The 59,828-nt window shown below is 55.6% G+C and overlaps 1 protein-coding gene across 2 annotated transcripts; it reads left to right on the top strand.

Moving 5' to 3' along the window:
* The first annotated feature begins 23,910 nt into the window (after positions 1-23,910).
* PRKCD (protein kinase C delta) lies at positions 23,911-53,402 on the top strand. 2 transcript variants are annotated; one of them, XM_068558167.1, is made up of 19 exons: positions 23,911-24,089; positions 27,803-27,916; positions 40,385-40,518; positions 41,633-41,832; positions 43,101-43,161; positions 43,334-43,496; positions 43,595-43,626; positions 44,795-44,880; positions 45,138-45,267; positions 45,911-46,011; positions 47,037-47,133; positions 47,314-47,411; positions 47,577-47,750; positions 48,048-48,139; positions 48,709-48,771; positions 49,789-49,927; positions 50,081-50,269; positions 50,865-50,993; positions 52,899-53,402. In XM_068558167.1, the coding sequence occupies exons 3-19, from the start codon at positions 40,404-40,406 to the stop codon at positions 53,055-53,057; spliced, it is 2,028 nt and encodes a 675-aa protein (XP_068414268.1). In that variant the 5' UTR covers positions 23,911-24,089; positions 27,803-27,916; positions 40,385-40,403; the 3' UTR covers positions 53,058-53,402. The 2 variants fall into 2 exon arrangements, with proteins under 2 accessions (XP_068414268.1, XP_068414267.1); XM_068558166.1 differs by lacking the exon at positions 23,911-24,089 and adding an exon at positions 24,313-24,521.
* The last annotated feature ends 6,426 nt before the right edge of the window (positions 53,403-59,828 follow it).

Genomic DNA, 59,828 nt, shown 5'->3' with positions numbered 1-59,828 from the left:
GCACGTGCAAGCACGTACATGAGTATGTAAGCATTGCGAGTCTACATGCAAGTGTAGGCGAGTGCAAGTGAGTGCATATGACAGTGTACAAATGAGTATGAGCGTGTAGGAGTGCAAATGTGTGTGACTGCCTGTATGTGTTCATACCAGAGTGTATGTGTGATTGTGTAAGCATCTGTGTGTGTGTCTGAGAACATGTGAGTACACATGTGTGAGTGTTCACCTGTGTCGTGTGGTATGAACATGTGAGCAAGTATATGTGAGTGTGTACAAGCAGGTGTGATAGTGAGTGTGTCTCTGTGTATGGGTTTTTTTGTTTGTTTATTTTATTTATTTTTTATAGAGCAGGTTCTTATTAGTTATCCATTTTATACATATTAGTGTATACATGTCAATCCCAATCTCCCAATTCATCCCACCACCACCCACCCCCCGCCACTTTCCCCCCTTGGTGTCCATACGTTTGTTCTCTACATCTGTGTCTCTATTTCTGCCTTGCAAATCAGTTTGTGCATGTGCATGTGCTTGTGGTCGGTGCCCCAGGTCACTTATTAATGGTGGTGGCCCCGAGGGAAGGTAGAATTCTCTGGGCTAAGTCACTCAAAGCCAAGACACAGACAGTTCAAGAACATATTTCAAAATAGACCCGGCTGCATTTGTCATGGGGACTCCCTGTTACCTGGGAGCCAATGAGTCTTCCTAGAGTTGCTGCTCTGTGGACCTCTCAGAGGCACAGAATGTCAGAAACCAAAGGGACTTGGAGCCCCTCTCCCCAAAGACTTCATGGTACATATGGGGAGACTGGAGCCCAGGGTCACACAGCTGGTGGGGGCAGAGCTGGGCTTGGGACTCAGGCCTTCGCCTCTGTGTCCAGTGGTCTTCTTGTGCCTCCACCAAGACACACCTTCTGCCTCTGTGGTCCATTCATCCAGCAAATGTTTACTGAGTACCTGTTGAGAGCTACGCATCAAACTGGTCTCTAAGATACAGACCAGGACCCTGCCGCAAGAAGCTTTCCTCCAGGGTGGAAAGGTAGACTGTAAACCAATAGCCAAGTTGATAAGATAATTCCACATCCTGAAAAGTGCCTTGAAGTCAGAAAAGTAGGGTGATGCGATCCTGAGGCCTACCTCAACAGAGTGGTCAGGGAGGGCCTCTGCAGAGTGACATCGGAGCTGAGGCCAGGGTAGGGGAGCCAGCTCCTCCCAGCTGGGTCTCCAGACCTATTTTCTAAGTGAACTTCTAGGGGCAGGTGGAGCTGTCACAAGTGCCACAGTCCAGGAGGCCTCGACCACTCCCCTAGTCCAATTCTTTTTTTTTTTTTTTTTTTTGAGAGTAATATTTTTTAATCTTCCTCTTTGGAATTCTGCAGTGGAAACACAAGGGCAGCCCCTTCTTTCTCCTAAACCCAGCAGAAACATTAATAATCTATCATATCCTTTGTAAAAATTTGAGGTAATTGTAGATTCACATGCAGTTGTAACAAACAACAGAGAGAGATCCCTTGTACATTTTGCCCACTTTTACCCATTTTGTGAAACAATAGTATGACATCACAACCAGAACAGTGACATTAGTTCAATCCACCAGTCTTGGTCATATTTCCCCAGTTTTACCTGTGTATGTGTGTATATTAAGTTCTATGCAATTTTGGTACTTGTGTAAATTCTTACATCTGCCTCTACAGTCAAGATACTGAACAGGTCCAACACCACAAGGATTCTTCATGTTGCTCTTTTATAATTACGCCTATGTCACCCCCTTCTTAACCCTTGGCAACCACTAACCTATCCTCCACTTCTAAAATTTTTTCATTCGAAAAATGGAGTCATACACTATGTAACTTTTTAGGATTGGATTTTTTCACTCAGCATAATTCTCTGGAAATCCATCCAAGTTTTTGAATGTATCAGTAGTTTGTTTCTTTTATTTCATGATATGGATGTACCACAGTTTAACCATTCACCTGTTAAAGAACACTTTGAATGGAATATTACTCAGCCATAAAAAGAAATGAAATGGAGGTATTTGTAATGAGGTGGATGGAGTTAGAGTCTGTCATACAGAGTGAAGTAAGTCAGAAAGAGAAAAACAAATACAGTATGCTAACACATATATACGGAATCTAAGGAAAAAAAAAAAAAAAAAAAAAGGCCATGAAGAACCTAGTGGCAAGACGGGAATAAAGACACAGACCTACTAGAGAATGGACTTGAGGATATGGGGAGGGGGTGGGGTGAGATGTGACAGGGTAAGAGAGTGTCATGGACATATATACACTACCAAATGTAAAATAGATAACTAGTGGGAAGCAGCCGCATAGCACAGGGAGATCAGCTCGGTGCTTTTTGACCACCTAGAGGGGTGGGATGGGGAGGGTGGGAGGGAGGGAGATGCAAGAGGGAAGAGAAATGGGAACATATTGTATATGTATAACTGATTCACTTTGTTATAAAGCAGAAGCTAACACACCATTGTAAGGCAATTATACTTCAATAAAGATGTTTTAAAAAAAAAAAAAAAAAAAAGAACACTTTGTACACAACATTGTAAATCAACTATACTCCAATAAAATTAAAATATTTTTTTTAAAAAGGAACACTTTGTGCTCCCACTTTGTACTCACTAGCAATTAATGAAATAGCCTATTTTACTTGGTGTCCTGAGTGTTGTTTTATAATCACAATTACTAAGTTTCTTAACCCTTCAGGCATGGCACCTATTATTATTTCCATTTCAAACACAGGGAAAATTGGGGCTTATCGTAAATGATTTTCCCACAATCACATGCTGTTAAATGGCAAAGAAGAGCTTGGAACTCAAGACAATAGGGCTCTTTCTACTACACCAGGCTTTCTCAAACCTTGACTAAGGTTGCTGGGAAGAGGGTGTAGGCAGAACCAGAAGAGAGATGTCGGAGGCAGGAAAAGCACTGGAGCAGCCTGGGTCAATTCAGGTCCTCACAGCTAACTTCAGTTCATAGGTTAGAAGAGCAGTGTCATGAAGCAGGGGGCAATATGGCTTATGCCCTTGAAATTGTTTCCCCTTTGCCACTTCAAGACTGAAGTGGATGGAGCCCATGAGCAATCTGCCCACAGACCTGGGACCTGGAATGGGAAAGGGAGGACTCAGCCTTTGGGTGTCTATCAGAGGATAAATGGTCAAGAATCTCCTTGGAAATGTGAAATTGAGCATGTCTCTGATGAGGTCTGAGGAAGTTGAGTACCATGACAAGTGAGCTCTCTATTCTGGGTCAGGGGGCAGTAAGGGGGAAATAGCATTTTAATTTTTTTTTAGTATGGTGGGGAACTTTAGGTCATTTACACACACACACACACACACACACACACACACACACACACACACACACACACCCCTTGGGCAGGCTCGGTGTCTGGGACATGGTTCGGGGAAAGCAAAGTGGAATCAAAAATGGCAGTCCACTCTTTTTTTAAAATGTATTTTATTTATTTATTTATTTTTGGCTGTGTTGGGTCTTCGTTGCTGCACGCGGGCTTTCTTTAGTTCTCTAGTGGCGAGCGGGGGCTACTCTTCGTTGCGGTGCGCGGGCTTCTCATTGCAGTGGCTTCTCTCATTGTGGAGCACGGACTCTAGGCGCGCGGGCTTCAGTAGTTGTGGCATGCAGGCTCAGTAGTTGTCGCTCACGGGCTCTAGAGCACAGGCTCAGTAGTTGTGGCACACGAGCTTAGTTGCTCTGCAGCATGTGGGATCTTCCCGGACCAGGGATCTAACCTGTGTCCCCTGCATTGGCAGGCGGATTCTCAACCACTGCACCACCGGGGAAGCCCCTTGTCCACTCTTTTGTTGCTGCGGCCGCAGGCATGAGTATGCTCAGGCTTCAGAAAAGGCTTGGCTTCAGTGTCCTCCGCTGTGGCAAAAAGAAGGTCTGGTTGGACCCCAATGAGACTGATGAAATTACCAATGCCAACTCCCGTCAGCAGATCCGGAAGCTGATCAAAGATGGGCTGATCATCTGGAAGCCTGTGACAGTCCATTCCCAGGCTTGATGCTGGAAAAACACCTTGGCCCGCCGGAAGGGCAGGCACATGAGCATAGGTAAGAGAAAGGGTACTGCCAATGCTCGAATGCCAGAGAAGGTAACCTGGTCGAGGAGGATGAGAATTCTGCGCCAGCTGCTCAGAAAATACCGTGAATCTAAGACTGACCGCCACATGTATCACAGCCTGTACCTCAGCCAGTCTGGTCTGCCTTGCGCCCTAGACCGTGAACTCCTCTTGGCAGGACCTCGCTCAGTTTTTAATCACTGTCCATTCCCCTCCCCAGTCTAGCCCTTGCTTGGGCGCGTAGGCTCAATCTCCAGTTGATAAACAAGCGAGTCAGGGTATGAGTCAGACCCCAAATCCCGAGAGGCACAGAGTCTAACTCCCCCTAGTCCAATTCTGGTGGGAAGTGATGGAGAAAAACCTCCTCCCTGGGGACTAGAGGAATCCTCCCTCAGAGAAGGCCAGAGATGAGAAGCAAGTAGTTCCCAAGGCTGCTGGGGCCCGGGAATCACTGCTGGGGCCATGGAGGAACCATCACCTCCACTCATGTCCTGAAGTGCTGGTCCAACCCTCATGAAAATAATAGTAACCACTGATGTTAACTAACAGTAACTACTGACATTTATTAAGCTCTTTGCATGTACCAGGCGTATACCAGGGGTTTCAGGTGTATTATTGCATTTAACCTCCTCAACACACCTTAGGAAATGGGCAGTGATGTCACCCCAGTTTACAGATGAGGAAAGTGAGGCCCCACTGAAATAACATGCACAAGGTCACACCACCAGGAAGGGGCAGAGCTGCCATTTGCACTCAGGCCTCTGTGACCCCAAAGACCAGAGGCCCTGAGCACACAACCTGGTGCCTCCTGCCTGCTTGTCCTTCACATCTCACTGACGTGGACCTTCCTGGCCACCCTTCCCCCCAGGATCACACTGTCTGCCCTTGGAGCTCCTACCAATTCAGGCCTCACAACCTACCACTGGGCCCTGAATTATGTCACTGTTTGCAAAGGCCAAGATCAACGTCATTGTCCTAACAGCCCCTATATATGCCAGAAGCATTGGAACCTTTACATACGTGATTGCAGTCTTCACAAGAACCCTTTAAGGTCAGGATTATGTATCTCATCTAACAGCTGAGGAGGTAAAGGGATGGAGGTGGGGTGGGTAACCTGACCCCAGAGCCTAATAGCCCCTATGCCTTCACACGGGGTGCTGGTGAAATGCTTAGCCTGCTTTACTCCGTTTAAGCCTCAAAGTCAGTGACTCCCTCCCACCACCAGCCTTACCTATGCAGGGTTCAAATTCATGCCTCGGCAATGCTACCAATGACAGAAAATCCCCACCCTTTGGGATCACTCTCAAGCACTTGAAACCCCTATGTTGAAAGGGTGAATGCCAAGGGTTCTCCACGTCTATACCTCAGGGCTCTGAGATATAGAGCATCTTAATGTAAGGAGCCTGAACAAATGACTTAGCCCCTTAGAACCTTGATTTCCCCATCTATAAAGTGGGGTTATATGATAATACCCACCTCACAGGTTTGGAGTCAGGTAAAACCAAGGTGATGTAATGGTACCTGGCACACAGTAGGTGCTCAGTAAAGATTTGTGGGTCCCTTGGTTAACACTGGCCTTGAGACCCTTAGGGGGTGGTGCTGTTTGGAGTCTAGATGGTGGGGTAGAGATTTCAATTTCCTGGGTTTCTGGAGCCTTGCTCAGAGGGCCTCAGTTCTCAGCTCTCTCCCCCAGTGCCTGGTTTGGGCAGCAGCCCCTGGCTCTCCCTCTGGGAACTGTGGGGGTGAAGCACAGGCCCAGCTGCTCCAGTTCCCAGATGAGCCGGGCAGAGGAGGCCACAGGTTTTCCAGACAGCTGTGTCCCAGAGCTGCAGCCGAGGGAAGGAAGTATGTGCTCAATGGGGAAGTTGCTGCCCGAAACACCCGGTTGAGAAACAAGGTGGGGAAAATCCACCAGGCTGCTGGGCTCTGGGGAGGGGATCTCCAGGGGTGGCACATGCGCACCACTCTCTCCTTTGTCCCTTTAGCCTGGAGGCAGTGGTGGCTTCCTGCTGGTGCTACTCTCTGGGCTGCCTTTCCTTTCCCCATAGCTTCTCTACTTTTCCATCACCTGTGTAATGGATTCCCTACATTCAGTTCCCTCTATTTGAAACACCTCAAGTGGCTTCTCTTTTCCTGTTGGACCCTGAAGTCCGCAGAGGTAAGGCCACTTGTCCAGGATCAAAGGGCTTGCCTGTGGCACCCATCCTCTGCTTCCTCAGCCCCCTCTCCCTTTGGAGATCTGCCTTCCTCACCCTCACTCTGTGCCAGCTTCCTTCTGCTTTGTGGAGAGCTGTCTGGGAATGTAGTGAACTTAAGGAACTTCATCAGTTGATTCTCACTAAAGTATTACTGACTGATACTTGGGTATCCAGAAGAAGCTAGAACCTCATTGGGCCTGTCCAGGGGATCTGAGGCCACAGAAGAGAGGCAGGCACTGCTGGAAACATTGCCTAAGGCATTTCTCTTCCTGTCTCCTTCCACCTTTCCCCCAGTGCCCCCAACAGGCTAAACCAAGCCACAGAAGTATGAGGAATGCAGCCTGAAGAGGTTGACCCCTCTGCTATAGACGAGGATCAGAGCAGGGGAAGGGTGAGGCATGATTTGCGGTAAGTAGGCCCAGGATAGGCACATTCTCCTCTGTCTACTGTGGCAAGGGGTCAGATTTGATGGTTCCTGAGGGTACTTGCTCTCTGAGAGTCTATGGGTCTGTGACTCTTAGAGGAGGGCGTGGATTTCCCTGGGTTCTGGTCGCAATTCTGATCCCGTGTGGCCTGTTGATTCCTACTCCCTCTGCCCTTAGTGTGGCCATCTGCTCAATGGAGAGGTTGGTCGAGCCGGTCCAGGTGGGCCCTGGAAGAAGACCCTGGGTATGTGGGCCGATTTCTCATCCACATCCAGGACATGATTCTCCAGAAGCTCCTTTCAGGAATCTGCTGACCTCACCATACCTCCCCATCCTCCTGTCTCAGGCTGGGGGCACCCAGCCCTGTGTCTGCTTTTCCCTGTAGTCCAGTCTTCATGAGACTGCCAGCCCATCAGCCATGGGTCTGGACCTCCCACCCCAGCTCCACTTTTGCTGGCTGAGGGCTCTTCCCCCTCAGAGCAGTAAGAGGCACCACCTGGCCCGGGCAGAGGTCCACTCAAGCCCTCCACCCCACCTCCCTCCCTCTACCTGGGGTTTTTCCTTTTTTCCTTTCCAGAAATGGACAGGAAACTGGGCCCGTTTTAGAGAGATTGTAAGAAAGATTTCTAAAAAGACTCTGAGAGAGGTGCTGAGCAGAGGGGACAGCAGGTCTCCTTCTGTGGGAGGCTGAGGTCAAGCCCTTCTAAGGTTTCCACAGGCTCTTGGCTCTCAACCCAAGCAAATTAAAAGGCACCCACTTCCCACATAAAACACTTATAAGAGTTGTCCTCTTCTATGAGGTGTGCTCCAGTTGACAGGTTGTCCTAATGTTACACTTCGCAGACATTTAATGTAACATGTATAGAGTTTCAAGCTTCCTGTCACTGAGCTGACACCTGTGCTATGTGATCTCAAACCACTCCTCAGAACACTGTACCACCATGAACCCCATTTTACAGGGGAGAAGACAAGATGAGAGAGGTCTGGCACCTCGTCTAAGACCATGCAGCCAGGGAGCACTGGGTCACCGTCTGGGTCTGCCTCTCCCCATAGCCTGGACCTTTGTCACCCTGGATTCCTGACTCTGCCCTGGGGACTCTGGGGTGGGGACTTCAGGTCTGCGGGGCTCACACCTCATTAGAAGAGCTTAGAGCTGCTGAATGGCCTGTCCTGATGGACCAGAGCCCTCCTCCTGGCCCAGTTAGGTGCTTGGCATCGGTGCCCTGGGACTCCTCCCAAGGGTGAGCTGCAGGGCACATGGTTTACCTGCCAGGAGCCCCAAGGTAGGAAAACAAACACCATAAATCATCAGGAAGCCTGTGTAAATATTTTATAGATGGGACAGTAAATAATGCAGCTCCCTGGACGTACCTGACCCAGTTCATCTGCCCCACATCCAGCACCCAGGCCAGTCTGTCTGGGCCACTCTCCTGCCTTGTATTTTTTAAACAGTGCTGAGGCCCAGTGCTGGGCCCTTTCATATGCACCATCTTCACTGCCTAGCCTTTGCTCATGTTGCTCCCTCTGCCTGGAACACCTTTCTCCCTAAGCCTGGCTAATTCATCCTCCTCCTTCAGGAGTCACCCCCTCCAGGAAGCCTTCTTTGATTTCCTGGGTGGAGTCAGGAGTTCTTCTGGCTCTCATAGTGCCTAGGCTTCCCCCATGTGGGCTCTGTTCACAGGATGTGGTCATTTCCTAGTGACTTGTCTGCTCTCTCTCTGTCAGCTCCAAGAGAGTGATCATATCCCTGGAACTGAGGGCAAATCTTGGCATATAGTAGGTGCTCAACAAATAATGTTAAAGGATGGCATAAGTTATCTTGTTTAACCTTTAAATAAGTCTGTGAAGCAGGTGTTATTGTGTTTCTTACTACAATTATCCTTATTTTATGGGCAAGAAAACTGAGGCTCAGTGGCAGTGCTGGGATTGACTTCCCACCTGTCTGATCCTGAGTTTAATGCTTTCTCAATCACCCATCCAGGAACATGTCTCTTTCTCCTACAGACCTCAAGCTCCCTGAATCAGGGACCCGCTGTTTCTGCTGGGGGGTCCTTGACCCTTGCCATAGGCTCTGGCACCCAGTGGATGCTAATCCACATGTGTGAATGGCTACCAAAGGCAAGGCAGCAGTCAGGATCTTATTGCCGACCTGGGAAGGAATGCACAGTGAGCACCTCGGGAGCAGGAGACAAGGTGAGGGGACTTATGACCCCCAGGCCCCAGAGCATCTCTGAGAAGATATGTGTCTGGGGAGGGTCTTGGGTCCCAGACGGAGGCAGCTTTGAAAGATGCTTGGATGCAGTGGCCCAGATGCCTTCCATTCAAAGGCACTGCATTACTTTGGGGCCAAGTCCCTAACCAGGCCATCAGAGCCTCGGAGGAACCTGAGACACAAAGACAGATGATCCTGTCTGCCCTCTCCCCATCCTGTGTCAGGTGCTGAGAACGAGGACAAAGAAATCAGGGCACAGGCAGTGTGAGGTGGGACAGGACAAGGACAGCTTTGCACAAGAAGCCCTGGCCTGACCCTGGCCTCGATCCTTGGCAGGAGGTGGGCTGCAGAAGAGATGGAGGGTAAATGGGTTTCAACTGATGTGTCACTTGCGGCTGGTTGCCAATGGCTCCCTGCAGCTCTGTAGAGAAGGATTCTGAGTTGTATCCCTCCGGGCTCAGTTAGAAGTGCTGTGATTGATTAGCAATATTGGCCACCAGCACAGAGAGGGGCACAGTAGCCTACTTCAGAATTTGTCAGCCCCTCCTTTCACCTCTCCTCAACCCCCAGCACAGAGTAGGGACCCAATAAATGTCTGTGGGTTCATTGTTGATTACTAACAAGGTCAGCGCAGAAGTCATTTGGAGTTAGTCATTCATGGAGATGGAGCTATGAACCCAGGGCCTCTTTACTATTGTATCTGCAAGAACCAGAAAGGGAAAAGGGAGAAGAGAATGGGAAAGAACAACAGACAGCAAATGAGAAGTTAGATGCCCATGAGAACTTCTGGACAGTGTGGACCGAGATCCTGAACCCAGGCACAGCTCTGCCCTCACTAGTCAGCAGGAACCAGGAGTTTTCCAAGGCAAATTCCAGAGATAAATCTTGGCAAGGACCCAGGAGGTGGAGGCTTGTGCTGCAGGAGACCGGACCCAAGCCTTCTATGCCTGGCAGACTCAGGCATCCCCACTGGGCCTGGGGCAGTGCAAGGGGCGCATAGGGGTCCCAGGTGCAGCTCCTGTGTGAGCCCCTGCCCTCACATAGCTTCCCAGGTTGTGGGGGAAGAAAACTGTGGGGTCCGGAACAGGTGGGGCCGGGCAGGATGCTCCCTCTGGTCTGGGAGGACCTGGGCAGGACCGAGAAGGCTGACAGTGGGGCAGCCAGACTGTGTGCGCCTACCCTTGTTCCCCCAGCCTCTCACTGCCCCTTGGACACCTACCCCGTGAGGCCACACAGAAAGGTCTGCACAGACCTTCACAGCTGGGGAACAAGCCTCTGGAAGGGGAGCTGTGTCCCTCCCCTGCTAGCTGCCAATACCTTCGCACCCATCGCTCGTCTGACTCCACACAGGCCAGTTTCCAGCTGTCCCCCCTACCCCCATCCCTGTTTCTGTGGCATTAGGGGTAGACTGGCCTAGTGGCTATGAACTCTGGCCTGGAATTCAGAGCAGTCTGGGATGTAAGGCTCAGTTTGGCCACGTCCTGTCTGTGTGAGGATCGGCGTGTCATTTAGCATCCCTGGGTCCATCCCAGTTTCCTCTCCTGTAAAATGGGGCTAATGATGGTCCCCACATTGTAAGGGCTTTGTGGAAAGATTGTGAGTTAATAAACATTGTATTAGTTCAGGCCCTGGTAGGTAGTGAGTACTTGATATGCAGGGGCTGGAATTATTGTTCTTATTATGATTCTAAGATTCTGAGACCAAGTTCATGTTCACCACATCCTCTGTAGAGCCCTGATTCCACCTGGACCCCCAGGGGACCTCTTCCAAGATTGGTAGGCATCAAGGCTGGTGGAGGGCCCTGGAGCTGGGGACTTGGAATGTTTTGAACCTGAAGGCCTGGGGCAGAGCAAAATGGGGTGGGCAGGGGTTCCCTGCAGCCCTGAGGCCCCTGGGCCTGCTGAGCTCTGGGCTATGAGCAGAGCCAGCCAGCCCAGGCCACCTATAATTACCTTCTGGCAGAGCTCTGTGGCACTGGGCGGGGGCAGCAATTGTGAAGTTTTATTCTGATGCCCAGTCAGTGCCTTTGGGCTTCCCCACACCGGCTGACCACTGCCAGACACAGATAAAGATTGAGTCCTTTGGGGAGGAGGCCCTTCCAAGGAAGCTGACCTCTGAGTGCAGGATCCAAGAGTTCAGGACCCCACAGTCTCCACGGACCCGCCTCTGCCCAGGCCCTGGGGGCAAAGGCTGCTCTGGGGACCCTTGGCAGCCAGGAGAGTTGATTGGAGAGTACTCCAGGGCCTCTTGGACACAGTGTGAGGCCAGAATGGGTAGGCTCCAGAGGACCCACAGTGGACTCTCCATCCTCGTCCTCCTCCCCACTGTCCCCTTCCCCTCCTCCCCTCAGGTGCCCAGGCCTTGGTCTTAGGAGGGCAGATGCTGGCATTGGGATGGCTGGGAATGAGGGTGCCTCAAGGGCAAACCCTGAGCCTGAGCCATCTCTGGAGGTCATGCACCCTTGCTGGCTGGAGCCTGGCCTTCCTCTCACCGCCGTGTGCACTTGCACCTTCCTGCTCTCCCACACTGCTGCCCACACTGCAGGCCTCTCACACACAAGAATTTATGCACAGACATGTCCTTGTACACTCAACCATGTCAGCAATTGCAGGGTGATGATGGAGGAAGTAATGGTGACTTCCCACCCCAAACTTCCCCATCTTAAAGCAGCAAGAAGTGGGGACTCGAGGGGTCAGCCTCCAGGTCAGGGAGAGGATCCTGTGTCTGAGTGCTTTGGGCAGCAGCACAGGCAGGTCTGCCCCGAGCTGTTTCATCGTGCATTGCTGCTCCTGATTCTTCTGGGCACATCCCCGCCTACTGCATCTTTCTCCCCAGGGCAGGGCTGGGATGTCTCTGGATCCGCAGAGGAGCTTCCAGGGCAGGGCCTGCTAGAGCTGCAGGAGGGTACAGGACAGGGAGCCCCAGAGGCTCAGGCCAATCCCAGCCAGCCTGACTTCCATGGGGAAGCAGCTCCCTGGTCCTTTGCCCGTGGAGGCCCAGGGCCCAGAGGGAGCCAACAAATGTGAGGTGAACAGATGCTGCTGAGCACTGCTTGGGCGTGGGGTGCCGCCCCGGGAAAGCCAGTCTTCACTAAGAGCCTACAGTATGCCTGACCCTCACAGGGTGGCGGCCATGTGTGTGGTGGCACGGGGAGTGATCTGGAGGAGAGGACATGGCCCTCAAGGGGGTGTGACCCTGCAGCTAGGGAAGGAACAAAGACATACACAGTTTAAGGCTCAATCCTACAGGCACCAGGAAGGTCACGTGCTAGAATGATGACACCAGAGAGCCCAGAGACCCATAGGTAAAGGTTCCAGAACCAACAGTAAACGAAAGGAAGAGGGTTCGAGGTGACTCAGGAACCCCCTACACACAGCCACACCCTCACCCATGAGTCTGTTGGTCGGAGACCCAGCAGCCCATCCTTCGGGGCTGCGCACTGAGCTCACAGAGCAAAGGTCAGAAGGGCAGAGATTAGAGAAATCTCCCTGGACCTACACCCATGTGTGCCCTTTCATGTCGGTAAACCTTGTGCTCAGGGAGCAGGCTGTAATCAGCCTCAGGCGCTGCCGGCGGGGGGTGGGGGGAGCTGGGCATGGGGGTGGGTGGGTGGAGGTCTCTGCATCAGCTGTGTCTCCACCCCTGCACTGCAGGTGCCATCAGCAGCATGTGGCAGGGCACTCTGATCCCTGCCCTAATGGACCCACAGACCCAGGCAGCATGAATGATAAAGGCCATGCTGCACTTATCCACTCATTTAAAGGGGCTTGTTGCAGCCAAGCCTGCCTCCAGGCCCTTGCCCTTTCCTCTGCCTAGAATGCCTGTCTTCCCAACCTTATCGCTTCCAGTTTCTGCCTGGAAAACCCCTTTCCCAAGGCTTCATTTCCCATTATCTTCAGCACAGGCCCAAATGCAGACCCAGGCCTTTGCATGGAATCCAAGGCCCCTGAGAATGTGAGTCCCCCACTGACCCCTGGGGTACCCTGTGTACCCCATGTTCCAGCCCCACAGGCTCACCTCGCTCTTCCTAGGATTGGTCTTGGATGTAGTCTTTGCTCCGGCTGTGAGTGCTTTCTCTGCCTCCTCACCACTGCCCGAGAAGGAATTCCTCCTTGTCTTTCTGGCCCAGGCCAGGGGCACCCTGTGGTGGAGCTGTCCTTGCTTCCTCAGCTCTAGTACAGGGTCTAGCACACAGTTGGTGTTTGCTAACTGATTGCAGGAGGGAAAGAACAATGAATTATGTTCTATTCTTGGCTCTGTTGGAGTCTGTGCTGGTTACCTGGGCAAGTCACTTTGCCCCTTGGGACCTTAGTCTCCCATCTATTTGATGGGGAGTTAGATGAGATGGTTTGCATTAAGCTTCTAAGAGCCTTAGGTTTTATGCAGAGGGCTTCAGGCCATGTAAGCTTCCCACCCCATCCTTAAATGCACCCTGATAATATCAAAATTAAATCATATAACAAAAATAGCAGTAATCTATTGGGAGGTCACTCTGATCTAGACACAGTGCTAGACCCTCCTCTGTCTACATTCCCTGAGCCTCTGAGGGGCTATAAACAACCCCATTCAGAGATAAGGGAGTTGAAGCCAGAGAGGGGAGGTGACTTGCCCAAGGTCACACAGCTGAGTGGCTGAACTCGCTGCAAGAAGCCCGCCCCCAATGGCCAGAGGTCTCCTGGTCTCAGGCTTGGGCCTCCTGAGCTCAGCCACTGCCCTTCAACACAACCTGTAAGGACAGGCCCTTTTCAGGAGGCTCAGGCTCAGGGGCCTGGGCTGCACTGTGGGCTGGGAACCCCGCAGGCAGGTGGAAGGGAAGAGGGGACCCTGGAGGGCAGTCACCCAGGCATGCGGCTGCTCCAGCCCAGCATCCCTGCCAGGCAGAGGAAAACAGATGCCCGGCCTCCCAAATCATGCTGGACTCCATCCCCTCCTCTGGTGGGGACACTGGCCAAAGTCCAGGCTGCCATCTGGGCCCGGCCTAAGCCAGGCAGAACATCTGCTCCGTTCCAGCTTCCTGAGGAATTGTCCTGACAATGCCCCTGTCAGAACCAACTGGAGGGCAGAGAGCCGGTCCCCACCACAGCATCCTGCCTTTGTCTAAGGAAGGGGCAGCGACTCTCTGCAGGACACGTGGACAAGCCAGGCCTTGGGCTCCTGCCTCATTCTCCTCCAACAACCTGTGTGGCCTTGGGCGGGGGTTTACCCGAGCCTCAGTTTCCTCCTCTGTGGGATGGGATCAGAATGCCTACTCTACCCAGGTGGAGGCAATTAGATGGCAATTGGGGGGCTCCTAGCCAAGGGGTAAATAGAAGAATGTATCTGGGTGGAACTGCGGGACCTGATGCCTGCAACCCTCAGAGTGGCCCACTCCTGTCCATGCTCCCAGCACGTCCTCATGCGGACTTGGGGAGGAGGGAGAGATGGGATAGGGAAGGCAGTGGCCTCCTCCTTACCCTCACTGGGTCAATTAATCCTCGTGGCCACGGAGAGCTAGGGATCTTATCATCCTTCATCGTGTTTCAGAGAAGCTGAGCTACCTGCCCGAGGTCACACAACCAGTGAGGGATGAGCTGGGAGGGGAACCCAGAGACCAGGTTTAACTACTAGGAGCCCCTGCCTCTGAAGCCACCAGGTCCTCCTCCGGAAAGGCTGGAGGCTGCGACCTCACACAGACCTGGGGGGCCGCCTCTTCCTGACCTGCCGAGTGGCCTTGGGTGGTGACCTCACCCCTCTGAGCCTCAGTTTCCTCACCTGTAAACTGAAGCTGCCCCAAGCACTAAACGAGATGCTGTTTTGAACTGCTCAGCCTGTCCTTGGCGGGGGCCAGTATCATCCTAGTGATAACTTAATACGTCCCATCCTGTCGCCTCTCTTGTATAGCTGGAGCTATCAAGGCCTGGAGGGGCAGAGGGGCCTCCTGGGATTCTGCAGCAAGTCAGAGGCACCGCAGGGTGAGCCTCCAGCTTCACAGTACTTGCCAGGCACCTCCTCAGGCATGCCCATGGGGAGCCTGTGTCTAGCTCCATTCTGCCACAATCCCCACCCCTGACACAAACTCGCTTACTTGTGTGCGCTCAGGCCCACCCCAGCCCAGAGGTTTGTCCTTCTCCAGAAGCTTCACTTCATGCCTACTTCCCATCAGACAAGACCCAGGATGCCAGACCCATCCTCAGCTGCTAGGGTTCCCTTTGAGCTGGGGCTCAGCTGAGAGGCCAAGCCCCCCAAGCCCTGGAAGCCCCGGGCAAATCTGGAGGATCAGTTGGTGGTACCAGCTCCCAGGGGAGGCCCTGTAGGGCAGGTGGGCCAGAGCTGCAGGAGTCATCCTGAGGAACGCCCCCCCCCTCCACCGGTTGTCCCCTTACTTCCTGCTGGTCACCCTGTTCTCTCTTCTTCAGACACCTGGGGGCTGAGGTAAAGCATTGGGCTGGGGCTTGGAAGCTGGGCAGGCCTGGGTGGGGAGGTGAAAGGACGATCCCCCAACCCCCCAGTGGTGGTGTTCCCCAGGGAGAGAGGGCACACTCTGCCCTGATGTCTGAGCTCTGCCTAACCTGGTACAGGGGCTAGGGGAGGCTTCCTGGAAGAGGTAGTAACTAAGCTAGAACCTATATGAAGGCTGAGAAGGAGTTAGCTAGGCATGGTGCACCTTGCAAAGGGAAGAGCATGGGCAAAGGCCTGGAGGTGAGAAACTGCAGGAGGTTGTCTGGTAGGAACTGAAAGAAATTTCTCTCACAGGAGCTGGGGCGCTTGGCAGGGGCCGGGGAGGCAGGGCTGAACCAGGCTGGGCCTGACAGTCATGTCGAGACTTTGTCCTTTATCCCGAGAGATCCATGGTCACTTCAGGGCTGGGACTGAGCAGTCCTGGACTCTTCAGGAGGGGTGTGTGGCTCCTGTGAGAAGAAAGAATTGTTGGGGGTGTGGAGCTGGGGTCCTGAGTTCAGAAGACTGCAGGTGGCCAGACAAGAGGCACTGGTGGGACAAAAGACTGCGGCGGCAGGGGGGACAAAAGAATGGAGAAGTCAGAATGGGGAGACTGAGGGACTTCCCTGGCCGTCCAGTGGTTAAGACTCTGTGCTTCCAGTACAGGGGGGGTGGGTTCGATCCCTGGTCAGGGAACTAAGATCCTGCATGCTGTGCAGCGCGGCCAAAAAAAAAAAAAAGGAATGGGGAGACTGAGGCACCAAGGGGACAAAGACCTGTACACGCTTCCATAGTGACCTGGGGCCTGGCTGGGGTGGCGACATTGCGGGGGGTGGAGGTTGAGCGGTGGGGAAAGGGCAGGAGGCTGCCCAGCGCAGGCCCACGTGGATCCACCCCAGGGGCTGGGAATCCTTTGTCCCCTCCCCGCCTCTCTCAAAGCAAAGCTTCTGCCTGAGGGAAGAAAAGTTCATTTCTCGTCCCCTGTGGCACAGCTATGCCATGCACCACACCCACCCCACAGAGGCTGCGGTTTGGCCACAGCCCGGCTTCTCAAGAGCCTGGTGGGCAGCGGAGGCTTCCTTGGAGTCTTCTCCTCTAGATTCCGGCGGCTTCATGTGGGTGGTGTGGAAGGAGAGGGCGTGAGGAGCAGGAGGGAAGACTGGGCATCACTGCCACCAGCTTGCCTCCATCCCCACCCCCCAGCCCCCCACACGTGCACACCAGCCGGCACCTAGGTGCACACGCAAGAACCCAAAGCCAGATTTCACAGAACACTCCCACCGCAACCCCTATTGCCCAGCACTAAAACCCACTCACACTTCCCCAAGTTCCCTCCTCATCCTTTCTGCTTTCCCTCCAGAGAGCTGCTCCCGAGGCAAAGAGTGGCCCCCACACAAGAAAGCTACCTTCCCACCCCAAAGGACAGACCAGCATGGTTGCTCAGCAGCACAGTAGAGCTAGAGCAGACATCAGCATGAACTTCCCAGGCTTCCAGGTTGTGAAACCTGAGGCCAAGTTGAAAGTCTAGTTCATCTTCTTTGCAAGGTTCCCAAATCTCCCTGTGATCCTAGGCCTGCAGCCTGAAGCTGAGGCCCCAGTTCCAGTGCCCACCTGGGGAAACTTGGTACAGCTGGATGCAGCTAGCCAGAGTCCTCACCCCACTGGCCTAGAGTGAGGGTGTAAAGGGTCCCACATGGGCCCCACCTGAGGGCTTAGATTATATATCCCTGCCTTTGACCCAAATGCCACCCCCATCCAGAAATTCCAGCCTTCTTCACTCTTCCCTCTATTGCCCTGGGATGACTGCCTGGTGCCCACAGGCCCTGAGGGGCTGGCCTGGGAACTGGCTGTGTTTCTGGCTCCAAGGGCTCACCATTCCTGCTGCCCAGGCCTGCCCAGCAGCCTGGCCACCTGCCTAGCCACTGTGGCCAAGATGGCCACAGTCCGTTCGTGCAGAATCCTGTGGGCAGAGGCAAGGCCCAGGCATGTGAAGGTGGTGGGGTGCGCAAGTAGCCTAAGGGTGAGACTCAGCTCCCTGGGGAGGCTCCTCACCTGGCAACCTCTGTCTCTGCCCATCACAGGCTGCTGGGCACTGAGGAGGAGGCGTACGTCTGCCAAGGGAGCTCGCAGCCTGGGGGAGATGGACATGAAGAGCCCAGCTGCCTGTTTCTAGTGCTGGGCATAGGGCTGGGCCCTCTGCAGCCAGCATTTCAATCCATCCTCAGAGCAGCCTCAAGGGCTGGGGATTTTACAGATGAGGAAACTGAGGCTCAGAGACGGCTGGCATTTGCTCAAGGTCACACAGTGAGTTAGTGTGGAAGATGCATGCTAGTTCTTCCTACTCTGGAGTGTCTGCACCATGTGGTTGGTGCCTCAGGAGAGGCCCTGGACAGAGGGGATGGGAGCGGGTTAGAACTGAGGGGAGGGCTCATAGGAAGCAGAGGACCTCTTTAGTTAGAGACAGGAATCTGGAAGTCTCCCTAGAGGAGGATCTTTTGCATGGGGCCTTGTTAGACGGCTAAGAGCTTGATGGAATGGCATCTTCAAGAGCAAAGCACAACCTGAGCACACCCAGGATGGAGGGTGCTGGCTGTGCAGGTACCTTGCTCAGGCTCTGCTGGTCCAACTGGCCCAACCACTTCTCTCTCCAGGCACTGCTCACTGCCCCTGCTCACAGCCCTGCCAAGAGTTGTTGGCAAACCCTGGGTGAAGGCTGGGTGAGGAACCTAGGATCCCTCATCCTGTCCTAGGGTAAAATGATTAAGGAGTCCTGAGCCCCAGACTGCTCTGTCACCTCCTCACAGTCACCTCCTCCAGAAACCCTGCCCAGATTGTGCCTTCCAATAGGACAATTTCTAAGATACAATAACAGTGTGGAGGGTAGGTTTGTCTGAGGAGATGAAATTATCCGTGCAATTATGAGAAATTTCTACTTTTCTATGTAAACTTGTCACTATTTTCCTTATTTGCTCTGTTTTTCATCAGAACAGCCAATGTGTGTCATTGCTTCATTACTTTTCTAGGTTTCTGTGGCTCTCCCTCCCCATCTCTCACCACCCCCGCCCCCCATCCAGCCCCCGTCCTCCCACCCAGGGGGCAGGCTTTGGTGCCTTGGACGACACTCTCGCCCAGGCTCCAGGTTGCGCCATCCATGAAACGGGCGTGCTCAAGTCTCCCTGACTCTCCTGGACGGAGCCAGCAGCGAAGGGCAAGAAGACACCGCCGAGCGCGGGGGCCCAGGAGGCGGCGCCACTCTCGCCTCCAGGTGGCGGCCCGACCCGGGAATAGAGCCGGGTCATTTATAGCCGGGCCCGAGTCACGTGGCGAGGCGGACGCCTCCGCCCGCCGTTGGGAAAGGCCTCCCCGGGGCTAGGCTGGGCTGGGCCCGGGGCGCGGGAGACGTGCCTGCGGGGGCGTGTGCGCCGCGGCCGCTGCTGGGGAGCGAGGCTGTCCGGGTGGGGATCCGGGTGTGCCTGGCGGTCCTTCCCCACCCTTTCCAACTCAGGGCCACCCCTACCCGCCGTTCCCCGTTTCCCACCGGCCAAGCTGGGCACGGTGAGCTGCCCGCTGCGGAGGGAGACTGAGGCAGGTGAGCAAGGGAGGGAGCTGGTGAGGCCGGCGGCCCTCCCCGCCCTGTGGGTGACAGAGCCCCTCCGACTCCGCAGGTGTCAGAGCCTAGTGTGAGACCTGGCAGATCTTAGCAGAGGGGGTGCTGCATGCAGGTGATGGGGGAGTAGGGGTGATGCTGGAGAGCTGGGGGGTCCCCTGGGTCTCTGTGCCAGGGGATAGCTGCTAGTCCGTGACTGCCCCTGACAGCACCAATGCCTATCCACGCCCCTTTGGTGGGCAGAGGAGTAGAGGAGCCCGAAGAGGGGACCCAGAAGAGCAGGGGCTGTGCGGTGGTCAGTGCAGGACTGGGGTAGTCCAGGGGCTGCCTGCTCTGTGAGAGCCTGGGGAAAACCCTGTGCCCTGAACTCCCAGAAAGCACCTTCCCCTTGTCTACCCCAGGTATTTCTCAAGTTTCACCCAAACATAGATGTGTTGAGGACAGAACTTGTGGACCATTAGCCGGCCTCACCAACTCTTTGGTAGTGAACACCAGCATGGATTGAGCTCTGCCCCTAGTGCCCCAGAATCTTGATCTCTTCCATCCTCTCAACCACCCACCAGGCCAATATTACTGTCCTCTTCTCCATTCCACAGATGAGGAAGGTGAGGCACAGTTAAGGCACAGGTCCAGGGTGGAGCCAGGATGTAAACTTGGCCTGTTCAGGCCCCTGACCGGGCACTTCCCTACCATTTGGTACTACCCCCAAGGCCACTTCCCTTATTTGTTGCCTACCCAGTGCCTGAGGCTGAAATCCCTGCCCATGGTCATCTTGGTGACCTGAGGCATGGCCGCAGGTTGGACCATGTTCCAAGTGCCCTTCTCACCTGCATGCACTACCCCCAACAGGACCCATCCAGGCTCTGCCATCCCCAGCAGTTGCCCAGGAGCACCATCCCTGCTGGCCTAGGCCTCCTGCTCTAGAAACACGAGCCCACTCTCCCTTGGTCAGGCCAGTGCTCTGGATGTGATGGGGATGGTGATGGCAGCCAAAGCTTCAGGGACAGGGATGGTGATACAGAGAAGCAGAAACAGAGAGGCAGCATAGGCAGAGAGGCCAGAACAAGGACCAACTCTTGGCAGGGATCAAGCGGGGGACCCCATCCTGCCCCCTCAGGTGGGCGAGCCCCAGAGATGGAGGGAGGTCCAGGTCTTTTCCAGGTTGCTTGGCTGAGTCCTGGCCTTCCTGTGGAGGGGTTTGAGGGCCCCCAGGGTTAATGGCCTCTGGGTGGGGTAGAAGCTATAGGGGTCAGGCTGGCCATCCTCTGGACTAACCCTCCAGGGAGCCTGCAGGGGGACAGCCCTGGGTGGATGCTGGGGGTAGGAGTCTGGAGACTGCTCAGTGCTGACTCTGATGGGCCTGTTTCCTTGGCTGCAAACCTGGATAGGGGAAAAGGGAAAGTACCACTTCTGGGTGGCCGCTATGGACCCAGCCCTGCTTGGGGATTTATGCCCCATATCATGAGAGGCTGACAAGGGCTCTTCTGAGGCTGACAGCCTGTGACTTGGCAAAGTGACCTTACCTGTGCCCCTGGCCAGTGTGAGCTGAGCCTCACCAGGTGTCCACCCTGGCTGAAACTGCACACACATCATCTCACCCAACACTTAACCACCAACATGGTTTGTCATCAGCCCATTTCACAGGTGAGAACTCAGGATCAGAGGGGTGTGGTCACCCGCCCAGGGTCATACGGTTAGCATGTGACACAGCCAAGCCTCGCTCCCAAGCCTCAGCAGGCCCTTCTAAGTTCAGTACCAGTCAGGTTGTGGAGGCACAGAAGCAAGCTCACCTGGACTGCGCCCTGGCCCACCCAGTGTGGCACCAAAGGGCAACTCCGACATGCAGAGTGGCTCCAGCCGAGCTTGGCCTGGATTCCCTGGGCCCCACACAAGCCTGTTCTCCCTGGGTCCCCTGATCCCAGGGCCTGTCTCTAGAGGGAAGCCCACCTGCATCCTTTCTCTGCATTGGCCACAGTGTGGCCTGCACAGCCTCAGCCCCTTGCCCTTCTCTGGGGACATCTCGCCTCCCCTTGGAATCTCCATAGGAGAAAGATTGGCTGAAGCTAGTGTGTGCTCACAGCCCCTGAGTTCATGAGTCTGTATAATCCTGAGGGCCAGGAAAGTGCTTCCTGGTGTCTAATTTAAATCCTTCTTGTTCCTGCAACACCAGTCCTGCTCTAAAGTACTGGTTCTCAACAAGGGGTGGTTTTGCCCCCTAGGGGACATTTGACTGTGTCTGGAGACATTTTTTTAAAATTTATTTTACTGAAGGATAGTTGATTTACAATGTTGTGTTAATTTTGACTGTACAGCAAAGTGATTCAGTTATATATATATTTTTATATTTATATATATACATTCTTTTTCATATTCTTTTCCATTATGGTTTATCACAGGATATTGAATATGGTTTCCTGTGCTATACAGTAGGACCTTGTTGTTTATCCATCCTATATATAATAGTTTGCATCTGCTAATCCCAAACTCCCAATCCATTCCTCCCCCACCTCCCTCCCCCTCGCCAACCACAAATCTGTTCTCTATGTCTGTGAGTCTGTTTCTCTTTTGTAGATAGGTTCATCTGTGCCATATTTTAGATTCCACATATAAGTGATATCTTATGGTATTTGTCTTTCTCTTTCTGACTTACTTAGTATGATCATCTCTACGTCCATCCATGTTGCTGCAAATGGCATGATTTCATTCTTTTTTATGGCTGAGTAATATTCCATTATATATATGTACCACTCTTCTTTATTCATTCATCTGTCGATGGACATTTAGGTTGTTTCCATGTCTTGGCTATTGTGAATAGTGCTGCTATGAACATAGGGGTGCATGTATCTTTTCGAATTATAGTTTTGTCTGGGTATATGCCCAGGAATGGGATTGCTGCCTCATATAGCAACTCTATTTTTAGTTTTTTTGAGGAACCTCCATACGGTTTTCCATAGTGGCTGCACCAATTTACATTTCCACCAACAGTGTAGGAGGGTTCCCTTTTTGGAGACACATTTTTATGTGTCACGACTTAAGGGAGGGGAGTGCTACTGGCATCCAGTGGGTGGAGGCCAGGGACGCTGCTAAACATCCTCCAATGCACAGAACAGCCCCCACAACAAAGAATCATCTGACCCAAGGGTCAGTAGTGCTGAGACTGAGAACCCCTGGACTTTGGAGCCAGGTGGACCTTGGTTTGAATCCCACCTCTGCCATTTACTAGCTGTGAATCCTTGGGCAAGTGGCTTCATCTCTCCTTGAGACTCAGTTTGCTCATCACCAAAAGTGGCCTTCACCTTAAAGTGCCTTGAGGACTGATCAGATTGCACACATCCAGTACCCAGCACAGGACCTGGCACTGGGGAAGCTCCATCAGTGATAGCGATTATTCTTCTTTTCCATTTTCCAAGGTGAACCTCAGCGTGTGGGAGCAAAGTTCTGGTGGCTGGTCCTGGAGCTCCCCAAGAGGCAGCCCTCCATTGCCCTCCCTCCAGTGATCCCTGGCACAGGCTGGGCCTATTGTTGATGTTGAGGGGGAGGCTAGGCTGGCCACTGTGGACCTGGAGGGAGGAGCCAGGAGGGAAACTTGATCCCAGGTGAGCAAAAGTCACCTGAAGCTCACCTTGCTCCCCTTTCCTCCAGCCCAGCCCCAGGGAAGCCATGGGGTGGGGGTGGGGATGAGGACACAAATCACACTAATGAATGGAGTCCCTTAGCTCAGGGACGTGCCATGGATTCACAGCTGGGCATCACGGAGGAGTGGCATTTGAATGGACACAACCAAGAGAGGTAGAGATTTGGGGCTGTGTGGGAAATGGCATTCAGTCCCAGGGAACAGTGTGTGCAAAAGACTGGTTGTGAGGAGTAGGGCATAAGCCCTATTTCCCAAATGATAGTCCAGTGTGACCTGAAGGTTCAGTTTGGTGGATAGAGCCTCCCCCAGTGGGGTAGGGGACAGGCACCAGTGCTGGGAACCTAGACATTAACCAGTTTTCAAACTAGGTCCTCCTTCTGGAATGTAGAGTAGCAGCCGCCCGGCCCGCGCCCCACCCCCGCCAGCCTCCCATTTGTGGGAAGAATCATTGTAGTTTTTCTCTTTCCAGTCCAGACCACCCCCCCACCCCACCCCCCCAGACACACACTTAAAACAGTTTCAGGATTCACATCTCTGCCAGGCTCTCCATCCCTGGAGGTCTCATTGGACACCCCTTCCTCCCACTCCCACAGCCCTGTAACCCACTTGGTGTGACCCCTTCTTCCCACCCATCTTCCCCAACCTAGGGTCCTCCCACCTGAACAACACGGCAGCACCTCTGCCCCATCCATTTCCCCCACAAGCCCACTCCACTCTAACAGCTGCAACCACCTGCTCCTTGAGAAGACTAATGTCCTGGCCATGGCCTGTGTTGGCTGTGGGCCCCTTGATCAGCTCAGGCTTCCTCAGGGATTGCCTCCCATTTTCATCCCTTAGGTCTCAGCTGGGAAGAGCTGTCCAGACTGTCCTCTAGGTGGTCCCCCAGGAGGTAGGCCTGGAACTGGAACCCTCTTCTTTTCCTCTGAAAAGTGACGTTTCTTTTCATTGGAGTCATTGGTTTGGTTTTCTGATCTTTGGGGGCAAGGGAATGGATTCCCTGGGCCTTACTCTTTCCCCAGACTTGAGGCCCAGAGGATACCCAGTGAATGAAATGAATGAATGAGTTATGCCAGACAACAAGTTCTAAGTCTGGAAAAGAAGATCAGGAGCCTCCCAGAGGCGATGGGGAACTCTGAAAAGCAGGGGCAGGAGGGAGGAATACTGGTGGATCGGGGTAGGGGCTGCTCCCAGAATCGCTTGACCAGCAGCGGTGGACCATCTAGAGCCTCCCGCCCTGGAGTCTTCCCACTCGTCTCCGGGGGCAGGGCCGGGACTAGCCGGCCTGGCGGCGGGCACCGAGCCCGGCCGCGTCCGCACTCCAGCCAACAGGAAGAGAAAGAGCGAGGGCCCGGCGACGCGGGCCAGCTGGCGGGCCGGGAGTCCCGGGCGCCGGCGCTGGGGAACCCCTCCGGCGCCTCTCCGGCTCGCTGTGCGGGGCGTGGGGCGGGGAGATCGCCCCCCACCCCCCGGCCTCAGCGTCCTCCGTAAAATGAGGCCCCTTCTGAGGGCTGGTACGTGCCCTAATGGCGGGCGGGGGCGAGGGGTGCCGGGGCGGGCGGAGAGGCCCAGACACTGAGTGGCCGGCCAGGGAAAGCCGAGCCGCTAGACCCCCGGGGGCCGCGGGTGGAGGCGGGCCCTCCTGGGGGCGGGCCCAGGGCGGGGCCGCGGCCCGGGCCGGCACCTGGGTGAGGTCGCGCCGCGCCGCCCCGCCCCCTCGCACTTCCGTGTGCCGCTGCGCGGGAGCTAGAGGCTGCGGACCCGGGATCACTTGAGCGACCCCCGGCGTTCGCCCGCCGCGCCGAGGCCCGGGTGGTACCTCACCGGCCGCCGGGCCCGTCCGGGTCGGGTGCGCACCGAACCCCCATCCGCGCGCGCGCCCGGGAGCCGCGCCGAGAGCCAGACTCTAGCCACCGCGACCCCTGGCGCCTGGCCCGCGCCCGGAGGTGAGTGAGGGCCGGGCCCGGACGTGGGATCGGGCTGCCCCGAGGGCACGCCACCCCTCCCTTTCCCTCCCCGCTCCGGTTCCCGTTTCCGAAACTGAGCCGCGGCCGGCGAAAGTCCCGCCGCGCTCCGAGACCCGCCGGTGCCTCCGTGCCGCCGTCCGTCTGTCTGGCCCTCTGTCCAGCGGTAGGGGCCGAGGGGCTCTTATCCGTCTGCTCCCGGCCCCTCTCTACCCGCGTGTGCCCCCAGCGCCTCCGAGGGTCCACCCTTCCCTTCCGAATTCCTGGGGCCCTCTGTCCGTCCATCCGTCCCCACCCCCTCAATGTTCCCCCGTCCGCCTCTTCCTAGTACCCATCCGGCTGCCCTTCGCCCCGCTTGCGCCCCATCACCCCACCCCCAGTCTACCTCCCGCCACCCCCTAGATCCTGTCCTCCGCGAGCGGCGCCCCCGGCCACGCTCGCCGACCCCTGCCTGTCCGCCGCCTCTTCTTTTCTACCGCGGGGCTGAGGCCAGGCCGCCCGCTGGGCCTCGCCTCCCGCCGCTGGGACTCTGCCCTGCCCAGCCGGCGCGGCGCCTCCTCCTCGCTTGTTCTCTTCTTTCAGTCTCTGTGTGTTTCTCCCTGTCTGTCTCCGGGCTGGGCGTGGCTCCAGTCTACACTATCCCCTGCCCTTCCCCTCCCACCCCTACGCCCCCCAGCCCCCTTTTCCAGTGGCCCCTTCCCAGTCCAGATGCCACCCCTTTGGGGGCCCAGCCGGGAGAGGGGAGGAGGCGGAGGAGGGAAGGGGTGAAGACGCAGGAGGTGGGCACCGGCAGAACAGCCGCACTTCCCCAACTCCTCCATTCGTCCTTGTCAGGGAGGGGAGAGCCCCACTGAGACCCCCACTAGAACCGGGTCAGAAGGATTTGGTGTGAGTGAGGCGACGTTCCTTTCTCCTCTGGCCCCTACCCTATGTGCGTGGACCCTGTCTTCTGCTGAGTTGTCCGTATCTGTCGTGTAGGTATGTTGTGTATCTGTGTCTCCTTGTGTGTTCTTTGTCACCGGGTCTGGGACTTGACCCTGTTTGTCCTTTTAAACATGTGTGACTTGCCTGTGTGTATGTGTATATATCTCTTTGAGTGTCCTGAGGCTCTGTGTGCCCTCTGCAGCTATGTGTGTACTATGTTCTTTGTCACCGGACTCCCCTCTGTGTGTTGGGACGTGTGTCCCCATGTGCCTGGAGGGTCCTGTGTTGTACACTGGGTATGTCTTGGTGGTCATGAGTACATACAGCCCGCAGTGTTAGTGTCAGCCCACCAGGCTCATGTGTGAGTGTGTCTGTATAAGTGTGTGTATGTGTGTGCACTTACATGTTCTTGTTCTCTGCCACTGAGCCGCTGTGACCAGGCTGACCTAGTCGCTGAGGGAGGGGACTGGTCCCTTGGGTTTCCTCGTTCCTGCCGTGGACTGAGCTGGGGTGTGGTGGGCAGGCTGATAGAAGGCAGTTGTGCGGGTATGTGTGTGTGTGATGTGGAGGTGTTTGGACAGCTGTACCTGGCTGGCTATAGGGTGGTATGAGGGATCTGGCGTGTGACAGGAGTTTGGCTGGGGGTGAGGCTGAGCGTATGACTGGTGGGAGACTCACAGTCTGACTGTATGAAACTGTGAGGATGTGTGCTTGGGGAGTCATTGTGATTGTGGGGAACTGAGAGTGCTTGGGCGTGGGTGTCAGTAGCAGGAGGGGATGCCACAAGGTGTGTGTTGCCTCTGCCCTGGGGTGGCAGTGCGGGGAGGGAAGGTGAGAGCCCTGGTGTGTGTGTGTGTGTGTATGGGTATGCATGTGGCAGGCCGTGAGAGTGTGGATGTGCACGTGACACACTCAGGCCCAGCCCTGGCTCCTGGGGAGACGGGGAAGGCCTCCATCTCTCACCTTCCTCCACTCTCCCAAGTTCACAGACACCTGAGGTCACAGTGTTGTGACTAAGACCGAGGGCTCTGGACCCAGGAAAGATTTGGGCTCAAATACGTGCTGTGCCTTTTAAGAGCAAGAGCTGGGAACTAGGCCTCTCTAAGGCAGTTTCCTTATTTGCAGGGTGGAGAAAGTTGTGAGGACCAGAAGTCCTGTGTCAGAGGTCCTTTAGCACAGCCTTGGTCCATAGTGAAAGCTCAGCACATGCTAAGTCTTGTTTGGTGAGCACTCACCTCCCCCAAACTGTATGGTCCCCGTTCTCCTGGGAGCTGGAGCTAATAAAAGCCCAGATAGTCCCAACCCAATTTCCTGCCTGTGATGTATCTTTTGCCCCCTCCCATCCCCTTGACCAGACTGCTTGTGGAGGGAAGATGGCTGACAGAGACCCCACCTACATCCAGCCCTGTTGAACCCACATGATACCCCCTACCAGTCTCAGCAGCAGTGATGGGGAGAGAGTGGTGGGGGTGATTTGAAGCTGTGACCGCAGGCCACTGACACCATTTAGCAGGCACAGCTAATTGGAGTTTAAAATTAGAAATAACTTAAAGCACAGACAAAAAGATAAAGCTCGAGGATGCCTCAGCCCCGAGGGAGTGGTGATGGGGGTCTTCAGCTGGAGGAGCGGCTCACATCTGGGGAGGAGAAACTTTTGTGGAGGCCTGGCCTGCAGAGAAAGTGCTCCGGCCTTTCAGCCAGGAGACTCAGGTCACCTTGTTGCCTTTGCTGTTCCTTCCTTCTAGGATCTCTCTGGGCCTCCATTTTTTCAGCTGTATAATGGGCACCACAGCAATGTGAGAATCACCTGAACTAGAAGGTGCAAAACAAAGAATAAAAAAGTGTCACTATTCATTTGGCACTCCCAGTGTGAGTTCAGCACAGCAGCTGGCACACCACATCATTGGAGCCTCAGTACCATCTGGGGAGATGTAGTCTCCCCACTTTAAAGATGAGACAAGCTGAGGCTTAGAGGAATTGCCCCAGGCCACAAAGCGGTGGTACCTGATTGCACCCGAGGTCTCCAAGCCCACAGGGCAGGCTCTTGAAGACAGGAGGATGAGGGACAGCTTTCTTGTTGTATCTGTAGTCTGGGAATGCTCCAAGGGCTGAGACATAGTGTTCCGACCCCAATCATAGAGTGGACACATAGCCAGTGCCCTGGAAAAGTCAAGCCCAATACCTCATTTCATAGAAGAGAAAGCCAGGTCCACAGAGGCCAAGGTCTGAGAACCAGACGAGGCTGAGCCGGGCCTGTGTCAGCCATGCTGGGGCTGACTGATGGGAAGAGCCTGTTTGGTGGCGCCTCCCAGCTCATCTGTTTTCTCTTGTTCCTGCAGGTCTGCCAGGAACTGGCCCAGGTGAGGGCAGTGGGCCTACTTCTGGTGGTGGTTGTGTGGCGGTGGTGGCAGCAGGAGCCAGGACTACAGACAAAGGGGAGCCGGGATCCCCAGGTAAGATGGGGTTCTCTTAGGCAGATGGACAGTGTACAGGGATGACCATCCTCTTTGGGCTCCTCCCCTTCTGCCCTGGGACTGGAGTGGGGGGACACACAGAGTCCTTGGTCTGGGTATGGGGCTAGGCACCCAGAGCAGGTAGCGGTTGGCCCTGCCCCCTGAGAGCTCCCTGCCTAGAACTGGCTTCTGGCCCAGGGAAGGCTTTGGCCTTGGAGCTCAGAGGCCTGGGGCCCTCCAGTGGTTTGGTGCCAAGAGGAGGTGGTGTCTGAGCCAGGGTGAGAGTGGATGTATCAGCTTTTCCTTGGCCCCTTTCTCTGCCTCAGGCTGTCCTCGTCATCAGGAAGGGAAACTGAGGTTTGCCCTGGGCCCTGTAGGGGTTGGACACTGAGCTGGAATGGAGCGAGGTCTCCCAGCTCCTGGCACAAGCGCTCTTCCACGCCCCAGTTCCCCCATTTCTACAGCCTCCCTGGGGCCAGAGGAGAGGCTCTAAATCCCCAGCCCCAGCCCCCAGATTCAGGGTGAGCTGGGAGTCTCTAAGGACTACTGGGAAAGGCTGCACTCTCTCAGGCCCCTTCTAAAGCTAAAACTTCCCTCCTTTGGGGCCAGGCTTGCCTCCTTCAGCCCGCATTACAGGGGTAAGTGTGAGTTACCCATTGAGTGTCCGAAGTCCAGTGAACAGGATTCTGTGGGGCACTGGAGGGTGCTCAGGGTGGCCAAGGTGTTCTTCCCCCAGGAGTCCTCCCAGATGAACCCCTCACTCCCACCCCTACTGGCTGCCAGGCACCTACAGGTCTCAGGGGTGAATAGATGGTGGGGGCCGGGCTCCCCCTTGAGGGGAGGGCAAGAGGTCAGGGCTTTCACTTCCTGGAGGGGCTGAACAAGGGCAGGGTCTACGCTGAGTCTTCTGTTTATTCAGCCTCCCTGCAAACCTGGTGGGGAGGAGGTGATGTGTCCTTGGCTGGCTGGGGGACTCTGCTGTGTGAGATCAGGGCGCCATTCCCGCCCACCACTGAGCCTCATTCCCTAAGTTCAGCTAATTAGCCTTAAAGCCAGCCCACTTTCTACTCTCAAACTTCACCTACCTCGCTGGCATAGACATATAAACACACACAGGGAGACAAGCTGAGCCGCATTCGGCACCCATACCCGCAGACCCACGAGTGCCTGCACACGCAGCACACATGCACACACACGTACACAGGTGTTCACATGCACTCACCCGCAGGCACGCTCAAACACGCACACAGACGCTCACCCAGTCATCCGTGCACTCAGACGCCTGCCCACACATACCACACTGTGCCCATTCTGGGTCAGGAAGGGGGGGGCGGTCCTTGGTCCGGGTCACAGCTCAGCCTGCATCTGGCACTGAGGGTGAGGTTTGAGGTGTGGCCGTGTGACCACAGGCACTCCAGGGGACAGGGCCACAGTGGGAGGTGAGCTCTTTCCAGGCATTCACCAGCTATCCTGCCCGCCTGGGCTAGGCCCCCAGGCTGACCAGGGCTTGGCACTGGGGGGAGGGGGGATAAATGTAGGGGAGGGGCCATGTCAGCTGTGCTGGCACCGTTTGTGGCTGCTGCCACAGAGGAGGAAGTGGGCTGCCTGTGGTCACGGGGCCAAGGTGCTCACAGGTGGGTGAGGGATCCTGTCAGCTCCTCTGTTCCCTGCAGTGTCCATGCCTGGTGCACGTGGAGTTGCTGGGCCCTGGGGACTGGGAGGCAGGCAGCGGACTTCTCCTGGGGCGGTCTGTGCACTTTCCAAGGCCTGGGCCCAAGGAGAGACCGTCGGAGGTGTTTCCGGAGGCTCACTTCCTCTGGGCTGCCCAGGAAGTGGTTTTAGAGTGGGACTGACCAGCTCTCCATCTGTGGCTTGCTCCACCCCAGCCTTGCCTCCGAGAGCGGTGTCTGGCCAGTGGATTAGGTCGACCGGCCAGGCTTTCCATGGCCAGGGCTGGCCAGGCCTGGACAGAAACTCAAGGAGTGGGCTGGGGGTGCAGAGGCCACGGAGTCTCCTGCAGCCTCCATGACCCCAGCTCCTCGTTTCCTCCAAGCTGTAAGCTGAGGCTCAGAGCATTAGCTCAGGCAGGGATGGCCCCTTGTGTGTGAGTGACATCAGCTGGGCTGCATCTCTGGGATTAGGCAGCTCTAAGCGGCTGTATGAATGGGCCTGGGCAAGTGGCTTTGACACCCAGTGCCTCAGTGTCTCCCTCTGACACCTGAGACCATGACAGCATCCACCTTTACCAGGTTGTGCTGGAAACAACAGATGATGTATGCAGAGTAGCCAGGACCGTGCCTGGCACGCTGTTCGTGTGTAAGAAGTAGAAACTAGCTGTAAAAAGCACTCAGCACCCGGTTCATGGTAACTGTTCGAAGAACAGCAGGTGGTACTGATGATGGGATTATTATTGTCTGATGGCCTGGGCACGGGCCCAGTGTCACAGGGCCAAGTGGCTGCGGCTGAGAAGCCGGGTCTCGATTCTGCCTCCAGCGGCAATGCTGCAGGGTGGGGATGGTTCTGTTGTTTCAATAGGTTCTGCGTTCTCCAAGGAGAAGAACTCCAGGGTGGAACAGCTGTGCCCACTCAGCTCTTCTCCCCCTCACTCTCTTTCAAAGGGAGAAAAATAGATCTCCTGACAAACGGATGCAGGGAAGGGAAAGGCAGGCCGCAGCTGCCTGCTGCCCTCTCTGGCCTCCTCAAAGCCCCTCCCCTGCCCTGGCCCCTTGCGGGACATGGGGCTTGGAAAAGCTGAGGCTGGCGGTGAGGGGGTAGCTGGTGAACCCTCCCGCCAGCCTGCCTGCCCTTCGGACCCTTGGAGTTGGCCTTTGGGCTGGGCAAGGGGGCGGACGTGTGGGGCTGATGGAGGCTGGAGGAGTGGGGAGAGCTGGAAATCCCCTTACACACATCCATACATACATCCTTGCCATGTGGCAGCTGGTGGCAGGGACCTGCCTGTCCCAGGGACACACAGAAGGTCAGCCCAGTGAGGGTTGGGCTGAGCTTTGGCTTTCGCTATCCAGGGCCAAGGGGCTGGGGTTCTCGGGTGTTGAATGGTAATGCTGGTGGTGTAGTAGGCAGGGGCCAGGAGCCTGGAGGGCTGGAGATGGGCAGGGGCCTCGGCTGGGAGTGTGAGGGAGGGCATCGAAGGTTTAGGAGCAAGACCTCTGCAGGCGTCGGACAGATCTGGCTTCAAATCCTTGCTTGATACTTACTGGCTGTGTACTCAGGCCAGGGACTGGACTGCTTTGAGCCTCAGTCACCTCACCTGTGAAATGGGCAGATCAGGGAGTGTCCATCTGAGACCTGAATGATGAGAAAGAGCCAGTGTGTGTTTTGGGAGGAGCAGGAAGACGGAACAGCGAGCTCAGAGACTCCTGAGCAGAAAGGAACGTGGCTGTTTAGGGAACCAGAAGTGGTTGCTGGGGTTGGGGCCCAGGAGCAGGGCGGGGTATGGCCTGGAGGCCGGGGAGAGGGGTCTGGGCTCATAAGAAGGGAAATGGGAAACACTGGGGACTTGAGCAGGGGGTGACAAGATTTGCTTTACTGTCTTAAAAGACCTGCCTAGTCCCTGGGGCAGAGGGACCGTGGGGGCCAGAGGAGAGGATGGAGGGTAGTGAGCAGGCTGGAGCAGGCCTGCAGAAGGCGATGGTGTCTGGATGGGGTGGTGATGGAGAGAAGAGAGGACTTTGGGATGGACAGGAGGCAGAAGTGATAGCCTTGCTGTGCTGGGAAGAAGGGGAAGGTGGAAACGACCGCCAGGTGTCTGGCCCGAGTGCTGGCGCTGCTAGGAGACCAGGGGCACTTCGTGGAGAACATCAGTAGGCCTCATTTGGATGTGTTTGAGCACCTCCAGAGCTTGGCGAGGTTGGGGATCCTGGAGTTCGGGAGGCTCTGGGCTGAAAGTGAAACCTGAGAGTCGAGAGGTAGCACGTAAAGCCCAGACTAGGGAGGAGAGGGTTCAGCAGGCCTTTGGTGGGGAAGTTCGAGAGGCCCTGGGTACAGGGCTGGGGTGGCTGTCCCTTGAAGGTCCCTGCCAGGGTGCCCAGGAGGGCAGGCTTGTGGTGGCTGAGCCGCTGTTTTCACAACAGCCCCGGAAGCTTTGGATTATGTCTATGGCTGTGTTGGGTAAACAGGCACAGTGGAGTAGCCAGTCGCCTAGGCCTGAGGCTGGAGCAGGTGTCCGCTTGCTGTGGGCTGGGGCTGGGAGGAGGTAGGAGGAGAACTGCAGGGTCGTTCAGTATCAGAGCTGGAGGAAGCTGAGAGGTCTCCATTGTCAACGTAGGGAGACTGAGGTCCTGAGAGAGACGGTAGCTGGCCGGGGGTCTGCCAGTGGACTCAGCTGTCTTTGCCTAGCCTGGTCTCTTTCCAGAGCAGCAGACCAGAGCAGGGTACCACAGGGCTGGGTGGCTTGAGAGAGCCCCTTTACCCACTGATCCAAGGAAGTTTGGAGGCCCCTATGGCTATCAGACAGCTGGAAATGGGCGGTGGGGCAGGTGGGGAGAGGGCCCAGCGTGAGGATGACAGCGCTGATAAGGATGACGGTACAGCTCCTACACTCAGCACCACCTCCTGAGCAGGGCAAGATCATCCCTTTCACAGATGATGCCAGAGGGCCTTGGCCAAGCTCGCAGGGCACCCAGGGTAGACCCCATCTGAACAGACCTGTCCAGCCCACAGCCAGCCCCTGCTCTCCAGTTCCTGTGTTCACTGCCCGCCGTGGGATGGCACACCATGGTCCTGTCTCTCTCCAGCTTTCTCCTGATCCCTAAAGTGGGGAGGCATCATCTAGGCCCTACTCACCTTGTGGGGATGGATGGCAAAAGCCTTAGATGGCCATCTCACCGTCTCTCAAACACAAAGGCTGTTGTCGACAGTCAGGAAAATCACAGGGACTCTAGAAGGAGGTGCACAGAGAGGGGCTGAGGAGTGGACTGCGGGCCCACCTCTGTGGGGGCTGGTGGAGGAGCCGTGCCCTCTGTCAAGCACGTGCCCTGTCCCGCAGGAGGCCAGACGGGCAGTTCTGGGGCTAGAACCGGAGAGTCCCTCTCTGCCACCCTGGGGTCTGCCCCGTTGGCTTTGTGGCTTTGGGTGAATTACCCGCCCTCTCTTTGTCAGGTTCTGCCCAGTGAGTCTGGAGCTCCGTGGAGGTCCTGTGTGGGGTGCCTGCATGGCTGCTCTACCTGCACAGGTGCACCCGCCCCTCCTCCTGTGCGCCAGGCCTGTGACTGCACCTGTGGCCCCCAGCCTCGTCCCCAACCTCCACTGACTTCCCCTCAGGCAGTGGGAGGCCACACAGCGATGAGCCTGACCGGCCCACTCCTTCCCTTGTACACTTTGGACTTCGCCCCAGGCCAGGAGGGACTTTCTCCACCTCCCTCAGTGGGCAGGCCCAGCCTGCCTGATGTCCTGCTGCCCTTCCCTCCCCTGTCCCCAGTTGTCGTGCCCCACCGGCTGCAGGAGAAAAAGCTACGTTTGGACTTTCCGGTGGCAGACCGTAGTCAGGCACGTGTGGGTCCTTCCAGGCTTGTGAGTTGATCTCTGCCAGCCTGGAGTGTCTATGTGCCTGTGTGCTCTCAGCTCCCTGTGTGCACACAGATCTCTCTGTGCTGGTGAATGCGTGAGGGTATGAATGTCCTGTGTGATCTGCGTGGGCTTGGATGTCTGTCAACATGTGAGAGCCGGGGAGCAGGGGTGTCTTTCTCGGTGTGTACGTTACTGAGTTGTCATAGGATTGTGTATGTGCCTATGGTTACAGCTGTGTGTGTATGTCCAACTGCAATCAGGGTTCCCCACGTGTAACTGTGTTTGGTTCGGTGGGTGTGCCCGTGTGGGCACACACGTGTGGTTATTCTGGGAAAGGCCCTGACATACCCCCCACCCTGGCTTCTCACAGAGGCCTCTTGTCCTCAGTCTTGCCATGAAGGGGCTTTTGTTCCCCTCTCAGGGGTACCTGGAGCCCTCCCTCTGGCTGAGCCCAGGGCTTCCCCAGTCCTAGGGCCAGCTGAGTGGCTCAGGCCTGTGCCTGCTGTGGACTGTGCCCCACACAGGTCCTACACCCAACACGGGCTGGCAGGGGTGAGTGTGAGCCAGTGACAGCCAGGGTCCCAAGACCTGTCCCCCTTACCCTTCCAGACCCTCTGGCCAGGTGGGCCCGTGGCACCCTGGGCATCTCTCAGATTGAAGCCCTTCCTAAGGCAAACCGCCCCCCCCCCCCACCGCCCCTGCTGACAGGCCCCTCCGGCCCCCATTCTACCCCAGGCCTTCTCGCTGCCTGAGCAGCGGTCATCTTCTCTGTAATTACACACTTACGTGGCTGTCCCCTTTGGGGCTGTGAGTTCCATGGGCCTGGTGTGTCTTGTCACTGTGATGCCCGCTGGCTGGGGGTGACCTGGGACCAGGCTCGGCCTTCGAGACCTACAGTCCCCACCCTGTCATGTGCAGAATCTTGTCGCCACAGGCATGGGTTTTCCTGAGGGAAAAGCCAGGTGTTTCACTGGTTCTGAGGGAAGGACAGTTGCAGAAGGTTCATTTGTGCTGCCCAGGCCTCACCCCTGATTCCCATCAGTGGGCCGGGTCGGCCGGCAGTGGGGTTTTTGAATGTCCCCAGGACAGTCAGATGTGTCGCCAGAGCTGACAAGGCTGAGCTACAGGCAGACACCCAGGTCCTCTGCTGAGTGTGATCCCAGACACATGCACGGGGTACCTGCTGGGGCACGTGAGATGGAGGGGCAGCTGGTTTCCTGGCAAGTGGGGAAGGAAGGGCTGGACTTCAGAGCAATGTGTAAGGATATGGAGGAATTCAGGGAGACATTCTGGCTGAGGGAGCAGCCTGTGCAAAAGCTGGAAAGTGAGGCATGTGTTCACAGAGTAGCCAGGGGTGAGATGTGAGGTGGCGGGGAGGCCAGGGCCAGGCTGAGACATGGGCCTTCTCCAAGGGCAGTGGGAGTCCAGGAGGTTCGGAGCTGTGAGAAGAATGGACTGGGGAGGTACCGGGAGTGGTGACAGGTAGTAGGGGTCACTGGGGAAGGGGAGGAGAGTCCACGGCAGTGGGTGGTCTGTATGGGGCGAGGGAGGGGCTGAGAAGGAGTCTGGCTGGGGGATAAGGTGCTAGTCCTGGGGGAGAGCAGGGTTGGGGAGCATCCCCTGCTGTGGGACTTGGCCATGACCTGAGACCATGGCTGGTCCCTCTCCCAGGACATGGGGGCTGGGGCACAGGCCCTGGGGGAAGGGCCTTGGAGGGGTCTTGCTAGCCCTTCCCCTCCCCCACCCCCTGTTCTTGCTGAGCCCATTTCCTGGGTTGTGAAACCCCTGTGGCCTCCTTAACTTGCTTCTGTCTGGGAAGGCCATCTGGGGAAGCCAGCCTCCCAGCTGAGCTGCTACCCGCCTGCCTGCCCTGCCCGGCAGCTTCTGCCACGCCCAGCCCCCTTGCCCTGTTGCAACCCTGCCAGGGCCAGCCCTGCTCCCTCCTGCAATCACACTGCCTCTCACTCTCCTTCCCTCCCACTGCCTGGGCCTCCTGTGTCCTCCTTCTTCCGTTCATCCCTCAAGACTGATGTGGGCCGGACCTTGAGCTCCCCCCAGGCAGGGTCTGTGTCCCTAGAGGGCCTAGGCCGACACTGCCCCACTTTGCTTTGCCGCCACCGCCAGCCTTGACCGGCAGCGGGTGGTGGCCTTCCGTGGGCAGGTGGCAGGGGCTGCCCCAGGCTGGGCGGGTGTGTGTGGGGAGGGTTGCATGGGAGGGGTGTATCCCCCTCTCCTCAGGGGTCTGTTCAAGGGAACCAGACGCTAGACCCACTAGGGGCCTCAGCTGGTCCTACTCACCCTTGCTTTGCTTGACCTCAGCCTGCCTCCTCTTGTTCCCCGGGCAGACTTTGTGAGGGAGCCCCCCTCTACATCCTCACACTCTCCCCAAGAGCCTGCCCAAGGCCTCTCTTCTCGGGCCCTGCTTTGCTCCTCTGTCCAGCAGGCATCACCCTGTGGCCTGTGAGGCAGAATCAAATGTCAGGGAAGGAGTAGGGTGGAGGGGACCCGGCCCTATCTGGGGATCAGGGGACCCTCATTGCAGGACCCGGTCCTCAGTTCCCCCGCTCTGTACAAAGAGGAGATGGACATGTCAGTTTCTGAAGGCCCATCTCTTGGGAGATATTTTTGGCTTGATGGGTTTTATTTTTTACCTCTAACAAAATTGTCATCCAGCAAGTTATATGTGATTGTTGTAGGAAAATGAGAAAATGCGTTTTTGTTCCTGATAGTGCCCCTCAGGCCATGCCCCCCACCTGCCCCCTCTACTGGAACACACTCACGCACACACACGTGGATGTGTAATGTGCATACTTGTCCTCCACGCCCCAGGAGCTTCAACTGGCACAGTCACTGGTCACCTCGAGGTCGGCCTTGCCCACTGCCCCCGACTGGCTGGGAGAAGGTTTCCGCTGCCCTGGAGGAGCGGGCCGCCTGTTCTGGTCCGGCCTGGCCCTGCCTTTCCGTACCTCTGGGCTGTTGGTCTAGGGCAGGGTGGGGAGCAGGGCCAGCAAGCCCTCATCTCCTGGGGCTGGGATGCAGCCAGACCTTCCCCAGGTTTTAAGAACTGGAGTCTGTCCCAAACAGCTGGGTCAGGAGAAAAAGTAGCAGTTCAGGGGTCTGTACCACCCTCTTTGTACAGTAGCGGGGGGTCCCCAAGGTCAGACCTGGGACCAGCCTGGAGGGGGTTGGGTGGTCAAGCACAAGGGACCTATCTCCTGGTGCCCTCACCCCTCTTCTTGTTTACTTTGTCCTCATGGGTGTGTTTGTGTGTATTGCTCCCTGCACATTTATCTATCTCTACCTCTGCCCCCTCTTGCCCTTCATCTCCTCTTCCTGACGTGGCATACCAGAAGAATGTGGGCTGCAACGTCAGGCAGGCCTGGATTCAGATCCTCCTTCTACCACTTACTGGCTCTGTGATCTTGGGCAAGTCACTTAGCCTCTCTGATCCTGTTTCTTCATCAGTAAAATATCCACCTCCGGGACCTGCACAGGGATAAAGTGAGCTAATGCCATTACAAGGTTGGTCTGGTGTATGTTGGCCTCAGAGAAGGATGATCTTTCTTATAAGTGAGGGTACTGATTCACACCCAGGCCCTTTGACTCCCAAGTCCAGAGCTCTCTGCTTCACGGGGCTGCCTCTGCTGTGGGCTAGAGAAGCAGGAGAGTAGAGACTTGGAGCCCACAGGCGGTTGGGAAAGGCCTGGCTGGCCTCAGCTGGCTCCAAGGAGCTGGTCCCCATGGAGGCCTGTGTGGAGTCCAACCCCTGCCACCTCCGTGGCCCTGCAGAGTGGGGATGAGGTTGAGCCAGTGGCCTTCCTTTGGGGCCTGTGGGCCTGAGCCAATTTGCATGGGGGCTATAAATAGTTGGCCCACCTTGCTTTTGTGCTGTCACTTTACCCCCTGGCCTTCCCACCAGTGTTCAGATGCTCTGCAAGGTAGGTGGGCAACTCTGGCTCTGCTGTGCAGGGGGGTCCTGGTGTGCAGGGGCCCAAGACCTCTTTCAGGGTCACATGGCCATCAATGGAAGAAGATGCCAGCTCGTGGTGCCTGTCTTCCTCTGGGGGTCCAGGCGGTGCAGTTGAGGTGGAGGAGGTGATAGAACCTGGCCGGGGCCCATGCTCTAGTTTTAGTCCTTGGTAGTTGGGGCTAGGTGACCTAACCCTAGAGTTACTGCCAGGTAGCCCCAGGGCAGCCCGTGGGTCCTGTCTCTCACGGCGCTGCAGCCTGGCTGTGCAGGTTTGGGGCCGGGACTGGGGCCTGCTGTGGTTGTGGTTTTCCCTCTGGTGGCTTCTGACTGACTGCGAACAGCAACTGCTCCGAGTGTGCTGCAGAGCTGGAGGGCAGGCTGATGATCCCGTCTCTGCCTCACAGCCCTGGGTGGTCCATGGACGGCTCCTGCTGGGTGACCCGGAGCCCAGGGGCCACCTGGACTGGGCCCCGAGGGGAGGTGGGGGAAGGGTGCAGGAGGAGCTGGCCGGTAGGTGTTGGGCCCACCTGCTACTCCAGGATGAGCAGCTCTGTTCCTGGAGACTTGGTTTCCCCGAGAGGTAGAGTCAGTTATCAGGACCATCTTCCCAGGCTACGGGGGTGGGGGTGGGGGGCGTGGAGTGGATGTGGCGGGGGTGTGCGTGTACTTTGTAAGCGGTGAAGGAAGGTGCACAGATGAAAGAGGGGTGCTGTAAGCAAGAACGGGTTGTAGTGGTAAGAGGCCCCCGCCCTGAGGCTGTGGGGTTGGTGTTGGCTCTCGTCCTATCCAAGTTCTCATCATCGTGACAACCCTGCAGCGAGGGACTGTTCCTCATCTGGAGGATGGGGATGACTGAGACTCAGGCCAAGTGACCCACAGAGTCCCACAGCCAAGGCAGTGTGGGTGATAGGATCTTATACCCAGGCAGCTTGCCCGTCATTTTGCCACCCAGGGCTGCCCTGATCCCCTCTCCCATACGAGCCCAGCCCCCTGCAGCACAGCTGCTCCTCCTTTGTCCCTGCCCACCTGCCCCCTCATCCTCTGAGACACTCAGGAAGTTCATCACGGCCCCACCTGGATCTCGAGGTTATCCTATTGGGAAGCATGAGGCTGAGCCACGTCTGCCGGGGGTCAGACCCTGGAACGCGGATGCAGACACATGGCAAGTGTGTGCTGGGCAGGGGCTCTGCTGATCATTCTGGACCCCCAGACCACACAGGGTGGCAGGAGGGGCACGATGTCCTTTTGCCTAGAAGTTTGAGACACTCACCCAGGCTCCTATGCACGCTCCCAGCCAGGCCCACGCAGCTCGCTCTCCACTTCAACATTGGCTGAGTGCCCACTACCTGCCACCCACTCACACGTCCTCGCAGGCACACACATCTCCATGGCTGTGCAGTCACACCCACACATACCGCCCCCCTCCCCCAACACCAGCTTGCACACTCATGCCTGCTTGGGCCCCGGGAGGAAGCAGCAGCCGCCCACAGCTGGCTTTCCCTCCCTGCCTGCTGAGGGGTCACTGTGGCTGGCCTATCTGGTCTCAGACGTGAGCTCCCACACCCACTCTCACTCCCTCTGAGTAGGAGCCTGGCGCAGGCAGGGGACGTGGTGGGGTCTGCCCCGCATGGTCCCTCCCCTCTACCCTGGCTGCAGGCTTCAGAGGACTGGCCGGGCCATTGGGCTGGGCTGTAGGCTGAGGTCAAGTGTTTCCTGTGAGCTCATCTGGGCTTGGAGCTGCCAGCAGGCCTGGCTGGTACTCTGCGGCCATGTGGAGGAGCTGGGGGAGCCGTCCCAGGGCCAGGGTGGCTGTTGCCCGTGCACACAGGCGCGTGTGTGGGTAAGGGTGCGTGTCTGAGTCTGCCTCCGTGCCGGCTTATGTTCAGGATGGAGCAAATACGTATCAACGGGGATGAACGTTAGCAAGTGTTCCTGCAGCCACGGCTGTGGAGCTCCCTCCTGTGGGGCCTAGGCCCGGGGCCAGTGTCTGTGCAGGTGTACGAGCGCACACCTGTGGGCTTGCACAGCTGAGCGTCCTCCACGAGGACAAGACGAAAGACCTTCGGGGCCACCCGTAGTGATCCTCGATTTGAGGAACTGTGAGGAATGGGGGCGTGTGGGGCCAACCTGTGTGGTGTAAGAAGCAAAGTCAGCGTTACATTCGACATTAAAGTAGTTTTATATTTGGAAAAACGTAGTCTGAAAGTGCGGACAAACTTCCAGGTAGGCGAGGGCGCCTGACCCCAAGGGGCTCAGGTTCAGAAGTGTCAGGCACACTGATGTGGGTGGGGCCTTTCACTACCCTGGTCCCAAAGTGGGTGCTTAATTAGTAGAATCCCAGCTTTGGGTTCTGGTTCAACCTCAGGATTTCAGTTTCCCATCTGAAAAGTGGGGGTGATCATCTTGGCCCTGCTACTTGTCTTGGCCCTACTTGTCTGCCTGGGTAGTTATGAGCAAAAAACAAACTTTGAAAACCAAGGAGGGCTGCATGGGGCAGGGTACAGGGCGGAAGGGGTGCTGTCCTGCCCATCTTGGCTGGCACCGAGGTGCTATGGCCAGCACATACTAGGTAACAGCCATTGGGTATTAAAGGAGGCATTGAATGACTGACTCCCCAAATGAATGACATGGGAGTCACAGGCTCACATGCCTCCAGGGCCTAGATAGGATTTGGAGAGAAGTGGAAGGGGGCCTCTGAACTGGAGTCAACCGGCAGGGGTGCCCAACAAAGGGGGCAGTGCCAGCCAGATATGGCCCAGTAGGCCTGATGTTGCACCTTCCAATTTTACCAGGGAGGCTACCAATCTAGTCTTACATAAAACTTCTCAATTTTAATGGTGGCAACTAGGACTAGTGCATTTTAAGCACCATGTGGGCCACATTCAATGCTGTGGGAGCCCTGGGGGGAGCGGACACCTGACCACCTCCCAGGGCTGTCCCTGCTGCCCGCCTCACACCTTCTGTCTCCACAGCCCTGCTGCAAGCCCCAACATGGCACCGTTCCTGCGCATCTCCTTCAACTCCTACGAGCTGGGCTCCCTGCAGGCCGCAGACGAGGCAAGCCAGCCCTTCTGTGCTGTGAGGATGAAGGAGGCACTCAGCACAGGTAGGGCTACAGGCACTGGCAGCAGCCGGGGGGGCGGGGAAGCCAGGGCCAGGGGGAGGCAATGGAAGGGACTGTGCCTTGTTCTCCTAGAGCCTCTGAGGGATCCTTCTCTTCCTTGTCCTCGTCTCCCTGCCCAGCTCAGCTTGCGATGCAGGACAACAGAGGCTACTCACTGCCTGTAGGCCCTCCTGCACTGGCTACATGGAACCTTCTGTGGAGCTCAGGGCTTCTGGCTCCTCCCCCACTGGTTGTTTCGCCCAAGAACAGGCTCCCTGCAGGAGCTCCACATGTCCATCTGTGCCAGGCCCTGTGCTGGGCACTGAGAACACTGCCATGCTCCAGGACTGACCAGGCCCTGCCCTCATGGGGCTCACAGTCTGGTGGAGGAGCCAGACAGTGAATCCTGTGATAGGGAAGTCCAGACGAGGAACCATCCCAGGCTGCAGTCAGGGAGGTCATCCTGGAAGAAGCAAACATCTCATGCCATTCCTTCTTGCTTCTGCCCTCACCTGGTGAACCCCTGGCTCATCCCTTAGGTCTCAGCTGAGCCGTCCCTTCCTCTAGGAAGCCTTCCCTGACCCTTAGGTTGGGGCAGGCCACCTGACCATGGGCAGGTCTAGAACCAGTGACCTTGCCCTCTTCAGTCTCATGACAGCTGTGATTTAATGTTCACTTGAGGGGTGAACTGATTCATGTCACTGCCCAGGACTGGGACTCTAGGAGGACAGGTACCGTGTTCCTTGCCTCCAACACCATGGCTGGCATGTGGGAGCCTGTGGCGGTGTCACTGAGTAAATGTCTAAGGGAAGGTGACATCTAAGAGGGGCTGGAGGAAGAGGGTCACAGGAAGAAGGAACAGCAGGAGCAAAGGCCCGGGGTGGAACCTAGCAGGGCACCCTGGGGAAACTGCCAGCGTTTCTGTGCTCTCATGCGGATTGTGAGTGAGACGGGGCTGGTGAGGCGAGCAGAGCATGGTCATGAGGGCTGAGGAGTGGAGACTTGGGCCCTGGGGGAGAGAGCAGGCAGATTCCATAGGATGGAAGGCTGTGGGAAGGCCTGGGATTTGAGGCACAGAGGGGCCCTAGCCCGACCTTGCCTTCCTGGCCCATTGCAGAGCGTGGGAAGACGCTGGTGCAGAAGAAGCCCACCATGTACCCCGAGTGGAAGTCCTCGTTCGATGCCCACATCTATGAGGGTCGCGTCATCCAGATCGTGCTGATGCGAGCCGCGGAGGAGCCAGTGTCCGAGGTGACAGTGGGTGTGTCGGTGCTGGCCGAGCGCTGCAAGAAGAACAATGGCAAGGCCGAGTTCTGGGTGAGGGGCACAGCCACAGTCACGCATGTGTGTGGGCAAAGTGAGCGGGTACGGCCGAGAGCTCTGTAGCTGACAGCTTGTGTTCGAATCCTGGTCCTGCGATTCATCAGACCCTTCGCCTCTCTGAGTCTGTTTCTGAATCTGTAAAAGGAGAAACTACTAAAAGACCTACGGTAGGGTCAGTTCTGATGAAATGAGCAGCTGGATGCAAAACCTGGCACGTAGGCAGTGCTAAAGAGAGCCCTCCTTGGTATTACAGCTGCTTTTTTCCCTTTTAATTTTGCAAAGGCAGGTTGTGCACATAGTAAAACATATCAAGCTGTATGAAAGGGTGGGTCCTAGCCCCAACACCAGGTCCCCCTTCTCAGAGAACCCCATTGTTCCCAGTTCTGTTTGGAATCTTCACAGATATTCCAAACCCAGGCAGGCATCGGGGAACACCAGTTATGATCTTCCACAGCAGGGGGGGTCGGGGAGGAGAAGGCTCATGGCCCGCCACTCACCTGCTGAAACCTGGACTCTGCATGCACACGTGGCCATATGTCCCTCGTGGACACAGGATGTCAGCGCTGGCAGGGCATCCCTGCCCCCTGGGGTTACATGTGGGCTCCTGCAGCCAAGATGTCCCCGCCAGGAAAGACCTGTGACCATGGAGACTCTACTCAGCCTCCAGTGAGGGGTGAAGGAACTGGGCCGAGAGAGGTTGACCCACGGCTGCACCCACCCTTGAAGAATCAGGCAGACTGCTGTTGTGCTCTCTGTCCACCACCCCAAGGGACACTGTCAGTCACCAGGCCCTGGGGGAGCTGAGGGTCTTGCCCTTAGGACGAGCCAGTCTGTGTGAGGAGACTGGACAGACAGATCCCCCGACAGAGAGAGGGAGAGAGAGAGAACCAGCACGCTGTGTCAGTATGCGTGTGTCTGTGTGTCTGCATGTGTGGGGGGATGCCGTGCCTCCATTCTAAGATCCTTGTGAAGCGGGCAGCCGGGGTTGGGGGCGGGGAGTTTCCCTTCCCACTCTGTTCCCGGGGCCATGTGGCCAAGCTGGGTGTGGGCTGGATCCTTTCACTTCCCCAAATGTAATAATACCCCTGGGTGAGGGCTGGGGGTGGGGCTCAGGGGTGGGGCCCTGCCCACTCTGGGCAGACAGGTGTCTGGCTAGGCCGCCGGGACTCCCTGGTCCTTCAGGGACCAACCATGGGGGTGGGTTCTGAGTCTGGCTTGGCCCAGGCCTGCCCTCATTGACTCCCCCACCCTCACCCCTGCAGCTGGACCTGCAACCCCAGGCCAAGGTGTTGATGTCTGTGCAGTATTTCCTGGAAGACATAGGTAAGCCCCTCCTTACCTGGGCTGGGGACGGAGGTTCAGAGGCCAGAGCCAGAACGGAGGTTTAGGGAAGCAGCCTCCATTGGCGCTCTGTCCAGGACTGCCCTGGGAGGGACTGAAGGGGTGTGGCCCCTCCCGTGGGCTGGGGCTGACTTCACTGCTACCCGGCCCCCAGATTGCAAGCAGTCAATGCGGGGTGAAGGCGAGGCCAAGTTCCCAACGATGAACCGCCGTGGAGCCATCAAACAGGCCAAAATTCACTACATCAAGAACCACGAGTTTATCGCCACCTTCTTTGGACAGCCCACTTTCTGCTCTGTGTGCAGAGACTTTGTTTGGTGAGACTGGCTGTATCCTCTGGGGTGGGGTGGGTGAGGGAGGGCCCCCATCCCCGGTGCTTCCCCTCACTCACCCTGCCTGGGCACTTGTCTTTCAGGGGTCTCAACAAGCAAGGCTACAAGTGCAGGCGTAAGTGTCTCCACAGCCTGGTTTGTATGCACATGTGTGTGCACGCATGTGCCTGCGTGCCTTCACAGCGAAGCCTGTGTCCCTGTGTTGGGACGGTGTGTCTGGATGAAGCCTGTGCTTGAGTGTGTGCACGTGAGGCTTTCCATGTGGTAGTGTGTGTGTGGACGGCGGCTGCGTCAGTGAGTGCTGGAGCCGGCGTGTCTCTTCCCAGCGCTTCCTGTTCAGTGACATCACGTTGGCGGCCTGAAATAGGCCCCGGTGGAGTATGTACACGGAATCTGCCAGTGCTGCACATCGGGGCTCTTTCCCCCCAGAGAGGCTATTAGACCTCTGCCAGCACATCCCTGGCTGCATGTGTGCTTCTGTTGAGAGCTCTGTGCATCTGGTACTCACGTATGAGCACACCCTTCTCTACGGCCGTCGGTGCATGCATGAGGCAGTGTGGACCGGTGGTGGTGAGCACAGGCTCTGGAGCCAGCCTGCCTGGGTCTGAATCCCAGCTCTACCACTTCCTAGCTGTAGGACCTTAGACAAATTTACTTAACCTCTCTGTGCCTCAATTTCCTCATCTGTAAAATAGGGGCAATAGAGTCATTGTGAAGATCAAATGGGATAAAATATGTAAAGCTGTATTTTAAGTGTGGCTGGTGCCCGGTAAGCATTCTATGTAAGAAGGTTTGTCATTATACATGCTGTGTACGTGTATCTGAGTGCCTTTGTGTTGGGGTGCATCTGTCAGTGTGTGTGTGTGTGTGTGTGGGTGTGGGTGTGGGTGTGTGTGTGTGGATGTGTGTGGGTGGGTGGGTGAGAGAGCTTAAGAGCTGTTTGCTGTCCTGAGCCACAAAGAGGGCTCCCCTGCCTCTAGTTCTCTCACTGCCATGCCCCCCTCCCTGCCCACCGGGACTCCTTGAGCCTTTCCTAACCTCCGAGACACCCCCAGATCAACCTGTCCTCCCTGCCCCATCCTTCCCAGACTCCTCCCACAGGGATTGACTGGAGGAGAGAAAAATCAAGCTCTAGGTTGTGGGCTCCGTGTGGTGAGGGTTTGGGCGGTCGGGGAGCACGGGGGCTTTGTGTGGAGGGCAGGACTGGGCGGGGGGGTGCCAGCTCACAGACTCTGCCCCTCCGGGGCCTTCCCGTCCCCCTCCTGGGCCTGGGCCTCCTCAAGAATGCAACGCTGCCATCCACAAGAAATGCATCGACAAGATCATTGGCCGGTGTACGGGCACTGCAGCCAACAGCCGGGACACCATAGTGAGGCCGGGCCCAGGGCAGGGCGGGAGGGATTCGAGCTCTCCCCACCCCTTCCCTGTGGGGTCACCCTTCCTCCCCGTTTTTCCTTCTTCCTTCCTTCCCCTGGCTTGGCCCCTGGGATCCCTGGATTTCCCAGTCCCCATGGAGCCCTCTTGGGGATCTTGCCACGCATGGGGTTGGGTCAGGGAGAGTTAGGGGGTGAGGAAGGGGCTGGAGCTGGTATGTGATCCTTGACCTGTGACACCCTGCACCCCTAGTTCCAGAAAGAACGTTTCAACATTGACATGCCACACCGGTTCAAGGTTTATAACTACATGAGCCCCACCTTCTGCGACCACTGCGGCAGCCTGCTCTGGGGGCTGGTGAAGCAGGGATTAAAGTGTGAAGGTGCGTGCCGGCCGGGGCGGGGCTGCGGCGGAAGTGGGAGGGGGGCCCACCCGGACCTTGGAAGCTGAGACCAGCTGAGGCTGCCTTTGCCCCCTCGCTCGGGGACTCTCACATGGGTGAGGCCTCCTGGCCCCTCCCCACTGGCCCGACTGACTCTGCCATTTACTACTGTGTGACCGTCAGAAGGTGACCCCACCGCTGAGAGCTCCACGCAAGTATAAAACAGGCGTTAGAGTCGGCCCCAAAGAGTCACTGAGGGGAAAGCGGGCGGAAGGTGCTCGGCCAGGGCCCGTCTCACACCAGCTCAGCACGTGCTCCTAGCAGGCCCTCCCCCACCTCAGGCTTCACTGAAACGAGAGACGTCTGGAGGAAAAGTGACTTGCCTAGCTTGTCCCAGACATTTGTTTTTTCTTTTTCTTCTTTAAATAATGAAAGATTTGAGGTGCTCGTGATGGCTTCAGATACATCTTTTTCTAAAGGCAGGAAACCCAGCAGACGCTGCCAAAAGCCCTGCTCTCTCCTGCTCTCTCCTCCATCCCTCCCTGCCCTTGGCTGGGCCTGGGACAAGGGGACAGTTTTCTTGGAGCCTGCTGGCTGCCTGCCTGGCGGGGACCCTGATGGCTCTGCTTCTCTCCCACCCCAGACTGTGGCATGAACGTGCACCATAAGTGCCAGATGAAGGTGGCCAACCTCTGTGGCATCAACCAGAAGCTCTTGGCCGAGGCCTTGAACCAAGTCACCCAGGTGGGCAGGCACTGTGGGAACCCTGGACAGAGGGTGGCAGGGTTGGGGACGAGTCAGGGCTCATGCCCACTCCTGGGGAACTGCAGTGAGGGGCGTTTATACATAAGACCCTACTTCTGGAAGATCCAGTTCAAGGATTGGACATTAGAGGGTGGTGGGCTTGTTCTCCTAAGAAATTAGTTATTCAAGCAGTGCTTTTCCTGAGGGTGAACCTGGATGACTGCAAGGTTGGAACACTTGGAACTAAAGCCTTTATGTGTATATGTTTGTTTTTTTTTTTTAAAAAAGAGTTTACCTAAAATCTCTTTTTCCTCCTTTACTTTTTTTTTGTTTAAATTAATTAATTTATTTTTGGCTGTGTTGGGTCTCTGTTGCTGCATGCGGGCTTTCTCTAGTTGTGGCGAGCAGGGGCTACTCTTCGTTGTGGAGCACGGGCTCTAGGCGCAAGGGCTTCAGTAATTGTGGCTCGCGGGCTCTAGAGCACAGGCTCAGTAGTTGTGGCACATGGGCTTAGATGCTCCACGGAATGTGACATCTTCCTGGACCAGGGTCCGAACCCGTGTGCCCTGGATTGGCAGGTGGATTCTTAACCACTGCGCCACCAGGGAAGTCCAGTGTGTATATGTTTTGTGTGTGTGTGTTTGGGTATGGGTGGAGCTTGAAGGAGGCCACAGAACTTTAAGATTCTAGAATCTATCACAAGTGAGAAAAAAAAACAAGTGAAGGCAACACAAATAAAAATCTATTGAGTAAGTGGTTGGGAAGTTAGGGTTCAATTTCCAGAACTTTTGTTTGTAATCAGTGCCTTCCAGACCACCGAGGCGTGTCTGTGCCGGAAGTGTGTGTGTGCGCGCGCACGCTTGTTCACACATGTGTACATGCACGTGCACCGCCTGGGGTCCCGGGCTCTGCCCCTGCTGTCACCCATATTGAGGGTGGAGTTATGGATGGTTGGGGTCCCCCCTCTGGGTTGGGAGTTCTGACCATGGTATGACCTCTGGCCCCCCAACCCCTACCCCCTCCAGAGACCTGCCCGGAGGTCGGACTCCGAGACTGCAGAGACTGTTGGGATCTACCAGAATTTTGAGAAGAAGCCAGGAGTCTCTGGAGATGATGTCCCAGGTGAAGCTCTGCCCATTCCTTCCAGGAAAGCCCCTACCCCCCAACACCAGCATGGGACCCAGCCTCTCCACACAGTTGAGTGCAACCGGAGAGGAGGCACCTCTGTGGGGAGGGACCCAGCAGGGGAGGACCACCCTCTGGACATGAGACATGAGTCTGAAGCAGCTGTCTCTCGGGCAGGAACTGGGACCTACGGCAAGATCTGGGAGAGCAGCACCAAGTGCAGCATTGAGAACTTCACCTTCCTCAAGGTCCTGGGCAAAGGCAGCTTCGGGAAGGTGAGGGCCCCATGGCCCTGGGGCAGGCAGCCCAAGGGACCTGGGCTCGGTAGCCAAGGGGCACCTGCTTCCCACCCTCCCTGGGTGCTTCCGGGTTGGGTTGGGCCATGCGCCCTGACCTTTGGTCCGAACCTCCCCTGCTCAGCACCCCTGCCCATCTGTCAGGTGCTGCTCGCAGAGCTGAAGGGCAAAAAAGAATTCTTCGCCATCAAGGCCCTCAAGAAGGACGTGGTTCTGATCGATGATGACGTGGAGTGCACGATGGTGGAGAAGCGGGTGCTGGCGCTCTCCGGGGAGAATCCCTTTCTCACCCATCTCTTCTGCACCTTCCAGACCAAGGTGCCGGCCCGCCCACTATCAGTGCCCCTGGCCCACAGCCCCCCTCAGTCGCTCAGGTCAGGGCCATGTCTCCCATTGAGATTCTCCAGGGCAGGGCCCAGTCTTCTTCCTCAGACCACTTAAGGCAAGGCTGAGTCCCCCTTCCTCAGACTCCCCAGGGCAGGGCCGTTCTTCCCCCCTCACATCCGCCAGGGCAGAGTTGCCCCCTGCTTCCTGTTGGGGCTTGCCCCTAGTGGTCCTCAGTGAGGGAGCTTCCTGCCGCTTTCTGCGCCTCTGCTCACCACCCTTCCCCCGCAGGACCACCTGTTCTTTGTGATGGAGTTCCTCAATGGGGGCGATCTGATGTATCACATCCAGGACAAAGGCCGCTTCGAGCTCTACCGTGCCACGTACGCGAGGCCCTGTTGGAGGAAGAGCCCTCTGCCCATCTGCCTTCCTTCCATTCCTTCTTCCCTCCCCCTGGTGAAGCTAGCCTGGGCTGGAGCTGGGGTTGGAGAGACTTGGGGTGGCCAGGGCCATCCCCCGCCCCGTGTGGGAAGCTAGGGGTGAGGGGTGAGCTGTGGCTGGGAACACAACCTAGACATGCCAGGTCCTGTCCCTTCCCTGGGCCTCAGCGGGTGGGTGATCCTGCACAATGCAGAACCCAGGTGGGTGGACTCCAAACTAGCATGCACCCCCAGACTGTGTGTGTGTGCACACAGGCATATCTATATAAATGCATACACTCTTAGGACAGAGAATTGTCTCATTTGGAGCTTTTTTCTTCACAATTTTCTCTCTTGCCTTGACTACCAGCCCCTACTTGCCTGACACAAGATGTGCTTGATCAGGACCAGGTTGTCCATGGAGTTATTTTCAGCATTTCCTGTCCCTGGGGGTGGGGATGAAGACCCAGGGAGAAGCAGGGGCTGCTCACAGAAATCTCAGGACACTTGGTGTGTGTGTGTGTCTCATCCAGGTTTTATGCGGCTGAGATAGTCTGTGGACTACAGTTTCTACACCAGAAAGGGATCATTTACAGGTGCGGGGATCAGAAGGTGGGGGGGTGTATAGGAGGGGAGGCCCCAACCCCATCTCCTCTGAAATGCTCTGAGTGGATCCCGGTCCAGCTGTGGCCCCATCTCCTCTTGGAGTCGGTCTTTAGTTGGATATTTGCTTAAACCACCTACTCCATTGCTACAATTCCTTGTGGCCCCTTAGCTGAGGCTGGCACAGCTCCAGGGACTGGGAACTCCCTGCCTGTACTCGACAGCTTTGGCGGGAGCGTAGCACTGACTGGTATGGGGTCTCCCTCCCTTGGAGCCGTCGGTCTCCCTCTGCAGCTGCATCCGAGCACTCTGAGCTTCCACCAATGGGGTCTGGTTTCATAAATTCTCACCCAATAAATGACAGTCCCATCCTGCCATGGATTAATATGTACTCATCCGAAAGGCTGAGGCCGTGCTGTGAGTACTATTGTGGGATGATCCCAAGGTATGTTGCCAAGTGGAAAACCAATCCATGGGACAGTGCATATTGAATGTTAGGGGCCAGGCTTTAAAAGTTGGCGTGAGATGCACATTGTAATGTGCTGTCCGTGCCTGGACTCAGTCTAGGGAGGGCCTGGCAAGCGAGGTTAGTGGAAGATGGGCCTTGTGCTGTTCTGCTTTTCTGGTGCTTATTACCGTGTGCCTAAGTTATCTACTCAACTACCTACATAAAATAGACGGGCTCCCTGCCCTTGTGGAGTCTGACAAACCTGAGTCCAGGGCACTTCCACAGCTGACTAGCTGGGTGACCCTAGGCTAGTGATACCACCTCGCTGAGCCTCATTTTGGGCTTCAGGAAGTAGGATAGTGTGTGTCCAGCACACAGCACACAGTAGGCAGCTTGCAGGAAGCACCTGTTTTTAGCACCTCTTTCCCCTCCTCTTCCTCATTCCCTCGTCCCCTGGAGAGAGTCCTAGGCTTTCCAGGCTGACAGTGGGGACATGGGAGGGGACTATGGGGAGGAGGGGAGTTGGACCCTAACGACTCCTTTTCCTGTCCCCTCCCCGCAGGGACCTCAAGCTGGACAACGTGATGCTGGACCGGGACGGCCACATCAAGATTGCTGACTTCGGCATGTGCAAGGAGAACATGTTCGGGGACAAACAGGCCAGCACCTTCTGCGGCACCCCTGACTACATCGCCCCCGAGGTGAGTGGCACCCTCCCGGCCCCGCCTCTGGCCGACACCTTGTCTCCACAGGGGGTGGGTGACGATGTCCAAGCCACAGCCGAGAGGCTGAGGAGGGCTGGCCGGGGCTTGTGCTCCAGGGCCCCCTCAGCTCCGGCACCCCCTCTGCCCCAGATCCTGCAGGGCCTGAAGTACTCATTCTCCGTGGACTGGTGGTCCTTTGGAGTCCTCCTCTATGAGATGCTCATTGGTCAGTCCCCCTTCCACGGTGACGATGAGGATGAACTCTTCGAGTCCATCCGTGTGGACTCACCGTATTATCCCCGCTGGATCACCAGGGAGTCCAAGGACATCCTGGAGAAGGTAGGAGCCCCTGGGCTGGGCTGGCAGGGGCAGGAGCTGGCAGATGCCAGGTCACGGGAATGCCAGAAGCCTCCTGTCTCGGGGATGGCAGCCTCACCAGTGCTCCGGTCCTAACACATTGGGGGGTCACTCTCCTGCCACGTTCCTGGGACCTCCTGTCTATGTTCCCTGCACTGAATCAGCCTGGCCTGGCAACGATGGGCTTGGGGTCAGAAGACAGATAGACCTTAGGCTGAACTCTGAGTCTATCTCCTTATCTACAAAATGAGGCCAGAAGAGAACCTTTCTCACAGAGTTTTGGGGAAAAAAACATAAATGTATGATGCCAGGCAGATGGTAAACACCCAGTAAGGGCTCCTGCTTTTACTCACAAGTCCCACCAGCTGAGAGTCCTGGCAGCACCAGTCCACGCCCTGTTTCTCCACCGGACCTGGGACCAGAGGCCAGAGAGGACTTCCCAGCCCCAGAGGCCCTGGGCTGTGACACCAGCCTGGGCTGGACCAGCCTGGGCACCCCTTGGCCTGCTTGGGGGTTTTCTGAGGCTCCCATTTCCTACAGCCCTCGGGTGCTAACCAGGTTACCTGCTGCATTGCAGCTGCTTGAACGGGATACAACCAGGAGGCTGGGAGTGACAGGGAACATCAAAATCCACCCCTTCTTCAAGCCTATCAACTGGGCTCTGCTGGAGAAACGTGCAGTGGAGCCGCCCTTCAAGCCCAGAGTGGTACGTGATCCCACTCCAGTGGGGGCTGCCCACTCGACGTTGTCCCTCACTGCCTTCCGGGGTGGACTCCTCCTGCTTTGCCCTGCCTCTCTCCTGCATCATTCACATGCTCTCCTCCTCTCCCTTCTTCTAGCAAATCTGCTTTCCCAACCTCTTTGGCACACTGAGCCACAGCCTCTACGCTCATATCCTCACCATCTCTCCTCAGTCAGTCATTCAACAAACATTGGTGACAGTGGATCCAGCCACCCTTTAGCATACGTTCTTTAAAACCCACTGTGTGCAGGGGAGTATGCTTTGGGGATCAGAGTTAAGGCCCCCCTCCCTCCATCTACCCATCTATCCAATCCATTTTCCAAAAAATATCGGAAATGCTGAGTGCCCTCTGGGTGCAGAGCACTGTGCTGGGCTGCATAGCGAAGTGGGAGGCCCAGTCCCAGAGCTAGAGGGGCCCCAGCTCCTCAGAGAGATAGGAAACTTGCACACTGATGGTCATTTATGATAAATGACAGCAGTACAAGACATGTCACAAGGCCACACACAATCAGTTGCCATTGGGAGGGTCTGTGGGCCGGTGCCCAAGATGCAGAGATCGGGGTGGGTCTGAGAGGAAATGGGATGTCGGCAGGGCTGGGGAAGCTCGGCCAGGCCAAGGGCAGATGGGAGGTATTCCAGGTAGAGGAGGGATGGTTTGCATAAAGGCCTAGAATCTAGAGAAGCCGCCAAGGAGCCAGGAGGAGAGCAGAGGCAGGCTGGCTTCTCAGAAGTTGAACTCCGTGGCCCTTCTCTGATCGCAGCTCTTCCCTCCCTTCCCCTTTCTCTCGTTTGCTTCCCCTCTTCTGTCAGGACACGCTTTTCCCACTGAGCAGCCTGCGTAATGTGTTTGTGTCTTGAAGCTGCAGAGCACTCCCCCATTCCAGGGATCTCAAACTCAGTGCCTCCTGCCCTGGGCACGTCACTACCAGGCCAGGCCAGCTGTAGGAAAATCACACAGCCTGCTTTCAGTGTCTCGCTTTTGATAGAAAGAGGGATAGATTGATTTTAAATAACACCAGGCAGCTGATCGGCAGCCCCTGTCAGTGGGAAGTGGGGCCTGTGATGAGCTGGCCAAGCGGGTTTCAGCACCAAGAGTGGGCAGACGTGCCAGGACAGGGGCCCAGGGCTGCTCTGCTCTGTCAATTTTCAGAAGAAGCCAGAAACCAGGATGTTTATGTCAAATTGCCCAATTTTAAAATACTGGCTCAAATGCCATTAAAACCCATGGCTAGTCAAAATGGTTGTACCTGCAGCTCAGTTTGGCCTGAGGGCCACCAGCTTAAGACCTCTTTCAATCACCCTTTCATTGTACCTTCAGAAGCAGAGAGTTGGCAAACTTTTCCTGTGAACAGCCTGATAGTAAATATCTTAGGCTTTGCAGGCCAGATAGTCTCAAGGCAGCCATAGACGGTATGTCAGTGAGGGGGTGTGGTTGTGCACAAATAAAACTTTATTTATGGATGCCGAACTTTGAATTTCATTTAATTTTCACATGTCATGAAGTGTTATTCGAATTCCTTTTGATTTTTCCTAAACATTTAAAAATGCAAAAGCCAGCCTTAGCTTGTAGGACCTACAAAAACGGGTGGTGGGTGGGCTTTGACCCAGGGCTGTGGTCTTCTAGAACCCTGCTTGGGTGGATGTCCACCTTTCCTCCTGCAGGCCCCCTGCTGGCTTCCCTCATTCCCTTGGTAACAGCATCCACCTTCCAGAGGAAAGACTCCCTTTTCTGTTCTAAATAAGGACAGCTCTGGCTTGGCCCAGCCCAGCAGGGATTATGGCTCCGGGAATGGGTCCCCAGAACCTCGGGAACCCACTGGAAGGTTGCCCTTTGGGTCCCGCTTACGCACCCCTGCCTTCTGCTTGCAGAGGTCCCCTGGAGACTACAGCAACTTCGACCAGGAGTTCCTGAACGAGAAGCCGCGCCTCTCCTACAGCGACAAGGACCTCATCGACTCCATGGACCAGACAGCATTTGCCGGCTTCTCCTTTGTGAACCCCAAATTCGAGGGGCTCCTGGAAAATTGAGGTTGCCAGACATGTGCCCCCAACCCACCCCAGCCAGGGAGCCTGGGTCAGCCAGCACGGCCTGCTGACCTGGCCCAGGCAGAGCAGGCGGGGCCCCCCACTTCATCGGCACCTGCCTGTCCCCCACGATAAGCAGCAGTGTGATTGTCATAATTTCTGCTGCTGCCTGTCTCCTTCGTACCCCAGAGAGGCCTCAGCTCCTGTCTGGCTGGGCTTTCATGGTACTTCCTCTGTGAATTGTATGTGAATTTGCTTTTCCTCTGCCCTCAGAGGGAAATTGTAAATCCTGTGTTTCATTACTTGAATGTAGTTATCTATTGAAAAAAATATGTAATATATATATATATACACGCATATATATATATATATATATATATATATATATATATATATAGGCTGTATATATTGCTCAGTAGAGAAAAATGTGGGGGATTGGTGATATGTTGATCTTTTAAAATATATATATATTATATATATGATGCACACCCTCCCCACCTCCCACCACCCCCCAAAAAAAAAAAAAAAAAAAAAAAAGAAGCACAAGCTGTTTGAACCATCAGGTTCTTTTATTTGTGTGTCTAAATAAACACCAACTGATACCGACCTGGCTGTCGGGACACGTTTCTCCCAGGAAGCTGGTGGCTGCTGCTCCCGCTTCTGGCAGCTCTGTCTTGGAAGTTAAACCGAGCTGTTAACTGCAGATGCAGACCCCTGGGCTTTCATGCAAATGTGTTTGTATTTATGGGTTTCCTCTGGCTCCAGGGCCGTGGGCCAAAAACAGAAAACTTTTCTGGGTGGCTGAGGGAGCCCCAGGTGTGTCTGTGGGGTGATGGGAGGAGGTGGGACCAGCTGCAGAGAGTCTATCTCAGAAGAGTGAGGGGCGAGCGCTGAAAAGCAGGACAGTGCAAGGTCTGGCTGGGAGACGTGAGCAAAGTCGTCGAGGCCAGCCCAGACTGGGGAGGAGGACGGGAGAGGAAGGAAATACAGCTCAGGCTTCAGACAGCACTGGATTCAAATCGCAGAGTAGCCAAAAGATACGGCTTTTAAGATGTCACTTAATCATTTGAAACCTCCGTTTCCTCATCTGTAAAATGGGGACAAAGCAAGGCGGTACTCGGTGTAACTCCTCATCTCATGTTTGTCCCCGCCCTTGCCACAGAGGAGTCTGTGTCTGAGTTCTAGAATCTATATCTCAGGAGCTCTTTCCTACCTGGGGACAGGGAGGGGAGCAGGGTAGGAGAAAAAAGTGAGAAAATGCCGAGTGGCCGGGTTGAGGTTGAGAGACTTGCTCAGTGTGCCCTTGTGCAGCGAGGAAACTGGTGGCAGCCGGTGTCCCCCTGAGCGTGCAGCTCTCTGTCCCCACCACTTCAACACCCGCTCTCGGCTTCCTGTTTCGTCCTCTCCACCTCTCTCTGGGCACAGGCCTCAGGCAGGGCCCTCCCTCCAGCCCCTCTGGTCCAGCCCCCGGCCCTCGTCCCTGGTGGTGAGCGAGGTGCCCCCAGCGCCCGATTGGCTGGCCCTGGCAGCCAAGCAGCTGACTTCCAGCAAGTTCATTTTTCTGGGCTGAGGTACAAGTTTCCACAGCTGGAGAGGAGCCGGATGGGGGGGTGGGGGCTGGTGCTGCGGGGATTGGGGGCCGAACCCTCCCCAGAGAGACCTAAGTGTCCCCCTGTCTTCTCCACCTGCCATCCTCTCGGGAAACACTTGAATCCCTGCTCTGCGTCCAGCAGTGAAAGCCCCAGAAGTGGGGCTTTGTCCCCTTGGGCTCACAGGTGGGGGAGACAGTGTGACATGGGCTGTGCTGGGGAATGCTGGGGCTGTGAGAGCCCAGAGGAGGAGCCTGGGGACCCCCGTTCCCTACTTCTGTTGCACAGGCCCCAGAAGCCCCCGGGGTGGTCCAGAGTGTGTTTAGAACAGAACTACAGTTGGTGAGTGAATTCAGAGCCTCTCCCATGGTCCTGCAGCTCCAAGGCAGAGCCGTGCAGCCAGAGCCCGTTTCCTCCTGTGTGGGCTGGGAGACTAAGTCGTTTTTCAGCCAGAGGCTGTGGAGGGTGGCGGGAAGAACGGAAGTGTGAGTTCTACTCTGCTACCCACACACCGTAACCACCACGAGTTTCTTCCTTAGGCCTCAGTTCCTCATCTGTAAAACGGGACCATTACTCCCTACTGGCTCTTGGAGCTCCCGGCTCTGGGGAACCCCTCAGAGACTGATGCTCGGTACCCCATGGGGCTGGGCAAAGCCTGGGGGATGGGGAAGCAGCTGCCAGGGATGCTGCCAAACTGCCTGGGAAGCTGTGCAGCTCAAGGCCTGTCCCCAGAGTTGCGTAGGCACCAGGCCTGACGGGTGGCCCAGGAAATGCCTCTCGTGGTGGGCCCGGAGCCATGCTTTCACTGGGATCTGGGGGGTCTGGAAGGCGGCCCTCCACCTGCCAGGTAGGTGTGTAGGCAGAGCAGCGAGCTTGGCCTCCACCTGAAATGTGTACCAGGCCTCACACTCAGAGCCAAGCAAACACAGATGCAGGAGGGCCTGGGGGCAGGAGCAGGGCTCTGCTGTCAGATACCCCTGGTTTCAAACCCTTCATGTCCCTGGTTGTGTGACCTCAGTGAGTGACAACTTCCCGGAGCTCCAGTTTCCTTTACTGTAAAATGGGGATGCAGGCAGACTTCATTTTACTGCACTTCGCTATACTACGCTTTGCAGACGTCACGTTCTTTACAAATTGAAGGTTTGTGGCAACCCTGCGTGGAGCAAGTCGATCGGCACCATTTCTCCAACGGCATTTGCTCACTTTGTGCTTCTGTGTCACATTTTGGTAATTCTCTCAATTTTTCAAATTTTAAATTATTATTATATTTGTTATGGTGATCAGTGATGTCTGATGTTACTATTGTAATTGTTTTGCAGCACCACAAACTGTGCCCATATAAGAACTTAATCCGAACTTCCCTGGTAGTCCAGTGGTTAGGACTCCGCGCTTCCACTGCAAGGGACATGGGTTCAATCCCTGGTCAGGGAACTGAGATTCCACATGCCGCACAGCGCAGCCAAGAAGAACGCAAAAAGATAAGAATCCACCTGCCAACGCAGGGGACACGGGTTTGAGCCCTGGTCCGGGAAGATCCCACATGCCGCAGAGCAACTAAGCCCGTGCGCCACAACTACTGAGCCTGCGCTCTAGAGCCTGCAAGCCACAACTACTCTAGAGCCCACGTGCCACAACTACTGAAGCCCATGCACCCAGAGTCGGTGCTCCACAACAAGAGAAACCACCGCAATGAGAAGCCTGCACACCGCAACAAAGAGTAGCTCCTACTCGCTACGACTAGAGAAAACCTGCGCGCAGCAACGAAGACCCAACGCAACCAAGATAAATAAATAAATAAATTTATTTTTTAAAAAAGGAAATACATTTCACAAGGGTATAGCTGCCACACATAGTGATTCCTCTGATGGATCTGAAAATTGAAAACCTTTTGGAAAAGGTTTACCATTCTAGATGTCATTAAGACATTTGTGATCCATGGAAAGAGGTCAAAATAACATTAAGAAGAGTTTGGAAGAAGTTGATTCCAACCATCATGGATGACTTTGAGGGGTTCAGGACTTCAGTGGAGGAAGTCACTGCAGATGTGATGGAAATAGCAGAAGAACCAGAGTTAGAAGTAGAGCCTGAAGATGTAACTGAATTGCTGCAATCTCATGATAAAACTTTTAACGAACGAGGAATTGCTTCTTATGAATGAACAAAGAAAGTGGTTTCTTGGGATGGAATCTACTCCTGGTGAAGATGCTTTGAAGATTATTGAAATGACAACAAAGGATTTAGAATATTACATAAACATAGTTGATAAAGCAGTGGCAGGGCTTGAGAGGATTGACTCCAATTTTGGAAGAACTTCTACTGTGAGTAAAATGCTATCAAACAGCACTGTGTACTATAGAGAAATCATTCATGAAAGGAAGAGTCATTTGATATGGCAAACTTCATTTTTGTGTTATTTTAAGAAATTGTCACAGCTTCCTCAATCTTCAAGCAACCACCACCTTGATCAGTCAGCAGCCATCAACATCGAGGCAAGACCTTCCACCAGCAAAAAGATTACAACTTGCTGAAGGCTCAGATGATGGTTAGCATTTTTTAGCAATAAAGTACTTTTTAATTAAGGTATGTACATTGTTTTTTAAGACCTAATGTTATTGCACTTAATAGATTACAGTATAGTGTAAACATAACTTTTATATGTACTGGGAAACCCAAAATTTTTTGTGACTCATGCTTTATTTCGGTGGTCTGGAACCGAACTTGTAATATTTCCGAGGTATGCGTGTAACTATGCTGATGCTTGTGGACTAGGATGATTTCTGTAAGTGCATCCCACGGTCTCAGGACACAGTAGATGCTTAGTAAACAGCAGCCACTGTGACCCCATCCCCTCAAGGGGGTGAAACATGCTCAGGATAGCGGGACTGTCAGCTGCACATTGGAACCCGTGGGCCTTTTGACCAGACTACAGGAGGGCACCTTGGCAGTTTCAATTAAAACCTAAAATGCGGGAATTCCCTGGCGGTCCAGTGGTTAGGACTCTGCGCTTCCACTGCAGGGGGCACAGGTTCGATCCCTGGTCTGGGAACTAAGACCCTGCAAGCCATGTGGCGTGGAATGAATGAATGAATGAATGAATCCTAAAATGCACCCACCCCATGACCCAGCAATCCCTCTTCCCAAGCAGAGCTACCCAGAGGAGTCTCACCCACAGGCCCCAGGAGGCTGGCCCAGGATGCCCACCACCTCATGGATTAATTGGGAAAAACTGGAAGCAAGCAGAACACCCAGCACCTGGGGAGGTGGTTAAATACTTTCCTGATGTGGAAAGTGGTGCAGGGCCAAGGAATCAAGATGAGCAAGTTAGAGAACCAAAACTTCAGAGTGATTCCACCCTGTGGTTCCATGTGCCAGCTCGTGAGGGCACCCAAAGGTGGAATGAAGAATGAATGAGTGAATGAGTGAATGAATGCATGGGCTGCGCAGACCACAATCCCTTTAAGGCAGTGGCTCTCACAGTCAGTGTGCAAAGCATACTGATAAAACACATCCTTTATGCCAAGTTCTAGCCAGCAGGTCTCAGCCCTGACTGTACCTAGGAATCCGACGCCCAGGCTGCCCCGCGTCTAGTTCTAGGTGATCTCTGGAAGGGACCCCACATTAGTATTGCTAAAGCGCCCCACAGTCCAACGGGCACCAGGATTGAGAGCCAGTTGGTTGAGATCTGGGAATCTGCATTTCGTCCAGTCGTCCTGGTGGAGCAAGGAGATGCGGCTGTGAGAGGGCCACACCCTGGAAGGTGAAGTCGCCAGCCCAGTACCGCCCAGCCCCTGTGTGTGGAAGGCTCCACCGCTGGACCCTGGGACCCCTGCGTGAGCGCCCAGCACAGGCGGAAGATCGGTGGGCCCTAGAGGCACAAGGGAGGGAGCCTGCGGCGGCTCCGGGAAGCTACAGCGCCCTCTGGTGGCCGGCGGGCTTGCAGGCCCAGGGAGGACCGTTTTGTGCCAGGTACAGTGCTCGGTTCCTAACCCACCTCCCGTCATTAGTCCCTGGGGAAATATTCCAGCAAGGAGGTGCCCGAGGACCATTTTGAAGAGATTCAGAGATGTGGAGGTTACACATCTAGACAGCTCCCCTGGCATTAAGAGGGTCTCTGGGCTGCCCCAAATCTCAACCCCATTCCTTAGCATCCATCACACAATTAGAATCCCATTTCCCCAATTTCTTCCTTACTAAGGTGTGAATGACTGATATGAGCTCCCCTCCCCCTGCTCTGGGGACATGGGTAAGGAGTCGGTAAAACAAGGGTGGCTGCCAATCCTGCCTTGTGACATTAGAAGCGACAGGTGACCAAACCCCAGGAACTCAGAAGTCAATGTCCTCCAGCTGGCAGGTGGCATTGGCCCACTGTCCCAGCTGAGGGTTGGGACATGGTTCAAGAGCAAGACAGCTGTGGCCAGCCACAGACCTTTAGAAACCTGCCATCAATAGTATTGGCAAAACCTCTCTGAGCCACTTCCTGGATTTAAATCATGAGTTGAGAAAAAATTAAGCCAATTAGACCCACTTTGCATCAATGATAAGTTCAAAATAACTCATTTCACAAAATGCTTGCATTCCATTAAAAATGGATCTTGTTAGCTTAATTGTTCTTGAGCACTCTGTTTGGAAACAAGGTATGTTTAAAAAAAGAAAGAAAGATTGTCTTTAAACCCTGGCTCAGGTTTGCAGTAGTTGGATATCAAATGCTCCTTTTTATATTGGACCCATACTCAGACTCACTTAGCGTGGGCCAGGAAGTGGCAGCACTGATGATAAACTGTGGGATGCAGACTTGGAGTCAGATCTGGGTCTACACCTGCCTGCTCCATCCCTCCACTGTTACTTGCCCTCTCTGAGCCTCAGTTTCCTCCCCTATAGCTTGTGCGTAATAATACCTGCTTTACAGTGTTGTTATGAGGCTGAAGCTTGGAAAACTCTTCATGCAGCCTGGCACACAGTGAGTACTCAGGAAATCTAAGACTATTGTTCTTATTCTTAACTCTGTGAACATCTTCCATGTCTCCAAGCATGTTTGCCTCAGAACAGTGCTGTAGGTACACGGCATGGCTGGGCCCAGGCTAGTGTCCGGGAATCACGTAGAAAGGGGACACAATTTTCCTGGATGGGAATGGAGTGAAGAGCCCTGGACTGCGAGTCAGGAGTAGGTTCCAGACCTGGCAGCAGG

This window comes from Eschrichtius robustus, chromosome 12, assembly GCF_028021215.1.
Source record: "Eschrichtius robustus isolate mEscRob2 chromosome 12, mEscRob2.pri, whole genome shotgun sequence".
Lineage (NCBI taxonomy): Eukaryota > Metazoa > Chordata > Mammalia > Artiodactyla > Eschrichtiidae > Eschrichtius > Eschrichtius robustus.
Note: the sequence above shows the minus strand (reverse complement) of the source record. Positions and strands in the feature narration are given on the sequence as shown.

What these genes read in the sequence shown, in the direction of transcription:
- PRKCD (XM_068558167.1), top strand. Translation starts at nt 40,404, where the DNA reads ATGGCACCGTTCCTGCGCATCTCCTTCAACTCCTACGAGCTGGGCTCC. An exon ending in GAAGGAGGCACTCAGCACAG is followed by an intron (nt 40,519 to 41,632) that starts GTAGGGCTACAG and finishes GGCCCATTGCAG; the next exon opens with AGCGTGGGAAGACGCTGGTG. An exon ending in GTATTTCCTGGAAGACATAG is followed by an intron (nt 43,162 to 43,333) that starts GTAAGCCCCTCC and finishes CCCGGCCCCCAG; the next exon opens with ATTGCAAGCAGTCAATGCGG.